The following is a 71135-nucleotide window of genomic DNA, read 5'->3' as shown; positions in this document are numbered from 1 at the left end:
CTGACGGTGGTTTTCTGAAGTGTTCCTGAGCCCATGTGGTGATATCCTTTACACACTGATGTGGCTTTTTGATGCAGTAGCGCCTGAGGGATCCAAAGTGTGTAATATCATGGCCTACCTGCAGTGATTTCTCCACATTCTCTGAACCTTTTGATGATATTACGGAGCGTAGATGGTGAAATCCCTAAATTCCTTGCAATAGCTGGTTGAGAAATGTTGTCCTTAAACAATTTGCTCAGGCATTTGTTGACAAAGTGGTGACCCTCGCCCCGTCCTTGTTTGTGAACGACTGAGCATTTCATGGAAGCTGCTTTTACACCCAATCATGGCACCCACCTGTTCCCAATTAGCCTCGTCACCTGTGGGATGTTCCAAAAAAGTGTTTGACGAGCATTCCTCAACTTTCTCTGTCTTTTTTGCCACTTGTGCCAGCTTTTTTTTAAAACATGTTGCAGGCGTCAAATTCCAAATGAGCTAATATTTGGCAAAAATAACAAAGTTTCTCAGTGTGAACGTGAAATATCTTGTCTTTGCAGTCTATTCGATTGAATATATGTTGAAAAGGATTTCCAAATTGTTGTATTCTCTTTTCATGTACCATTCACTGCTTATGGGGTTTGTAGAATATATCTATGTTTGCCACTAGAGGGTGCTATCTGATCACTGTCGTCATGTCGATCAGAAGAATGTGTGTGTGTGTGTGTGTGTGTGTGTGTGTGTGTGTGTGTGTGTGTGTGTGTGTGTGTGTGTGTGTGTGTGTGTGTGTGTGTGTGTGTGTGTGTGTGTGCGTGTGTGTGTGTGTGTGTTCTTGTATTTCTACCCTTCTTGAGACACCAAGAAGGAAAATTAGCTTCCATATGATAGAGAGCCAAATACTAGAGTCTGTGAACATTGCCCCAAAGTCAGGATTTTTTTGTTGATTTAATGTTTAAGTAAACATTGACAGGTGCAAAGGTATGATCAAACAAGCTAAAGAAGGACTTCCCTATTCAGCCATGAAAAAACCCGCCAGGTAAACGGCTGATTTTACGACTTCCGGTTGCTGACGTAAGATAACCCGTGTCCCATATGTGACCATAGGATGAACAAGTACACTGCAGTACTAAGACTATAGTGGCCATTAACAGTTAGCTTCTACAGCTGGGTTGCCCAAAGTGCGGCACAGGGGCCATCTGTGGTCCCTGACTTCTTTGGCATCGACCTTAAGCACATTAAAAAACAAACAACAAAAAATAGAGATCTCATTTGCACCCTTGGTGGTGACATCTGTCAAAATGAGGGTGCTCCCAAAAAGCAGGGATTTTTCAAATGGACTGTGTGTCGCTTTTAAAAGTGCTCCCCCTCTGGTCAACATATGAAATAACAAGTGTGTGTAAAAATTTGAAGTGCTCCCCCTCTGGTCAACATATGAAATAACAAGTGGGTATAAAAATTTGAAGTGCACCCCCCTGCTCAACATATGAAATAACAAGTGGGTGTAAAAATTTGAAGTGTTCCCCCTCTGGTCAACATATGAAATAACAAGTTTGTGTAAAATGTGTAAGTGCTCCCCCTCTGGTCAACATATGAAATAACAAGTGGGTGTAAAAATTTGTAAGTGCACCCCTCTGGTCAACATATGAAATAACAAGTGTGTGTAAAAATTTGAAGTGTTCCCCCTCTGGTCAACATATGAAATAACAAGTGTGTGTAAAATGTGTAAGTGCTCCCCCTCTGGTCAACATATGAACTAACAAGTGGGTGTAAAAATGTGTAAGTGCTCCCCCTATAGTCAACACATGAAATAACAAGTGGGTGTAAAAATGTGTAAGTGCTCCCCCTCTAGTCAACATATGAAATAACAAGTGGGTGTAAAAATGTGTAAGTGCTCCCCCTCTGGTCAACATATGAAATAACAAGTGGGTGTAAAAATTTGAAGTGCTCCCCCTCTGGTCAACATATGAAATAACAAGTGGGTGTAAAAATTTGATGTGCTCCCCCTCTTGTCAACAAATGAAATAACAAGTGGGTGTAAAAATTTGAAGTGCTCCCCCTCTGGTCATCATATGAAATAACAAGTGGGTGTAAAAATTTGAAGTGTTCCCCCTCTGGTCAACATATGAAATAACAAGTGGGTGTAAAAATTTGAAGTGCTCCCCCTCAGGTCAACATATGAAATAACAAGTGTGTGTAAAAAAATTGAAGTGTTCCCCCGCTGGTCAACATATGAAATAACAAGTGGGTGTAAAACTTTGAAGTGCTCCCCCTCTGGTCAACATATGAAATAACAAGTGGGTGTAAAAATGTGTGAGTGCTCCCCCTCTAGTCAACATATGAAATAACAAGTGGGTGTAAAAATGTGTAAGTGCTCCCCCTCTGGTCAACATATGAAATAACAAGTGGGTGTAAAAATTTGAAGTGTTCCCCCTCTGGTCAACATATGAAATAACAAGTGGGTGTAAAAATTTGAAGTGCTCCCCCTCTGGTCAACATATGAAATAACAAGTGGGTGTACAAATGTGTAAGTGCTCCCCCTATAGTCAACATATGAAATAACAAGTGGGTGTAAAAATGTGTGAGTGCTCCCCCTCTAGTCAACATATGAAATAACAAGTGGGTGTAAAAATGTGTAAGTGCTCCCCCTCTGGTCAACATATGAAATAACAAGTGGGTGTAAAAATTTGAAGTGCTCCCCCTCTGGTCAACATATGAAATAACAAGTGGGTGTAAAAATTTGAAGTGCTCCCCCTCTGGTCAACATATGAAATAACAAGTGGGTGTAAAAATTTGATGTGCTCCCCCTCTTGTCAACAAATGAAATAACAAGTGGGTGTAAAAATTTGAAGTGCTCCCCCTCTGGTCATCATATGAAATAACAAGTGGGTGTAAAAATTTGAAGTGTTCCCCCTCTGGTCAACATATGAAATAACAAGTGGGTGTAAAAATTTGAAGTGCTCCCCCTCAGGTCAACATATGAAATAACAAGTGTGTGTAAAAAAATTGAAGTGTTCCCCCGCTGGTCAACATATGAAATAACAAGTGGGTGTAAAACTTTGAAGTGCTCCCCCTCTGGTCAACATATGAAATAACAAGTGGGTGTAAAAATGTGTGAGTGCTCCCCCTCTAGTCAACATATGAAATAACAAGTGGGTGTAAAAATGTGTAAGTGCTCCCCCTCTGGTCAACATATGAAATAACAAGTGGGTGTAAAAATTTGAAGTGTTCCCCCTCTGGTCAACATATGAAATAACAAGTGGGTGTAAAAATTTGAAGTGCTCCCCCTCTGGTCAACATATGAAATAACAAGTGGGTGTACAAATGTGTAAGTGCTCCCCCTATAGTCAACATATGAAATAACAAGTGGGTGTAAAAATGTGTGAGTGCTCCCCCTCTAGTCAACATATGAAATAACAAGTGGGTGTAAAAATGTGTAAGTGCTCCCCCTCTGGTCAACATATGAAATAACAAGTGGGTGTAAAAATTTGAAGTGCTCCCCCTCTGGTCAACATATGAAATAACAAGTGGGTGTAAAAATTTGAAGTGCTCCCCCTCTGGTCAACATATGAAATAACAAGTGGGTGTAAAAATTTGAAGTGCTCCCCCTCTGGTCAACATATGAAATAACAAGTGTGTGTAAAATGTGTAAGTGCTCCCCCTCTGGTCAACATATGAAATAACAAGTGGGTGTAAAAATGTGTAAGTGCTCCCCCTATAGTCAACATATGAAATAACAAGTGGGTGTAAAAATGTGTAAGTGCTCCCCCTCTAGTCAACATATGAAATAACAAGTGGGTGTAAAAATGTGTAAGTGCTCCCCCTCTGGTCAACATATGAAAAAACAAGTGGGTGTAAAAATTTGAAGTGCTCCCCCTCTGGTCAACATATGAAATAACAAGTGGGTGTAAAAATTTGAAGTGCTCCCCCTCTTGTCAACATATGAAATAACAAGTGGGTGTAAAAATTTGAAGTGCTCCCCCTCTGGTCAACATATGAAATAACAAGTGGGTGTAAAAATTTGAAGTGTTCCCCCTCTGGTCAACATATGAAATAACAAGTGGGTGTAAAAATTTGAAGTGCTCCCCCTCGGGTCAACATATGAAATAACAAGTGTGTGTAAAAAAATTGAAGTGTTCCCCCGCTGGTCAACATATGAAATAACAAGTGGGTGTAAAACTTTGAAGTGCTCCCCCTCTGGTCAACATATGAAATAACAAGTGGGTGTAAAAATGTGTGAGTGCTCCCCCTCTAGTCAACATATGAAATAACAAGTGGGTGTAAAAATTTGTAAGTGCTCCCCCTCTGGTCAACATATGAAATAACAAGTGGGTGTAAAAATTTGAAGTGCTCCCCCTCTGGTCAACATATGAAATAACAAGTGGGTGTAAAAATTTGAAGTGCTCCCCCTCTTGTCAACATATGAAATAACAAGTGGGTGTAAAAATTTGAAGTGCTCCCCCTCTGGTCAACATATGAAATAACAAGTGGGTGTAAAAATTTGAAGTGTTCCCCCTCTGGTCAACATATGAAATAACAAGTGGGTGTAAAAATTTGAAGTGCTCCCCCTCTGGTCAACATATGAAATAACAAGTGGGTGTACAAATGTGTAAGTGCTCCCCCTATAGTCAACATATGAAATAACAAGTGGGTGTAAAAATGTGTGAGTGCTCCCCCTCTAGTCAACATATGAAATAACAAGTGAGTGTAAAAATGTGTAAGTGCTCCCCCTCTGGTCAACATATGAAATAACAAGTGGGTGTACAAATTTGAAGTGCTCCCCCTCTGGTCAACATATGAAATAACAAGTGGGTGTAAAAATTTGAAGTGCTCCCCCTCTTGTCAACATATGAAATAACAAGTGGGTGTAAAAATTTGAAGTGCTCCCCCTCTGGTCAACATATGAAATAACAAGTGGGTGTAAAAATTTGAAGTGCTCCCCCTCTGGTCAACATATGAAATAACAAGTGTGTGTAAAATGTGTAAGTGCTCCCCCTCTGGTCAACATGTGAAATAACAAGTGGGTGTAAAAATGTGTAAGTGCTCCCCCTATAGTCAACATATGAAATAACAAGTGGGTGTAAAAATGTGTAAGTGCTCCCCCTCTAGTCAACATATGAAATAACAAGTGGGTGTAAAAATGTGTAAGTGCTCCCCCTCTGGTCAACATATGAAATAACAAGTGGGTGTAAAAATTTGAAGTGCTCCCCCTCTGGTCAACATATGAAATAACAAGTGGGTGTAAAAATTTGAAGTGCTCCCCCTCTTGTCAACATATGAAATAACAAGTGGGTGTAAAAATGTGAAGTGTTCCCCCTCTGGTCAACATATGAAATAACAAGTGTGTGTAAAATGTGTAAGTGCTCCCCCTCTGGTCAACATATGAAATAACAAGTGGGTGTAAAAATTTGAAGTGCTCCCCCTCTGGTCAACATATGAAATAACAAGTGGGTGTAAAAATTTGAAGTGCTCCCCCTCTTGTCAACATATGAAATAACAAGTGGGTGTAAAAATTTGAAGTGCTCCCCCTCTGGTCAACATATGAAATAACAAGTGGGTGTAAAAATTTGAAGTGTTCCCCCTCTGGTCAACATATGAAATAACAAGTGGGTGTAAAAATTTGAAGTGCTCCCCCTCTGGTCAACATATGAAATAACAAGTGGGTGTACAAATGTGTAAGTGCTCCCCCTATAGTCAACATATGAAATAACAAGTGGGTGTAAAAATGTGTGAGTGCTCCCCCTCTAGTCAACATATGAAATAACAAGTGAGTGTAAAAATGTGTAAGTGCTCCCCCTCTGGTCAACATATGAAATAACAAGTGGGTGTAAAAATTTGAATTGCTCCCCCTCTGGTCAACATATGAAATAACAAGTGGGTGTAAAAATTTGAAGTGCTCCCCCTCTTGTCAACATATGAAATAACAAGTGGGTGTAAAAATTTGAAGTGCTCCCCCTCTGGTCAACATATGAAATAACAAGTGGGTGTAAAAATTTGAAGTGCTCCCCCTCTGGTCAACATATGAAATAACAAGTGGGTGTAAAAATTTGAAGTGCTCCCCCTCTTGTCAACATATGAAATAACAAGTGGGTGTAAAAATTTGAAGTGCTCCCCCTCTGGTCAACATATGAAATAACAAGTGTGTGTAAAAATTTGAAGTGTTCCCCCTCTGGTCAACATATGAAATAACAAGTGTGTGTAAAATGTGTAAGTGCTCCCCCTCTGGTCAACATATGAACTAACAAGTGGGTGTAAAAATGTGTAAGTGCTCCCCCTATAGTCAACACATGAAATAACAAGTGGGTGTAAAAATGTGTAAGTGCTCCCCCTCTAGTCAACATATGAAATAACAAGTGGGTGTAAAAATGTGTAAGTGCTCCCCCTCTGGTCAACATATGAAATAACAAGTGGGTGTAAAAATTTGAAGTGCTCCCCCTCTGGTCAACATATGAAATAACAAGTGGGTGTAAAAATTTGATGTGCTCCCCCTCTTGTCAACAAATGAAATAACAAGTGGGTGTAAAAATTTGAAGTGCTCCCCCTCTGGTCATCATATGAAATAACAAGTGGGTGTAAAAATTTGAAGTGTTCCCCCTCTGGTCAACATATGAAATAACAAGTGGGTGTAAAAATTTGAAGTGCTCCCCCTCAGGTCAACATATGAAATAACAAGTGTGTGTAAAAAAATTGAAGTGTTCCCCCGCTGGTCAACATATGAAATAACAAGTGGGTGTAAAACTTTGAAGTGCTCCCCCTCTGGTCAACATATGAAATAACAAGTGGGTGTAAAAATGTGTGAGTGCTCCCCCTCTAGTCAACATATGAAATAACAAGTGGGTGTAAAAATGTGTAAGTGCTCCCCCTCTGGTCAACATATGAAATAACAAGTGGGTGTAAAAATTTGAAGTGTTCCCCCTCTGGTCAACATATGAAATAACAAGTGGGTGTAAAAATTTGAAGTGCTCCCCCTCTGGTCAACATATGAAATAACAAGTGGGTGTACAAATGTGTAAGTGCTCCCCCTATAGTCAACATATGAAATAACAAGTGGGTGTAAAAATGTGTGAGTGCTCCCCCTCTAGTCAACATATGAAATAACAAGTGGGTGTAAAAATGTGTAAGTGCTCCCCCTCTGGTCAACATATGAAATAACAAGTGGGTGTAAAAATTTGAAGTGCTCCCCCTCTGGTCAACATATGAAATAACAAGTGGGTGTAAAAATTTGAAGTGCTCCCCCTCTGGTCAACATATGAAATAACAAGTGGGTGTAAAAATTTGATGTGCTCCCCCTCTTGTCAACAAATGAAATAACAAGTGGGTGTAAAAATTTGAAGTGCTCCCCCTCTGGTCATCATATGAAATAACAAGTGGGTGTAAAAATTTGAAGTGTTCCCCCTCTGGTCAACATATGAAATAACAAGTGGGTGTAAAAATTTGAAGTGCTCCCCCTCAGGTCAACATATGAAATAACAAGTGTTTGTAAAAAAATTGAAGTGTTCCCCCGCTGGTCAACATATGAAATAACAAGTGGGTGTAAAACTTTGAAGTGCTCCCCCTCTGGTCAACATATGAAATAACAAGTGGGTGTAAAAATGTGTGAGTGCTCCCCCTCTAGTCAACATATGAAATAACAAGTGGGTGTAAAAATGTGTAAGTGCTCCCCCTCTGGTCAACATATGAAATAACAAGTGGGTGTAAAAATTTGAAGTGTTCCCCCTCTGGTCAACATATGAAATAACAAGTGGGTGTAAAAATTTGAAGTGCTCCCCCTCTGGTCAACATATGAAATAACAAGTGGGTGTACAAATGTGTAAGTGCTCCCCCTATAGTCAACATATGAAATAACAAGTGGGTGTAAAAATGTGTGAGTGCTCCCCCTCTAGTCAACATATGAAATAACAAGTGGGTGTAAAAATGTGTAAGTGCTCCCCCTCTGGTCAACATATGAAATAACAAGTGGGTGTAAAAATTTGAAGTGCTCCCCCTCTGGTCAACATATGAAATAACAAGTGGGTGTAAAAATTTGAAGTGCTCCCCCTCTGGTCAACATATGAAATAACAAGTGGGTGTAAAAATTTGAAGTGCTCCCCCTCTGGTCAACATATGAAATAACAAGTGTGTGTAAAATGTGTAAGTGCTCCCCCTCTGGTCAACATATGAAATAACAAGTGGGTGTAAAAATGTGTAAGTGCTCCCCCTATAGTCAACATATGAAATAACAAGTGGGTGTAAAAATGTGTAAGTGCTCCCCCTCTAGTCAACATATGAAATAACAAGTGGGTGTAAAAATGTGTAAGTGCTCCCCCTCTGGTCAACATATGAAAAAACAAGTGGGTGTAAAAATTTGAAGTGCTCCCCCTCTGGTCAACATATGAAATAACAAGTGGGTGTAAAAATTTGAAGTGCTCCCCCTCTTGTCAACATATGAAATAACAAGTGGGTGTAAAAATTTGAAGTGCTCCCCCTCTGGTCAACATATGAAATAACAAGTGGGTGTAAAAATTTGAAGTGTTCCCCCTCTGGTCAACATATGAAATAACAAGTGGGTGTAAAAATTTGAAGTGCTCCCCCTCGGGTCAACATATGAAATAACAAGTGTGTGTAAAAAAATTGAAGTGTTCCCCCGCTGGTCAACATATGAAATAACAAGTGGGTGTAAAACTTTGAAGTGCTCCCCCTCTGGTCAACATATGAAATAACAAGTGGGTGTAAAAATGTGTGAGTGCTCCCCCTCTAGTCAACATATGAAATAACAAGTGGGTGTAAAAATTTGTAAGTGCTCCCCCTCTGGTCAACATATGAAATAACAAGTGGGTGTAAAAATTTGAAGTGCTCCCCCTCTGGTCAACATATGAAATAACAAGTGGGTGTAAAAATTTGAAGTGCTCCCCCTCTTGTCAACATATGAAATAACAAGTGGGTGTAAAAATTTGAAGTGCTCCCCCTCTGGTCAACATATGAAATAACAAGTGGGTGTAAAAATTTGAAGTGTTCCCCCTCTGGTCAACATATGAAATAACAAGTGGGTGTAAAAATTTGAAGTGCTCCCCCTCTGGTCAACATATGAAATAACAAGTGGGTGTACAAATGTGTAAGTGCTCCCCCTATAGTCAACATATGAAATAACAAGTGGGTGTAAAAATGTGTGAGTGCTCCCCCTCTAGTCAACATATGAAATAACAAGTGAGTGTAAAAATGTGTAAGTGCTCCCCCTCTGGTCAACATATGAAATAACAAGTGGGTGTACAAATTTGAAGTGCTCCCCCTCTGGTCAACATATGAAATAACAAGTGGGTGTAAAAATTTGAAGTGCTCCCCCTCTTGTCAACATATGAAATAACAAGTGGGTGTAAAAATTTGAAGTGCTCCCCCTCTGGTCAACATATGAAATAACAAGTGGGTGTAAAAATTTGAAGTGCTCCCCCTCTGGTCAACATATGAAATAACAAGTGTGTGTAAAATGTGTAAGTGCTCCCCCTCTGGTCAACATGTGAAATAACAAGTGGGTGTAAAAATGTGTAAGTGCTCCCCCTATAGTCAACATATGAAATAACAAGTGGGTGTAAAAATGTGTAAGTGCTCCCCCTCTAGTCAACATATGAAATAACAAGTGGGTGTAAAAATGTGTAAGTGCTCCCCCTCTGGTCAACATATGAAATAACAAGTGGGTGTAAAAATTTGAAGTGCTCCCCCTCTGGTCAACATATGAAATAACAAGTGGGTGTAAAAATTTGAAGTGCTCCCCCTCTTGTCAACATATGAAATAACAAGTGGGTGTAAAAATGTGAAGTGTTCCCCCTCTGGTCAACATATGAAATAACAAGTGTGTGTAAAATGTGTAAGTGCTCCCCCTCTGGTCAACATATGAAATAACAAGTGGGTGTAAAAATTTGAAGTGCTCCCCCTCTGGTCAACATATGAAATAACAAGTGGGTGTAAAAATTTGAAGTGCTCCCCCTCTTGTCAACATATGAAATAACAAGTGGGTGTAAAAATTTGAAGTGCTCCCCCTCTGGTCAACATATGAAATAACAAGTGGGTGTAAAAATTTGAAGTGTTCCCCCTCTGGTCAACATATGAAATAACAAGTGGGTGTAAAAATTTGAAGTGCTCCCCCTCTGGTCAACATATGAAATAACAAGTGGGTGTACAAATGTGTAAGTGCTCCCCCTATAGTCAACATATGAAATAACAAGTGGGTGTAAAAATGTGTGAGTGCTCCCCCTCTAGTCAACATATGAAATAACAAGTGAGTGTAAAAATGTGTAAGTGCTCCCCCTCTGGTCAACATATGAAATAACAAGTGGGTGTAAAAATTTGAATTGCTCCCCCTCTGGTCAACATATGAAATAACAAGTGGGTGTAAAAATTTGAAGTGCTCCCCCTCTTGTCAACATATGAAATAACAAGTGGGTGTAAAAATTTGAAGTGCTCCCCCTCTGGTCAACATATGAAATAACAAGTGGGTGTAAAAATTTGAAGTGCTCCCCCTCTGGTCAACATATGAAATAACAAGTGGGTGTAAAAATTTGAAGTGCTCCCCCTCTTGTCAACATATGAAATAACAAGTGGGTGTAAAAATTTGAAGTGCTCCCCCTCTGGTCAACATATGAAATAACAAGTGGGTGTAAAAATTTGAAGTGCTCCCCCTCTGGTCAACATATGAAATAACAAGTGGGTGTACAAATGTGTAAGTGCTCCCCCTATAGTCAACATATGAAATAACAAGTGGGTGTAAAAATGTGTGAGTGCTCCCCCTCTAGTCAACATATGAAATAACAAGTGGGTGTAAAAATGTGTAAGTGCTCCCCCTCTGGTCAACATATGAAATAACAAGTGGGTGTAAAAATTTGAAGTGCTCCCCCTCTGGTCAACATATGAAATAACAAGTGGGTGTAAAAATTTGAAGTGCTCCCCCTCTTGTCAACATATGAAATAACAAGTGGGTGTAAAAATTTGAAGTGCTCCCCCTCTGGTCAACATATGAAATAACAAGTGGGTGTAAAAATTTGAAGTGCTCCCCCTCTGGTCAACATATGAAATAACAAGTGTGTGTAAAATGTGTAAGTGCTCCCCCTCTGGTCAACATGTGAAATAACAAGTGGGTGTAATAATGTGTAAGTGCTCCCCCTATAGTCAACATATGAAATAACAAGTGGGTGTAAAAATGTGTAAGTGCTCCCCCTCTAGTCAACATATGAAATAACAAGTGGGTGTAAAAATGTGCAAGTGCTCCCCCTCTGGTCAACATATGAAATAACAAGTGGGTGTAAAAATTTGAAGTGCTCCCCCTCTGGTCAACATATGAAATAACAAGTGGGTGTAAAAATTTGAAGTGCTCCCCCTCTTGTCAACATATGAAATAACAAGTGGGTGTAAAAATTTGAAGTGCTCCCCCTCTGGTCAACATATGAAATAACAAGTGGGTGTAAAAATTTGAAGTGTTCCCCCTCTGGTCAACATATGAAATAACAAGTGGGTGTAAAAATTTGAAGTGCTCCCCCTCTGGTCAACATATGAAATAACAAGTGGGTGTACAAATGTGTAAGTGCTCCCCCTATAGTCAACATATGAAATAACAAGTGGGTGTAAAAATGTGTGAGTGCTCCCCCTCTAGTCAACATATGAAATAACAAGTGAGTGTAAAAATGTGTAAGTGCTCCCCCTCTGGTCAACATATGAAATAACAAGTGGGTGTAAAAATTTGAAGTGCTCCCCCTCTGGTCAACATATGAAATAACAAGTGGGTGTAAAAATTTGAAGTGCTCCCCCTCTTGTCAACATATGAAATAACAAGTGGGTGTAAAAATGTGAAGTGTTCCCCCTCTGGTCAACATATGAAATAACAAGTGTGTGTAAAATGTGTAAGTGCTCCCCCTCTGGTCAACATATGAAATAACAAGTGGGTGTAAAAATTTGAAGTGCTCCCCCTCTGGTCAACATATGAAATAACAAGTGGGTGTAAAAATTTGAAGTGCTCCCCCTCTTGTCAACATATGAAATAACAAGTGGGTGTAAAAATTTGAAGTGCTCCCCCTCTGGTCAACATATGAAATAACAAGTGGGTGTAAAAATTTGAAGTGTTCCCCCTCTGGTCAACATATGAAATAACAAGTGGGTGTAAAAATTTGAAGTGCTCCCCCTCTGGTCAACATATGAAATAACAAGTGGGTGTACAAATGTGTAAGTGCTCCCCCTATAGTCAACATATGAAATAACAAGTGGGTGTAAAAATGTGTGAGTGCTCCCCCTCTAGTCAACATATGAAATAACAAGTGAGTGTAAAAATGTGTAAGTGCTCCCCCTCTGGTCAACATATGAAATAACAAGTGGGTGTAAAAATTTGAATTGCTCCCCCTCTGGTCAACATATGAAATAACAAGTGGGTGTAAAAATTTGAAGTGCTCCCCCTCTTGTCAACATATGAAATAACAAGTGGGTGTAAAAATTTGAAGTGCTCCCCCTCTGGTCAACATATGAAATAACAAGTGGGTGTAAAAATTTGAAGTGCTCCCCCTCTGGTCAACATATGAAATAACAAGTGGGTGTAAAAATTTGAAGTGCTCCCCCTCTTGTCAACATATGAAATAACAAGTGGGTGTAAAAATTTGAAGTGCTCCCCCTCTGGTCAACATATGAAATAACAAGTGGGTGTAAAAATTTGAAGTGTTCCCCCTCTGGTCAACATATGAAATAACAAGTGGGTGTAAAAATTTGAAGTGCTCCCCCTCTGGTCAACATATGAAATAACAAGTGGGTGTACAAATGTGTAAGTGCTCCCCCTATAGTCAACATATGAAATAACAAGTGGGTGTAAAAATGTGTGAGTGCTCCCCCTCTAGTCAACATATGAAATAACAAGTGGGTGTAAAAATGTGTAAGTGCTCCCCCTCTGGTCAACATATGAAATAACAAGTGGGTGTAAAAATTTGAAGTGCTCCCCCTCTGGTCAACATATGAAATAACAAGTGGGTGTAAAAATTTGAAGTGCTCCCCCTCTTGTCAACATATGAAATAACAAGTGGGTGTAAAAATTTGAAGTGCTCCCCCTCTGGTCAACATATGAAATAACAAGTGGGTGTAAAAATTTGAAGTGCTCCCCCTCTGGTCAACATATGAAATAACAAGTGTGTGTAAAATGTGTAAGTGCTCCCCCTCTGGTCAACATGTGAAATAACAAGTGGGTGTAATAATGTGTAAGTGCTCCCCCTATAGTCAACATATGAAATAACAAGTGGGTGTAAAAATGTGTAAGTGCTCCCCCTCTAGTCAACATATGAAATAACAAGTGGGTGTAAAAATGTGCAAGTGCTCCCCCTCTGGTCAACATATGAAATAACAAGTGGGTGTAAAAATTTGAAGTGCTCCCCCTCTGGTCAACATATGAAATAACAAGTGGGTGTAAAAATTTGAAGTGCTCCCCCTCTTGTCAACATATGAAATAACAAGTGGGTGTAAAAATTTGAAGTGCTCCCCCTCTGGTCAACATATGAAATAACAAGTGGGTGTAAAAATTTGAAGTGTTCCCCCTCTGGTCAACATATGAAATAACAAGTGGGTGTAAAAATTTGAAGTGCTCCCCCTCTGGTCAACATATGAAATAACAAGTGGGTGTACAAATGTGTAAGTGCTCCCCCTATAGTCAACATATGAAATAACAAGTGGGTGTAAAAATGTGTGAGTGCTCCCCCTCTAGTCAACATATGAAATAACAAGTGAGTGTAAAAATGTGTAAGTGCTCCCCCTCTGGTCAACATATGAAATAACAAGTGGGTGTAAAAATTTGAAGTGCTCCCCCTCTGGTCAACATATGAAATAACAAGTGGGTGTAAAAATTTGAAGTGCTCCCCCTCTTGTCAACATATGAAATAACAAGTGGGTGTAAAAATTTGAAGTGCTCCCCCTCTGGTCAACATATGAAATAACAAGTGGGTGTAAAAATTTGAAGTGCTCCCCCTCTGGTCAACATATGAAATAACAAGTGGGTGTAAAAATTTGAAGGGTCTCCCCCTCTTGTCAACATATGAAATAACAAGTGGGTGTAAAAATTTGAAGTGCTCCCCCTCTGGTCAACATATGAAATAACAAGTGGGTGTAAAAATTTGAAGTGTTCCCCCTCTGGTCAACATATGAAATAACAAGTGGGTGTAAAAATTTGAAGTGCTCCCCCTCTGGTCAACATATGAAATAACAAGTGGGTGTACAAATGTGTAAGTGCTCCCCCTATAGTCAACATATGAAATAACAAGTGGGGGTAAAAATGTGTGAGTGCTCCCCCTCTAGTCAACATATGAAATAACAAGTGGGTGTAAAAATGTGTAAGTGCTCCCCCTCTGGTCAACATATGAAATAACAAGTGGGTGTAAAAATTTGAAGTGCTCCCCCTCTGGTCAACATATGAAATAACAAGTGGGTGTAAAAATTTGAAGTGCTCCCCCTCTTGTCAACATATGAAATAACAAGTGGGTGTAAAAATTTGAAGTGCTCCCCCTCTGGTCAACATATGAAATAACAAGTGGGTGTAAAAATTTGAAGTGCTCCCCCTCTGGTCAACATATAAAATAACAAGTGTGTGTAAAATGTGTAAGTGCTCCCCCTCTGGTCAACATGTGAAATAACAAGTGGGTGTAAAAATGTGTAAGTGCTCCCCCTATAGTCAACATATGAAATAACAAGTGGGTGTAAAAATGTGTAAGTGCTCCCCCTCTAGTCAACATATGAAATAACAAGTGGGTGTAAAAATGTGTAAGTGCTCCCCCTCTGGTCAACATATGAAATAACAAGTGGGTGTAAAAATTTGAAGTGCTCCCCCTCTGGTCAACATATGAAATAACAAGTGGGTGTAAAAATTTGAAGTGCTCCCCCTCTTGTCAACATATGAAATAACAAGTGGGTGTAAAAATTTGAAGTGTTCTCCCTCTGGTCAACATATGAAATAACAAGTGTGTGTAAAATGTGTAAGTGCTCCCCCTCTGGTCAACATATGAAATAACAAGTGGGTAAAAAATGTGTAAGTGCTCCCCCTATAGTCAACATATGAAATAACAAGTGGGTGTAAAAATGTGTAAGTGCTCCCCCTCTAGTCAACATATGAAATAACAAGTGGGTGTAAAAATGTGTAAGTGCTCCCCCTCTGGTCAACATATGAAATAACAAGTGGGTGTAAAAATTTGAAGTGCTCCCCCTCTGGTCAACATATGAAATAACAAGTGGGTGTAAAAATTTGAAGTGCTCCCCCTCAGGTCAACATATGAAATAACAAGTGGGTGTAAAAATTTGAAGTGCTCCCCCTCTGGTCAACATATGAAATAACAAGTGGGTGTAAAAATTTGAAGTGCTCCCCCTCTTGTCAACATATGAAATAACAAGTGGGTGTAAAAATTTGAAGTGTTCCCCCTCTGGTCAACATATGAAATAACAAGTGGGTGTAAAAATGTTTGAGTGCTCCCCCTTTGGTCAACATATGAAAAAACAAGTGGGTGTAAAAAATTTGAAGTGTTCCCCCTCTGGTCAACATATGAAATAACAAGTGGGTGTAAAAATGTGAAGTGCTCCCCCTATGGTCAACATATGAAATAACAAGTGTGTGTAAAAATTTGAAGTGTTCCCCCTCTGGTCAACATATGAAATAACAAGTGTGTGTAAAATGTGTAAGTGCTCCCCCTCTGGTCAACATATGAACTAACAAGTGGGTGTAAAAATGTGTAAGTGCTCCCCCTATAGTCAACACATGAAATAACAAGTGGGTGTAAAAATGTGTAAGTGCTCCCCCTCTAGTCAACATATGAAATAACAAGTGGGTGTAAAAATGTGTAAGTGCTCCCCCTCTGGTCAACATATGAAATAACAAGTGGGTGTAAAAATTTGAAGTGCTCCCCCTCTGGTCAACATATGAAATAACAAGTGGGTGTAAAAATTTGAAGTGCTCCCCCTCTTGTCAACATATGAAATAACAAGTGGGTGTAAAAATTTGAAGTGCTCCCCCTCTGGTCAACATATGAAATAACAAGTGGGTGTAAAAATTTGAAGTGCTCCCCCTCTGGTCAACATATGAAATAACAAGTGGGTGTAAAAATGTGAAGTGCTCCCCCTCTTGTCAACATATGAAATAACAAGTGGGTGTAAAAATGTGAAGTGCTCCCCCTCTTGTCAACATATGAAATAACAAGTGTGTGTAAAAAAAAATTGAAGTGTTCCCCCGCTGGTCAACATATGAAATAACAAGTGGGTGTAAAAATTTGAAGTGCTCCCCGTCCGGTCAACATATGAAATAACAAGTGGGTGTAAAAATTTGAAGTGCTCCCCCTCTGGTCAACATATGAAATAACAAGTGGGTGTAAAAATTTGAAGTGCTCCCCCTCTGGTCAACATATGAAATAACAAGTGGGTGTAAAAATTTGAAGTGCTCCCCCTCTTGTCAACATATGAAATAACAAGTGGGTGTAAAAATTTGAAGTGCTCCCCCTCTGGTCAACATATGAAATAACAAGTGGGTGTAAAAATTTGAAGTGCTCCCCCTCTGGTCAACATATGAAATAACAAGTGGGTGTAAAAATGTGAAGTGCTCCCCCTCGGGTCACCATATGAAATAACAAGTGTGTGTAAAAAAATTGAAGTGTTCCCCCTCAGGTGAACATATGAAATAACAAGCGGATGTAAAAATTTGAAGTGCTCCCCCTCGGGTCAACATATGAAATACCAAGTGTTCGTAAAAAAAATTGAAGTATTTCCCCCGCTGGTCAACATATGAAATAACAAGTGGGTATAAAAATTTGAAATGCTATGTGGTGTTGTTTTTGTGTTGGTATTTTTTGCATTGTTATTGTTGTGTTGTCTTTGCATTGTTATTATCGTGTTGCCAGTGTTGTTTTTTGTGTTGATATTTTTTGCATTGTTATTGTTGTGTTGTTTTTGCATTGTTATTGTTGTGTTGTTTTTGCATTGTTATTGTTGTGTTGTTTTTGCATTATTGTTGTGTTGTTTCTGCATTGGGACTACAGCTGAAAATGAGCATTTATGCTAAATCCGGCATATTTACAGTGTTTATTCAAGTGTGGATTAATGTTCACTGTCCCAATTAAATAAATGAAATGAAATGAAAAAAATAAAATGACAGTTTAGGACGTTTCTTTCAAAAAAAAAATTCAATTTTTAAGTTTTTATTATTATTCTTGGGTATCAATGTTTGATTCCCGAGAGCAGAATGTTTCCTACATTTCCTTATTGAATAAATGAATCATTTCCAGGCGATTGTGAACTTATTCATTACGGTAAAGGTTCCTCTTTGAAATGCTGGAGTCATTGTTTCCTGTCGGACCTTTTATGTGACGGACACGTTGATCCAGACCAGTAGCAGCAACATTAGCGTGTAAACTCCATCACCAAACTTGGTCAAACATTGGTGAGTAAATGTTGTTTATCAAGATATTTACTTTGTTTTGTGTGGAAATTGATGACTTTGGTCTTTTTGTATTCGTGGCCGTGTTGTTTTTTGTCTGAGAGTCACGTTTAAACGTCTTAATACATGTAGTGCTACGTTTGACCAGTAAAGGGCGACAATGCTAAGAGTGATAAGTCACATGGAACATTTGGAGTTTATTGTGTGAATATATTAACACCAGGGGCGCCGCTAGGGATTTTGGGCCCCACGAAAAGAATCTTTAAAGGGCCCCCAACACAGCGGCAACATTTTTTGATGCTATTTTACATACAATTATGCATTTTAATGGTATTTTTGACTATCATTACCATATTTTTGAAAGAAGAACAGCATCACAGTTGACATGTACAGTAGGGGAAGAACTGAGCACTCTGAATACAATGGAATTCATTTTGAGCCATTTATTTGCTGCACCACTGATTCTTAAATTGGATTGATTGGTTTTTGATTGATTGAGACTTTTATTAGTAGGTTGCACAGCCAAGTACATATTCCGTACAATTGACCACTAAATGGTAACACCCCAATAAGTTTTTCAACTTGTTTAAGTCGGGGTCCACTTAAATTGATTCATGATACAGATATATACTATCAGATATACTATCATCATAATACAGTCAGCACACAAGATAATCACATTGAATTATTTACATTATTTACAATCAGGGGTGTGGAGGGGGGGGGGTAGGATATGGACAGCAAGTAGTGGACATAGAGAGAGAGAGACAGAGAGAGAGAGAGAGATCAGAAGGCATAAGAAAAAGTATCTGCATTAAAATTAAGTTAAGTTAAGACCTTTAAGTTAAGTTAAGACCTTTGTTAGTTCGGAATCTGGGTTTAACGTGGTTAGTGGAGCTCCCCCTGATGTTGTGGTTATGGCGGCCATTTACGTTAAGGAAGTAGTTTGACATGTACTTCGGTATCAGGGAGGTGTAGTGGATTTTATAGACTAGGCTCAGTGCAAGTTGTTTAAAGGCCTACTGAAAGCCACTACTAGCGACCACGCAGTCTGATAGTTTATATATCAATGATGAAATCTTAACATTGCAACACATGCCAATACGGCCGGGTTAACTTATAAAGTGACATTTAAAATTTCCCGGGAAATATCCGGCTGAGACGTCGCGGTATGATGACGTATGCGCGTGACGAAGTCAGTTTAACGGAAGTTATGGTACCCCGTAGAATCCTATACAAAAAGCTCTGTTTTCATTTCATAATTCCACAGTATTCTGGACATCTTTTGCAATTTGTTTAATGAACAATGAAGGCTGCAAAGAAGACAGTTGAAGGTGGGATCGGTGTATTAGCAGCGGACTACAGCAACACAACCAGGAGGACTTTGTTGGAGAGCAGACGCGCTAGCCGACGACCTCACCTTGACTTCCTACGTCTCCGGGCCGCCAAACGCATCGGGTGAAGTCCTTCGTCCTTCTGCCGATCGCTGGAACGCAGGTGAGCACGGGTGTTGATGAGCAGATGAGGGCTGGCTGGCGTAGGTGGAGAGCTAATGTTTTTAGCATAGCTCTGTGCGGTCCGGTTGCTAAGTTGCTAAGTTAGCTTCAATGGCGTCGTTAGCACAGCATTGTTAAAGGCCTACTGAAATGATTTTTTTTTATTTAAACGGGAATAGCAGATTCATTCTATGTGTCATACTTGATCATTTCGCGATATTGCCATATTTTTGCTGAAAGGATTTAATAGAGAAAATCGACGATAAAGTTCGCAACTTTTGCTCGCTGATAAAAAAAAGCCTTGCCTGTACCGGAAGTAGCGTGACGTCACAGGAGCTAGTATTCCTCACAATTCCCCGTTGTTTACAATGGAGCGAGAGAGATTCGGACCGAGAAAGTGACGATTACCCCATTAATTTGAGCGAGGATGAAAGATTCGTAGATGAGGAACGTTACAGTGAATGACTTGAGAGGCAGCGATGGACGTATCTTTTTTCGCTCTGACCGTAACTTAGGTACAAGCTGGCTCATTGGATTCCACACTCTCTCCTTTTTCTATTGTGGATCACGGATTTGTATTTTAAACCACCTGGGATACTATATCCTCTTGAAAATGAGAGTCGAGAACGCGAAATGGACATTCAGTGCCTTTTATCTCCACGACAATACATCGGCGAAATGCTTTAGCTACGAGCTAACGTGATAGCATCTTGCTTTAACTGCATATAGAAACAAAAGAAATAAACCCCTGACTGGAAGTATAGATAGAAAATCAACAATACTATTAAACTGTGGACATGTAAATACACGGTTAATGCTTTCCAGGCTGGCGAAGGTTAACAATGCTGTGCTAACGACGCCATTGAAGCTAACTTAGCAACCAGACTGCACAGAGCTATGCTAAAAACATTAGCTCTCCACCTACGCCAGCCAGCCCTCATTTGCTCATCAACACCCGTGCTCACCTGCATTCCAGCGATCGGCAGAAGGACGAAGGACTTCACCCGATGCGTTTGGTGGCCCGGAGACGTAGGAAGTCAAGGTGAAGTCGGCGGCTAGCGCGGCTAGCGCTCCAACAAAGTCCTCCTGGTTGTGTTGCTGTAGTCCGCTGCTAATACACTGATCCCACCTACAACTGTCTTCTTTGCAGCCTTCATTGTTCATTAAAAAAATTGCAAAAGATGTCCAGAATACTGTGGAATTATGAAATGAAAACAGAGCTTTTTGTATAGGATTCTACGGGGTACCATAACTTCCGTTACTCGGACTTCGTCACGCGCATACGTCATTATACCGCGATGTTTCAGCCGGATATTTCCCGGGAATTTTAAAATGTCACTTTATAAGTCAACCCGGCCGTATTGGCATGTGTTGCAATGTTAAGATTTCATCATTGATATATAAACTATCAGACTGTGTGATCGGTAGTAGTGGCTTTCAGTAGGCCTTTAATATATGAAAGAATGGTAAATATATATATAATATAATGTTGCAGACTGAGTCAAGCTCCCTTTTGCAACCTTTCAATCACTGGTCCTTGCTCAACTTTTCACAGCTGCTCACCTCCTTCCTCATGTGGGGGTACTAGGGCTGATTCAGGGGCAGGGAGAGTTGGGGGCTGACAAGACAGCTGCTGCTGCTGCTGGTGCTGCTGGTGCACTTGACTTGTTCAGAATGAGGCATCATTTTGACAGAGGGGAGATCAACTATTATTGAATAAGAACAGCTTGATAAATGTTTGACTGGATTGATTATTTAACTAATATAGCAGTAAAATGTAAAAATCCAGAGTTTTCTTGAGCTAACATGGTGAGAAAAGTGAGCTGGCTTATTACCACAGACAGGGACAAAGTTAATATGCATAACTTTCCACCACAACTAACAAACCCACCTTTTTTTTGGAAATATTGAGTGACATATTGTCGACCCTTCAACTCCTTCTCCTCTCTTATTTTCTTTTCCTTTCTTTTTTGGCTGCCTGATTTTTGAGGCATACTGCTGTCTCCTCCGCTGTGGCGCTGTCTGTCTAGGACAAATCGCCTGTGCTCTACCTGCAGCTGATCCAGTCGGACTGAACTTAAAAAAAGTTTGTTTATCAGTTTGAACATCAAATATGTTGTCTTTATAGCATATTCAACTGAATATGGGTTTAAAAGGATTTCCAAATCATTGTATTCCGTTTATATGTACATCTAACACAATTCCCCAACTCATATGGAAACGGGGTTTGTAGTTTGATTTGGCTTTCGGCTTCCGCTCCCTGTGCTTTAAGAAGCGGGTAAAGACCCTGAAGGGACAGGCACTAGCAGGCACTGGCTACTAGTCTGTAGTAGCTAGCTCCATTTTCTTTGGTGTTGTGTGTTGGGGTGGTAGCATGACCTCGAGAGACAATAACCGGTCGGGCAGGCTGATCAGGAAATGTGTCTCTCTGGGAGCTGTGCTTGAGAGAAGGGCGAGGGCTCTCAGTCAGGGCATCCTGAGTAACTCTGGACATCCTTGGCATGACACTATGGCCGCTCAGAAGAGTATCCGTAGCAACAGGCTCCTCTCATTACAATGCAGAACGGAACGGTTTAAGAAATCTCTGTACAACAGATCTGTATGAGCGATACATTTGCATTTTAATACTGTTGGAAAGAGATTCATCTGGCATTCATATGGGCCCAAACACATTATACTGAAAGTTAATGTTAAAGTCCCAACGATAGTCACACACACACTAGGTGTGGTGAAATTATCCTCTGCATTTCACCCATCCCCATGTTCACCCCCTGGGAGGTGAGGGGAGCAGTGAGTATAAAAAGTACACTATTGTTCTCAATAATGATGAATGAAGTGTTTAGTGAAGTGGAAGGATTAGTGATGGGGTACTTTTAGCTGATGATGGAGTAATGTGGTAGAAATACAAATCATACAGAAACGAAGATTCAAAAAGCTGTAGATAAAGCACATGAATTGGGAACAGCTTGGGGTTTAGGATTTTCAGTTGGGAAAACTAAAGTCATAAATTTGACCAAAAAAAAACGCAAAAGCAAGCTTCAGATTAACGGATTTATGGTGACATTATGGAAGAGATACACATGTTTGAATTAGCGCTGTCAACCTAACGCGTTAACACGCCGATAGTTACATGCTAGCAGGAATGCTAGCTACATCGACGAGAAGCAGAGGAGATCTCTACGCTGGCAAAGTTTACTGATTCCATGTTGTCAGCAAAAGTAGCACAGTTAAGTGAAACGTATGCCTTTGCTAAACGGACAGCCACCGCATGCAGGACATATAACATCTGCGAAGACCAAGTTCTGCGAGAAGATTTTGCTTATATCACCACAGCTGATCTGTCGTATAATACCTTGGAGAGGCACGATTACAGCAAGGATAAACTTTTGGATGGATAGATCTTTATTGTTATTGCACAAGTACAACAAAAGTTTGTTTTCAGCACAAACCAGTTCAAGATTAGACAAACAAACATTGTACAGGGTTACAGAACAGGAATGCTGATGGGTCGCCACAAGGCGTCGACCTTTTTTCCCCGTAAAAAATGGGAAAAGGGTAGACGCTGGGGGAGGATGAGTAAAAAAAAAGCAATCTCAGGGGGCCCAGGCTGGACTGGGACAAAAACTCCATAGCAAAGCACATATGCATATCACAACATACAACTAGGCACTTGCAACAGAGAGGAGGGATCGAGGGCGACGAAGGCAAGCTGCTGCTATTCAAGCGCTGCCCAGCTGTCCATCACCCCTAAGTGATTCAAGCGTCGAAGGTGTGGGATGGGTTGTGGGGTATGTGTGGGTTGCGTATATTTTTCGTGGATGCATGTGTGGGGATGGGGTGTGGGGAATGTATGGGTTGCGGATATTTGTCGTGGATGCATGTGTGTGTGTAAGCCTGCAGCGTGTCTCTGTTCCGTGACCTTGGCTTTTCTTGCAGCCGCCAGTCAGTCCAAAGTCAACAACAACAGGTGTGTGTCCATGACAGACAAGAAGGGAGTTTGTCGTGCCTTTGTCGCGCTGTCATTCGGTAGAGTCTCGAAGCCAGGGAAACAATCCAAGTTTGAATGATTCGTTTGCGAGCAAAAATTAAATTGGCTTTTCACTCTAAATTGTCTATTACTGTCTATTGTCTATTCATCCTGCAGGGCAGACAGTCCGATGTTATCCAAATCACAAAGTGTCCACAGTTCTGCCGGCATACTCCAATCATTTGTGGCAGCTTTGGGGTACTTTGAAGGCTGCCAGCATTTTCCAATTTGTGGATTAACCAGAGCAACACTTACTCCAATCAGCAGATGTCCTGTTGTCATAATTCCGAATAGGTGGATATCTTCACGACTGAAAGAGTCGCCAGGCAGGCGGCACTCCTCTTCTCCCAAGAGTCCCTAGCGTGTCCAGCAACAACTGCTGCATCAAGACAGGCAGATTCCTCAAAACCCAAGATCTTGTGAATTTAGTTAATTAGTTCCATTGTTTAGATTTGGAGAGCAGTGCAAAAAGAGACAAGAACATTTAAATCAAGACAAAAGAAGCAAGCAGGAGAGGTAAGGGAGAGGGAAGGGGAGCATCCGCCCTCGCTGAGTGCCAGAGAGAAATCCAACTGAGCTACACAAACACGAGCATCAACTTGCAACTATGGACTAAATGTGAATGTATTTTGCAGCAATAGCTACACAAACCCTCAGTGCATTACTTACTTCAACAGACCTGCCAGCAGAAATAGCTGAAACTGTAAGACAAGTGTTCGTGTCAGCTGAAGCTGCTGCTGAATTGGCAAATGACACGGCAGTGCAGGCCTTGGTGGCACTGGACACAGTAGAACAAGTTGTGGCCTCAGAGGAAGACAGGCAGGTTGTATGTGAAAAAGTTCAAATTGAAAATATTATAGTCAGTCCGACAGTTCCAATTCCTGGCATACCACAGTGGACGTACAATTATTACCCCTTGGATGCACAACCTACAAATAGCTACTCTCTTCCAAGATTGGGGTCAAAAATGACCCCAAGTGGTCAGTAGAGCAGTCGTTCCAGAAACCTGAGGGTTGCAGGTTCGTTCCCTGCCTCTTGCCATCCAATTCACTACCGTTGTGTACTTGGGCAGGACACTTCACCCTTTCCCCCAGTGCCGCTCACAGTGGTGAATCTCTCCATCCATTTTCTACCACTTGTCCCTTACGGCAGTGGTCCCCAACCTTTTTGTAACTGCGGACCGGTCAACGCTTGAAGATTTTTCCCACGGACCGGGGGTGGGCGGTGGATTTGTCATAAAAAAATACAATCATGTGTGCTTACAGACTGTATCCCTGCAGACTGTATTGATCTATATTGATATATAATGTAGGAACCAGAAATATTCATAACAGAAAGAAACAACCCTTTTAGGCGAATGAGTGTGAATGAGTGGGGGAGAAGGTTTTTTTTTTTTTTTTTCTTGTGCGGCCCGGTACCAATCGATCCACGGACCGGTACTGGGCCGCGGCCCAGTGGTTTGGGACCACTGCCTTACAGGGTCGCGGAGTGTGCTGAAGCCTATCTCAGCTGCATTCGGGCGGAAGGCGGTGTACACAAGTCACCACCTCATCGTAAGGCCAACACAGATAGACAACATTCACACTCACATTCACACACTAGGGACCATTTAGTGTTGCCAATCAGCCTATCCCCAGGTGCATGACTTTGGAGGTGGGAGGAAGCTGGAGTATCCAGAGGGAACCCACGCAGTCACGGGGAGAACATGCAAACTCCACACAGAAAGACCCTGAGCCCGGAGATCGAACCCAGGGCCTTCGTATAGACTGCTGGAAATAGACAACTGACACTGTGGTCTAAGCTGAAATTGTCACAAAACACATTTTGTAAAATTCAACAATCTACTGCCATCTGGTGGTTAAAAGTTGAAATTCATTAATCTTTCACAATCCTTCCCTTCCTGATCATATGTAAGAGAACTTTTGGGCAGGTTAGCGTGTCGACTTACAAGCACGCTAACACAGCAAATAGAAAAATAAATACTCTCAAAAGAAATACAACGTGTGGGCTTTTTGCTTCCAATAAAGTCAGAGTTGTCAGTTTAATTTAACGTTTATTTTGACAAAAGATGAAAATTACACAACATTTGTATTTTTGTCAGCAGTGGCAGGCAATCCTGCACAAAACATTCCACAGGATACACGTTTCACACAGGTTAATCATCCAGCGAACTATCCAAAAATTGTGAGGCTCTTTTCCATTGTGCTTAACGAGCCACATGTTTCTTCGTCTGTCACCGCTGTAGCAAAACTCTTAAAGTGACACGTGTCCATTTGAAATCAAAACAATATTAAGCCAAATATATCTTAAAGCCAACACTGATTAAATACTAAATACATCTCCTGAAAGTAAATTGCTTATAATAATACAAAAATAATTGTAATTCCCATCAAAATACATTTACATAAGCAATATGTCGTCTACAGAATCCTACATTCACATATAAATTATCAAATATAATACAGGTGTGAACAGAATGGTTTTCTTCATGAAATTCAAAAGTCCTTCATTTACGACATGCTTAATAGTAACACCGTAACCACGGCAGCGAGTGCTGTGGTGAACGAAAACTTCTTTATATTTGCAGCATTTGTTTGCAGCGTGATGTCGAACACCCCCCTGGTGTTATTCGTCGTGGTCCTGGACAATTTTGTCGCCGCAGAGGCATAAGATTCCATTTCTTCAATGTCTGCGGTGTTCGGCGTCATGGTCAACGTCACACCCAACTCTGCCGCCATTCTGGAGAACTTCGCAGCGCATTGCGCTAAGTCTGCCCCAGCTTGCATGCTGTTTATTGCAACACGCTTTCTGAGGGTTTCTGGTGACGCACTTGACAGTAAATTCTCCAACTGTTGTCTCAGCTCTGCAAAATCCCTTTCTACTTCTGTGGCAGTTACCAGGGCAGCTGCTATCATTTGCGCTGTTGCTGGGACGGAGGCCGCCATCTGTGCAGCGTTTGCTGCCCTCTCCGCTATTCTGGCTGAATCCTGAGCTAATTCTGCCAGCTGCTGGTCCAAAGATGATTCAGATGTTTGTGCTGCTGTTGTGGCAGCATCAGCTGCATCTTCAGCTAGTCCAGCTGCTTCATTTGCTTCAATGACAGCAAAGTCTAAAGAAGTTTCTTCCCCCGCGCTCAGTGATGTGGCGGCGCTTGCTGCTTCGCTGGCGGCCGTCAATGCAATCCTGGATGCAGGGAGGGCTGATGTCCCGGTTGTTGCCGCTGCAGCAGCACCAACTGCTGTAGCTACTGCCGCCGAGGCTGTCAGACCAGCCACCACTGCTCGTTGTGCAGCACCAACAGCTTCTATACGAGAAACAGTTCTGTTTGCTGCTGCTGTTGCTATTGATGCTGCTCTTGAAGCGGATTGTGCTGCAGCTTGTGCAGCAGATTGTGCGTCTATGCCATCGCCGACAGTTCCTGCTATTACTCCTGTAGCTTCTGTCAACAAAGCGACCTGCTCTGCATTTTGAACCGCTGATAGCATTTCAACTGTGAGTGTGGATGGAGACTCACCAGAGAGCCTCATAAATAATTCTGAAGCTTCCCTCGATACGTTTACCACTTCTCTTGCAGCTTTGTCAATTTCACCTGGGGTGGCCATTGCTGCTTGTCTGGCTGCCATCGCCGCTGCTAATGATATCTGTGCAAGCTCTTCCTCAACGCTTCCTCGTGATGCTGCAGCTAGTGCAGCAAGAGCCACAAATTCTGCTGCCTCGGCTGCATCTCTTGAGGCGTTTCTAGCTACCTCTAAAGCTAATTCTGGATCGGTTTCTCCATCTGCGGCTAATCTTGCTGCCTCAGATGCTTCCTCTGCCCTTTGAAGAGCCGCATTGACTTCGTCAGTTAGACTTGCACCAGTTGCTACTGCTGCTGAGGCTGCGAGGGATGTTGCTGTGGCCGCTAAGGAGCTTGCTGCTGAAGCTTCGGCAACTTCTTCGTCACTTGTAGGTAGTGCATTCACAACATCTGATACCATCTGTGTGGATTCTCTTGCCAGATCTACTGCATTTTGTACTTGTTCTGCGGCTAGTGCTGCAGCTAATTGAGCTTCTGGACTTCCTTCCTCTGAGGCCACAACTTGTTCTACTGTGTCCAGTGCCACCAAGGCCTGCACTGCTGTATCATTTGCCAATTCAGCAGCAGCTTCAGCTGACACCAACACTTGTCTTACAGGTTCAGCTGTTTCTGCTGGCAGGTCTGTTGAAGTAAGTAATGCACTGAGGGTTTGTGCAGCCATCGCAGCCTCTTGGCTGGCATTTCTTGCAGCTTCTATGGCAAATTGTGCATTAGCTGTAATGTTTCCAGATTCCGTAAGGTTGGCTGCTAAAACTGCAGCATCTGCTGCTGCTCTCGCTGCAAATGCTGCATTTGCTGCTGCTATGGATAAATTTCTTGCAAAAGGGGCCATGGCTCCCGTCGCTGATGCTGCCACTTGATCTGCAGCTGCTGCAGCCAACAAAGCCTCATCTGCTGCATCTTCTGCGGCTTGTGCTGCTGCGAATGCATTTATTGTGCCTTCTAAAAGAGAAGATGAAGCAACAGCAGCTCTGTCTGCAGCTGCTGATACTTCTCCTGCAGCATCCCTTGCTGACAATCCACCTGAAACAGCTGCTGTTGCTGCCACAGCTGCTCCCGTCACTGTTGCCGCTGCTGCCGTGGCTGTTGTGGCTGCTGCAACTGCTGCCTCTGTGGCTCTTTGTACTACAGGATCCACTAAAATTATTGTGGGGCCTGGGTCGGCTGTGAGACTTGGGCTGCTTGTGGGGCCTGCATTGCCTGGGATGTCTGTGGGATTTGTTGTAATTAGGCTGCCTGCAATGTCTGTGGGGCCTGCATTGCATTGGATGTCCGTGCGGTTTGTTGTAATTAGGCTGCCTGCAATGTCTGTGGGGCCTGCATTGCCTGGGATGTCTGTGGGGTTTGTTGTAATTAGGCTGCCTGCCATGTCTGTGGAGCCTGCATTGCCTGGGCTGTCAGATGGGCTGACTGGGGTGCCTGTGGTGTCTGCAGTGTCTCCGGGGTCTGCAGTGCCTGGACTCTCTGTGGGGTTTATTGTAATTAGGTTGCCTGTGGTGCCTGCGATGCCTGGGCTGTCGGATGGGCCTACCGTGCCCATGATGTCTGTAGGGCTTGTGGTTCTTGGGCTTCCTGAAGGGTCTGCGGTCCCTATGCTGTCTGTGGTGCCTGGGCTGTCTGTGGGTCCTGTCGTGCTTGGACGCAGTGCATTCACAACGTCTGATACCACCCCTGCGGATGCTATTGCCAAATCTACTGCAATTTGTACTTCTGCTGAGGCTGCAGCTACTTGAGCTTCTTGACTTCCTGCCTCTGCAGCCACTGCTTGTTCTGCTGTGTCCAGTGCCACCAAGGCCTGTACTGCGGTGTCATTTGCCAATTCAGCAGCACTTTCAGCTGACACCAATGCTTGTCTTACAGTTTCAGCTGTTTCTGACGGCAGGTCTGTTGAAGTAAGTAATGCACTAAGGAATTGTGCAGCCATCGCAGCCTCTTGGCTGACATTTCTTGCAGCATCAATGGCAAATTGTGCATTAGCTGTAATGTTTCCAGATGCCGTAAGGTTGGCTACTGAAATTGCAGAATCTGCAGCTGCTCTCGCTGCAAATGCTGCATTTGCTGCTGCTACAGATAAATCTCTTGCAAGAGAAGCCAAGCCCCCCGTTGCTGTTGTTGCCACTCGCGCCACAGCTGTTGCAGCCAATAGAGCCTCAACTGCTGCATCTTCCGCTGCTTGTGCAGCTGTGGATGGATTTATAGTGCCTTCTAAAAGAGAATCTGAAGCAACAGCTGCTCTGATTGCAGCTGCTGATACATTTCCTGCAGCATCTGTTATTTGCATTCCGCCTAAAGCGGCTGCTGTTGCTGCTACTGCTGCTCCCGTCACTGCTGCTGCTGCTGCCGCGGCTGTTGTGGCTGCTGCGACAGCTGCTTCTGTGGCTCTTTGTACTGCAGGATCTCCTAAAACTACTAAGGTGCCTATGGTGCCTGTGGTGCTTGGGCTGCCTGTTGGACCTGTGGTGCTTGGGTTGATTGTGATGTCTGTGGGGCCTGGGCTGACCGTGGTGCCAGCTGTATCAGTGCTGTCTGTGGAACCTGTGGTGATTGGGCTGTCTGTTGGGCCTGTGATGCTCGCGTTGTCCATTGGGTTTGTGGTACTTGGGCTGCTTGTGGCACCTGCAGTGTCAGTGCTGCCTGTTTGGCCTGTGGTGCTTGGGTTCATGGTGGTGTCTGTAGGGTTTGACCTGTCTGTGGTGCCAGCTGTGTTAGTGCTGTCTGTGGTGCCTGCAAAGCCTGGGCTGTCTGATGGGCCTGTGGTGTCTGTAGTGTCTCCGGGGTCTGCAGTGCCTGGACTCTCTGTGGGGTTTATTGTAATTAGGCTGCCTGTGATGCCTGGGCTGTCTGATGGGCCTACAGTGCCCATGATGTCTGTAGGGCTTGTGGGTCTTGGGCTTCCTGAAGGGCCTGTGGTCCCTGTGCTGTCTGTGGTGCCTGGGCTGTCTGTGGGTCCTGTAGTGCTTGGACGCAGTGAATTCACAACGTCTGATACCACCCCTGCGGATGCTATTGCCGAATCTACTGCAATTTGTACTTGTGCTGAGGCTGCATCTGCTTGAGCTTCTTGACTTCCTGCCTCCGCAGCCACTGCTTGTTCTGCTGTGTCCAGTGCCACCAAGGCCTGTACTGCGGTGTCATTTGCCAATTCAGCAGCAATTTCAGCTGACACCAATGCTTGTCTTACAGTTTCAGCTGTTTCTGACGGCAGGTTTGTTGAAGTAAGTAATGCACTGAGGGTTTGTGCAGCCATCGCAGCCTCTTGGCTGGCATTTCTTGCAGCATCAATGGCAAATTGTGCATTAGCTGTAACGTTTCCAGATGCCGTAAGGTTGGCTACTGAAATTGCAGAATCTGCAGCTGCTCTCGCTGCAAATGCTGCATTTGCTGCTGCTACAGCTAAATCTCTTGCAATACAAGCCAAGTCCCCCATTGCTGTTGTTGCCACTTGCGCCGCAGCTGTTGCAGCCAATAGAGCTTCAACTGCTGCATCTTCCGCTGCTTGTGCAGCTGTGGATGGATTTATAGTACCTTCTAAAAGAGAATCTGAAGCAACAGCTGCTCTGATTGCAGCTGCTGATACATTTCCTGCAGCATCTGTTATTGGCAATACGCCTAAAACGGCTGCTGTTGCTGCTACTGCTGCTCCCGTCACTGCTGCTGCTGCTGCCGCGGCTGTTGTGGCTGCTGCGACAGCTGCTTCTGTGGCTCTTTGTACTGCAGGATCTCCTAAAACCACTAAGGTGCCTATGGTGCCTGTGGTGCTTGGGCTGCCTGTTGGACCTGTGGTGCTTGGGTTGATTGTGATGTCTGTGGGGCCTGGGCTGACCGTGGTGCCAGCTGTATCAGTGCTGTCTGTGGGACCTGTGGTGATTGGGCTGTCTGTTGGGCCTGTGATGCTCGCGTTGTCCATTGGGTTTGTGGTACTTGGGCTGCTTGTGGCACCTGCAGTGTCAGTGCTGCCTGTTTGGCCTGTGGTGCTTGGGTTCATGGTGGTGTCTGTAGGGTTTGACCTGTCTGTGGTGCCAGCTGTGTCAGTGCTGTCTGTGGTGCCTGCGAAGCCTGGGCTGTCTGGTGGGCTGACTGGGGTGCCTGTGGTGTCTGCAGTGTCTCCGGGGTCTGCAGTGCCTGGACTCTCTGTGGGGTTTATTGTAATTAGGCTGCCTGTGATGCCTGGGCTGTTTGATGGGCCTACAGTGCCCATGATGTCTGTAGGGCTTGTGGGTCTTGGGCTTCCTGAAGGGCCTGTGGTCCCTGTGCTGTCTGTGGTGCCTGGGCTGTCTGTGGGTCCTGTAGTGCTTGGACGCAGTGAATTCACAACGTCTGATACCACCCCTGCGGATGCTATTGCTGAATCTACTGCAATTTGTACTTGTGCTGAGGCTGCATCTGCTTGAGCTTCTTGACTTCCTGCCTCTGCAGCCACTGCTTGTTCGGCTGTGTCCAGTGCTACCAAGGCCTGTACTGCGGTGTCATTTGCCAATTCAGCAGCACTTTCAGCTGACACCAATGCTTGTCTTACAGTTTCAGCTGTTTCTGACGGCAGGTTTGTTGAAGTAAGTAATGCACTGAGGGTTTGTGCAGCCATCGCAGCCTCTTGGCTGGCATTTCTTGCAGCATCAATGGCAAATTGTGCATTAGCTGTAACGTTTCCAGATGCCGTAAGGTTGGCTACTGAAATTGCAGAATCTGCAGCTGCTCTCGCAGCAAATGCTGCATTTGCTGCTGCTACAGCTAAATCTCTTGCAAGAGAAGCCAAGTCCCCCATTGCTATTGTTGCCACTCGCGCCGCAGCTGTTGCAGCCAATAGAGCTTCAACTGCTGCATCTTCCGCTGCTTGTGCAGCTGTGGATGGATTTATAGTACCTTCTAAAAGAGAATCTGAAGCAACAGCTGCTCTGATTGCAGCTGCTGATACATTTCCTGCAGCATCTGTTATTGGCAATGCGCCTAAAACGGCTGCTGTTGCTGCTACTGCTGCTCCCGTCACTGCTGCTGCTGCTGCCGCGGCTGTTGTGGCTGCTGCGACAGCTGCTTCTGTGGCTCTTTGTACTGCAGGATCCCCTAAAACCACTAAGGTGCCTATGGTGCCTGTGGTGCTTTGGCTGGCTGTTGGACCTGTAATGCTTGGGTTGATTGTGATGTCTGTGGGGCCTGGGCTGTCTGTAGTATCAGCTGTATCAGTGCTGTCTGTGGGACCTGTTGTGCTTGGGCTATCTGATGGGCCTGTGATGCTCGCGCTGTCCGTTGGGTTTGTGGTACTTGGGCTGCTTGTGGCACTTGCAATTTCAGTGCTGCCTGTTGGGCCTGTGGTGCTTGAGCTGTCTGAGTTTGTGGTACTTGGACTGCTTGTGGCGCTTGCAGTGTTGGTGCTGTCTGTGGGGCCTGTGGTGCTTGAGCTGTCTGAGTTTGAGGTACTTGGGCTGCTTGTCGCGCTTGCAGTGTCGGTGCTGTCTGTGGGGCCTGTGGTGCTTGAGCTGTCTGAGTTTGAGGTACTCGGGCTGCTTGTCGCGCTTGCAGTGTCGGTACTGTCTGTGGGTCCTGTGGTGCTTGAGCTGTCTGAGTTTGAGGTACTTGGGCTGCTTGTCGCGCTTGCAGTGTCGGTGCTGTCTGTGGGGCCTGTGGTGCTTGAGCTGTCTGAGTTTGTGGTACTTGGGCTGCTTGTCGCGCTTGCAGTGTCGGTGCTGTCTGTGGGGCCTGTGGTGCTTGAGCTGTCTGAGTTTGTGGTACTTGGGCTGCTTGTCGCGCTTGCAGTGTCGGTGCTGTCTGTGGGGCCTGTGGTGCTTGAGCTGTCTGAGTTTGTGGTACTTGGGCTGCTTGTCGCGCTTGCAGTGTCGGTGCTGTCTGTGGGGCCTGTGGTGCTTGAGCTGTCTGAGTTTGAGGTACTTGGGCTGCTTGTCGCGCTTGCAGTGTCGGTACTGTCTGTGGGGCCTGTGGTGCTTGAGCTGTCTGAGTTTGCGGTACTTGGGCTGCTTGTCGCGCTTGCAGTGTCGGTGCTGTCTGTGGGGCCTGTGGTGCTCGAGCTGTCTGAGTTTGAGGTACTTGGGCTGCTTGTCGCGCTTGCAGTGTCGGTACTGTCTGTGGGGCCTGTGGTGCTTGAGCTGTCTGAGTTTGAGGTACTTGGGCTGCTTGTCGCGCTTGCAGTGTCGGTGCTGTCTGTGGGGTCTGTGGTGCTTGAGCTGTCTGAGTTTGAGGTACTTGGGCTGCTTGTGGCGCTTGCAGTGTCGGTGCTGTCTGTGGGGCCTGTGGTGCTTGAGCTGTCTGAGTTTGCGGTACTTGGGCTGCTTGTCGCGCTTGCAGTGTCGGTGCTGTCTGTGGGGCCCGTGGTGCTTGAGCTGTCTGAGTTTGAGGTACTTGGGCTGCTTGTCGCGCTTGCAGTGTCGGTGCTGTCTGTGGGGCCTGTGGTGCTTGAGCTGTCTGAGTTTGAGGTACTTGGGCTGCTTGTCGCGCTTGCAGTGTCGGTGCTGTCTGTGGGGTCTGTGGTGCTTGAGCTGTCTGAGTTTGAGGTACTCGGGCTGCTTGTCGCGCTTGCAGTGTCGGTGCTGTCTGTGGGGTCTGTGGTGCTTGAGCTGTCTGAGTTTGAGGTACTCGGGCTGCTTGTCGCGCTTGCAGTGTCGGTGCTGTCTGTGGGGCCTGTGGTGCTTGAGCTGTCTGAGTTTGAGGTACTTGGGCTGCTTGTCGCGCTTGCAGTGTCGGTACTGTCTGTCGGGCCTGTGGTGCTTGAGCTGTCTGAGTTTGAGGTACTTGGGCTGCTTGTCGCGCTTGCAGTGTCGGTGCTGTCTCTGGGGCCTGTGGTGCTTGAGCTGTCTGAGTTTGCGGTACTTGGGCTGCTTGTCGCGCTTGCAGTGTCGGTGCTGTCTGTGGGGCCTGTGGTGCTTGAGCTGTCTGAGTTTGCGGTACTTGGGCTGCTTGTCGCGCTTGCAGTGTCGGTGCTGTCTGTGGGGCCTGTGGTGCTTGAGCTGTCTGAGTTTGCGGTACTTGGGCTGCTTGTCGCGCTTGCAGTGTCGGTGCTGTCTGTGGGGCCTATGGTGCTTGAGCTGTCTGAGTTTGAGGTGCTTGGGCTGCTTGTCGCGCTTGCAGTGTCGGTGCTGTCTGTGGGGCCTGTGGTGCTTGAGCTGTCTGAGTTTGCGGTACTTGGGCTGCTTGTCGCGCTTGCAGTGTCGGTGCTGTCTCTGGGGCCTGTGGTGCTTGAGCTGTCTGAGTTTGCGGTACTTGGGCTGCTTGTCGAGCTTGCAGTGTCGGTGCTGTCTGTGGGGCCTGTGGTGCTTGAGCTGTCTGAGTTTGAGGTACTTGGGCTGCTTGTCGCGCTTGCAGTGTCGGTGCTGTCTGTGGGGCCTGTGGTGCTTGAGCTGTCTGAGTTTGCGGTACTTGGGCTGCTTGTCGCGCTTGCAGTGTCGGTGCTGTCTGTGGGGCCTTTGGTGCTTGAGCTGTCTGAGTTTGAGGTACTTGGGCTGCTTGTCGCGCTTGCAGTGTCGGTGCTGTCTGTGGGGCCTGTGGTGCTTGAGCTGTCTGAGTTTGCGGTACTCGGGCTGCTTGTCGCGCTTGCAGTGTCGGTGCTGTCTGTGGGGCCTGTGGTGCTTGAGCTGTCTGAGTTTGCGGTACTTGGGCTGCTTGTCGCGCTTGCAGTGTCGGTGCTGTCTGTGGGGCCTGTGGTGCTTGAGCTGTCTGAGTTTGCGGTACTTGGGCTGCTTGTCGCGCTTGCAGTGTCGGTGCTGTCTGTGGGGCCTGTGGTGCTTGAGCTGTCTGAGTTTGACGTACTTGGGCTGCTTGTCGCGCTTGCAGTGTCGGTACTGTCTGTGGGTCCTGTGGTGCTTGAGCTGTCTGAGTTTGAGGTACTTGGGCTGCTTGTCGCGCTTGCAGTGTCGGTGCTGTCTGTAGGGCCCGTGGTGCTTGAGCTGTCTGAGTTTGCGGTACTTGGGCTGCTTGTCGCGCTTGCAGTGTCGGTGCTGTCTGTGGGGCCTGTGGTGCTTGAGCTGTCTGAGTTTGAGGTACTTGGGCTGCTTGTCGCGCTTGCAGTGTCGGTACTGTCTGTGGGGCCTGTGGTGCTTGAGCTGTCTGAGTTTGAGGTACTTGGGCTGCTTGTCGCGCTTGCAGTGTCGGTGCTGTCTGTGGGCCCCGTGGTGCTTGAGCTGTCTGAGTTTGCGGTACTTGGGCTGCTTGTCGCGCTTGCAGTGTCGGTGCTGTCTGTGGGGCCTGTGGTGCTTGAGCTGTCTGAGTTTGAGGTACTTGGGCTGCTTGTCGCGCTTGCAGTGTCGGTACTGTCTGTGGGGCCTGTGGTGCTTGAGCTGTCTGAGTTTGAGGTACTTGGGCTGCTTGTCGCGCTTGCAGTGTCGGTGCTGTCTGTGGGGCCTGTGGTGCTTGAGCTGTCTGAGTTTGAGGTACTTGGGCTGCTTGTCGCGCTTGCAGTGTCGGTGCTGTCTGTGGGGTCTGTGGTGCTTGAGCTGTCTGAGTTTGAGGTACTTGGGCTGCTTGTCGCGCTTGCAGTGTCGGTGCTGTCTGTGGGGCCTGTGGTGCTTGAGCTGTCTGAGTTTGCGGTACTTGGGCTGCTTGTCGCGCTTGCAGTGTCGGTGCTGTCTGTGGGGCCCGTGGTGCTTGAGCTGTCTGAGTTTGCGGTACTTGGGCTGCTTGTCGCGCTTGCAGTGTCGGTGCTGTCTGTGGGGCCTGTGGTGCTTGAGCTGTCTGAGTTTGCGGTACTTGGGCTGCTTGTCGCGCTTGCAGTGTCGGTGCTGTCTGTGGGGCCTGTGGTGCTTGAGCTGTCTGAGTTTGAGGTACTTGGGCTGCTTGTCGCGCTTGCAGTGTCGGTGCTGTCTGTGGGGCCCGTGGTGCTTGAGCTGTCTGAGTTTGCGGTACTTGGGCTGCTTGTCGCGCTTGCAGTGTCGGTGCTGTCTCTGGGGCCTGTGGTGCTTGAGCTGTCTGAGTTTGAGGTACTTGGGCTGCTTGTCGCGCTTGCAGTGTCGGTACTGTCTGTGGGGCCTGTGGTGCTTGAGCTGTCTGAATTTGAGGTACTTGGGCTGCTTGTCGCGCTTGCAGTGTCGGTGCTGTCTGTGGGGCCTGTGGTGCTTGAGCTGTCTGAGTTTGCGGTACTTGGGCTGCTTGTCGCGCTTGCAGTGTCGGTGCTGTCTGTGGGGCCTGTGGTGCTTGAGCTGTCTGAGTTTGAGGTACTTGGGCTGCTTGTCGCGCTTGCAGTGTCGGTACTGTCTGTGGGGCCTGTGGTGCTTGAGCTGTCTGAGTTTGCGGTACTTGGGCTGCTTGTCGCGCTTGCCGTGTCGGTGCTGTCTGTGGGGCCCGTGGTGCTTGAGCTGTCTGAGTTTGCGGTACTTGGGCTGCTTGTCGCGCTTGCAGTGTCGGTGCTGTCTCTGGGGCCTGTGGTGCTTGAGCTGTCTGAGTTTGCGGTACTTGGGCTGCTTGTCGCGCTTGCAGTGTCGGTGCTGTCTGTGGGGCCCGTGGTGCTTGAGCTGTCTGAGTTTGCGGTACTTGGGCTGCTTGTCGCGCTTGCAGTGTCGGTGCTGTCTGTGGGGCCTGTGGTGCTTGAGCTGTCTGAGTTTGCGGTACTTGGGCTGCTTGTCGCGCTTGCAGTGTCGGTACTGTCTGTGGGGCCTGTGGTGCTTGAGCTGTCTGAGTTTGAGGTACTTGGGCTGCTTGTCGCGCTTGCAGTGTCGATGCTGTCTGTGGGGTCCGTGGTGCTTGAGCTGTCTGAGTTTGCGGTACTTGGGCTGCTTGTCGCGCTTGCAGTGTCGGTGCTGTCTGTGGGGCCCGTGGTGCTTGAGCTGTCTGAGTTTGCGGTACTTGGGCTGCTTGTCGCGCTTGCAGTGTCGGTGCTGTCTGTGGGGCCTGTGGTGCTTGAGCTGTCTGAGTTTGCGGTACTTGGGCTGCTTGTCGCACTTGCAGTGTCGGTGCTGTCTGTGGGGCCCGTGGTGCTTGAGCTGTCTGAGTTTGCGGTACTTGGGCTGCTTGTCGCGCTTGCAGTGTCGGTGCCGTCTGTGGGGCCTGTGGTGCTTGAGCTGTCTGAGTTTGCGGTACTTGGGCTGCTTGTCGCGCTTGCAGTGTCGGTGCTGTCTGTGGGGCCTGTGGTGCTTGAGCTGTCTGAGTTTGCGGTACTCGGGCTGCTTGTCGCGCTTGCAGTGTCGGTGCTGTCTCTGGGGCCTGTGGTGCTTGAGCTGTCTGAGTTTGCGGTACTTGGGCTGCTTGTCGCGCTTGCAGTGTCGGTGCTGTCTGTGGGGCCTGTGGTGCTTGAGCTGTCTGAGTTTGAGGTACTTGGGCTGCTTGTCGCGCTTGCAGTGTCGGTGCTGTCTGTGGGGCCTGTGGTGCTTGAGCTGTCTGAGTTTGAGGTACTTGGGCTGCTTGTCGCGCTTGCAGTGTCGGTGCTGTCTGTGGGGCCTGTGGTGCTTGAGCTGTCTGAGTTTGAGGTACTTGGGCTGCTTGTCGCGCTTGCAGTGTCGGTGCTGTCTGTGGGGCCTGTGGTGCTTGAGCTGTCTGAGTTTGCGGTACTTGGGCTGCTTGTCGCGCTTGCAGTGTCGGTGCTGTCTGTGGGGCCCGTGGTGCTTGAGCTGTCTGAGTTTGCGGTACTTGGGCTGCTTGTCACGCTTGCAGTGTCGGTGCTGTCTGTGGGGCCTGTGGTGCTTGAGCTGTCTGAGTTAGCGGTACTTGGGCTGCTTGTCGCGCTTGCAGTGTCGGTGCTGTCTGTGGGGCCTGTGGTGCTTGAGCTGTCTGAGTTTGAGGTACTTGGGCTGCTTGTCGCGCTTGCAGTGTCGGTGCTGTCTGTGGGGCCTGTGGTGCTTGAGCTGTCTGAGTTTGAGGTACTTGGGCTGCTTGTCGCGCTTGCAGTGTCGGTGCTGTCTGTGGGGTCTGTGGTGCTTGAGCTGTCTGAGTTTGCGGTACTTGGGCTGCTTGTCGCGCTTGCAGTGTCGGTGCTGTCTGTGGGGCCCGTGGTGCTTGAGCTGTCTGAGTTTGCGGTACTTGGGCTGCTTGTCGCGCTTGCAGTGTCGGTGCTGTCTGTGGGGCCTGTGGTGCTTGAGCTGTCTGAGTTTGAGGTACTTGGGCTGCTTGTCGCGCTTGCAGTGTCGGTGCTGTCTGTGGGGCCTGTGGTGCTTGAGCTGTCTGAGTTTGAGGTACTTGGGCTGCTTGTCGCGCTTGCAGTGTCGGTGCTGTCTGTGGGGTCTGTGGTGCTTGAGCTGTCTGAGTTTGCGGTACTTGGGCTGCTTGTCGCGCTTGCAGTGTCGGTGCTGTCTGTGGGGCCCGTGGTGCTTGAGCTGTCTGAGTTTGCGGTACTTGGGCTGCTTGTCGCGCTTGCAGTGTCGGTGCTGTCTGTGGGGCCTGTGGTGCTTGAGCTGTCTGAGTTTGCGGTACTTGGGCTGCTTGTCGCGCTTGCAGTGTCGGTGCTGTCTGTGGGGCCTGTGGTGCTTGAGCTGTCTGAGTTTGAGGTACTTGGGCTGCTTGTCGCGCTTGCAGTGTCGGTACTGTCTGTGGGGCCTGTGGTGCTTGAGCTGTCTGAGTTTGCGGTACTTGGGCTGCTTGTCGCGCTTGCAGTGTCGGTGCTGTCTGTTGGGCCCGTGGTGCTTGAGCTGTCTGAGTTTGCGGTACTTGGGCTGCTTGTCGCGCTTGCAGTGTCGGTGCTGTCTGTGGGGCCTGTGGTGCTTGAGCTGTCTGAGTTTGCGGTACTTGGGCTGCTTGTCGCGCTTGCAGTGTCGGTGCTGTCTGTGGGGCCTGTGGTGCTTGAGCTGTCTGAGTTTGCGGTACTTGGGCTTCTTGTCGCGCTTGCAGTGTCGGTGCTGTCTCTGGGGCCTGTGGTGCTTGAGCTGTCTGAGTTTGCGGTACTTGGGCTGCTTGTCGCGCTTGCAGTGTCGGTGCTGTCTGTGGGGCCCGTGGTGCTTGAGCTGTCTGAGTTTGCGGTACTTGGGCTGCTTGTCGCGCTTGCAGTGTCGGTACTGTCTGTGGGGCCTGTGGTGCTTGAGCTGTCTGAGTTTGAGGTACTTGGGCTGCTTGTCGCGCTTGCAGTGTCGGTGCTGTCTGTGGGGCCTGTGGTGCTTGAGCTGTCTGAGTTTGCGGTACTTGGGCTGCTTGTCGCGCTTGCAGTGTCGGTGCTGTCTGTGGGGCCTGTGGTGCTTGAGCTGTCTGAGTTTGCGGTACTTGGGCTGCTTGTCGCGCTTGCAGTGTCGGTGCTGTCTGTGGGGCCCGTGGTGCTTGAGCTGTCTGAGTTTGCGGTACTTGGGCTGCTTGTCGCGCTTGCAGTGTCGGTGCTGTCTGTGGGGCCCGTGGTGCTTGAGCTGTCTGAGTTTGCGGTACTTGGGCTGCTTGTCGCGCTTGCAGTGTCGGTGCTGTCTGTGGGGACCGTGGTGCTTGAGCTGTCTGAGTTTGCGGGACTTGGACTGCTTGTTGCGCTTGCAGTGTCGGTGCTGTCTGTGGGGCCCGTGGTGCTTGAGCTGTCTGAGTTTGCGGTACTTGGGCTGCTTGTCGCGCTTGCAGTGTCGGTGCTGTCTGTGGGGCCTGTGGTGCTTGAGCTGTCTGAGTTTGAGGTACTTGGGCTGCTTGTCGCGCTTGCAGTGTCGGTGCTGTCTGTGGGGCCCGTGGTGCTTGAGCTGTCTGAGTTTGCGGTACTTGGGCTGCTTGTCGCGCTTGCAGTGTCGGTGCTGTCTGTGGGGCCCGTGGTGCTTGAGCTGTCTGAGTTTGCGGTACTTGGGCTGCTTGTCGCGCTTGCAGTGTCGGTGCTGTCTGTGGGGCCTGTGGTGCTTGAGCTGTCTGAGTTTGCGGTACTTGGGCTGCTTGTCGCGCTTGCAGTGTCGGTGCTGTCTGTGGGGCCCGTGGTGCTTGAGCTGTCTGAGTTAGCGGTACTTGGACTGCTTGTCGCGCTTGCAGTGTCGGTGCTGTCTGTGGGGCCTGTGGTGTTTGAGCTGTCTGAGTTTGTGGTACTTGGGCTGCTTGTCGCGCTTGCAGTGTCGGTGCTGTCTGTGGGGCCTGTGGTGCTTGAGCTGTCTGAGTTTGCGGTACTTGGGCTGCTTGTCGCGCTTGCAGTGTCGGTGCTGTCTGTGGGGCCCGTGGTGCTTGAGCTGTCTGAGTTTGCGGTACTTGGACTGCTTGTCGCGCTTGCAGTGTCGGTGCTGTCTGTGGGGCCTGTGGTGCTTGAGCTGTCTGAGTTTGCGGTACTTGGGCTGCTTGTCGCGCTTGCAGTGTCGGTGCTGTCTGTGGGGCCTGTGGTGCTTGAGCTGTCTGAATTTGAGGTACTTGGGCTGCTTGTCGCGCTTTCAGTGTCGGTGCTGTCTGTGGGGCCTGTGGTGCTTGAGCTGTCTGAGTTTGCGGTACTTGGGCTGCTTGTCGCGCTTTCAGTGTCGGTGCTGTCTGTGGGGCCTGTGGTGCTTGAGCTGTCTGAGTTTGTGGTACTTGGACTGCTTGTGGCGCTTGTAGTGTCGGTGCTGTCTGTGGGGCCTGTGGTGCTTGAGCTGTCTGAGTTTGAGGTACTTGGGCTGCTTGTGGCGCTTGCAGTGTCGGTGCTGTCTGTGGGGCCTCTGGTGCTTGAGCTGTCTGAGTTTGAGGTACTTGGGCTGCTTGTCGCGCTTGCAGTGTGGGTGCTGTCTGTGGGGCCTGTGGTGCTTGAGCTGTCTGAATTTGAGGTACTTGGGCTGCTTGTCACGCTTGCAGTGTCGGTGCTGTCTGTGGGGTCTGTGGTGCTTGAGCTGTCTGAGTTTGTGGTACTTGGGCTGCTTGTCGCGCTTTCAGTGTCGGTGCTGTCTGTGGGGCCCGTGGTGCTTGAGCTGTCTGAGTTTGAGGTACTTGGACTGCTTGTGGCGCTTGCAGTGTCGGTGCTGTCTGTGGGGCCCGTGGTGCTTGAGCTGTCTGAGTTTGCGGTACTTGGGCTGCTGGTCGCGCTTTCAGTGTCGGTGCTGTCTGTGGGACCTGTGGTGCTTGAGCTGTCTGAGTTTGAGGTACTTGGACTGCTTGTGGCGCTTGCAGTGTCGGTGCTGTCTGTGGGGCCTGTGGTGCTTGAGCTGTCTGAGTTTGTGGTACTTGGACTGCTTGTCGCGCTTGCAGTGTCGGTGCTGTCTGTGGGGCCAGTGGTGCTTGAGCTGTCTGAGTTTGAGGTACTTGGGCTGCTTGTCGCGCTTGCAGTGTCGGTGCTGTCTGTGGGGCCCGTGGTGCTTGAGCTGTCAGAGTTTGTGGTACTTGGACTGCTTGTCGCGCTTGCTGTGTCTGTGCTGTCTGTGGGGCCTGTGGTGCTTGAGCTGTCTGAGTTTGAGGTACTTGGACTGCTTGTGGCGCTTGCAGTGTCGGTGCTGTCTGTGGGGCCTGTGGTTCTTGAGCTGTCTGAGTTTGTGGTACTTGGACTGCTTGTCGCGCTTAGAGTGTCGGTGCTGTCTGTGGGGCCTGTGGTGCTTGAGCTGTCTGAGTTTATGGTACTTGGACTGCTTGTCGCGCTTAGAGTGTCGGTGCTGTCTGTGGGGTCTGTGGTGCTTGAGCTGTCTAAGTTTGCGGTACTTGGGCTGCTTGTCGCGCTTGCAGTGTCGGTGCTGTCTGTGGGGCCTGTGGTGCTTGAGCTGTCTGAATTTGAGGTACTTGGGCTGCTTGTCGCGCTTTCAGTGTCGGTGCTGTCTGTGGGGCCTGTGGTGCTTGAGCTGTCTGAGTTTGCGGTACTTGGACTGCTTGTGGCGCTTGCAGTGTCGGTGCTGTCTGTGGGGCCTGTGGTGCTTGAGCTGTCTGAGTTTGCGGTACTTGGGCTGCTTGTCGCGCTTTCAGTGTCGGTGCTGTCTGTGGGGCCTGTGGTGCTTGAGCTGTCTGAGTTTGCGGTACTTGGGCTGCTTGTCGCGCTTGCAGTGTCGGTGCTGTCTGTGGGGCCTGTGGTGCTTGAGCTGTCTGAGTTTGCGGTACTTGGGCTGCTTGTCGCGCTTTCAGTGTCGGTGCTGTCTGTGGGGCCTGTGGTGCTTGAGCTGTCTGAGTTTGCGGTACTTGGGCTGCTTGTCGCGCTTTCAGTGTCGGTGCTGTCTGTGGGGCCTGTGGTGCTTGAGCTGTCTGAGTTTGTGGTACTTGGACTGCTTGTGGCGCTTGTAGTGTCGGTGCTGTCTGTGGGGCCTGTGGTGCTTGAGCTGTCTGAGTTTGAGGTACTTGGGCTGCTTGTGGCACTTGCAGTGTCGGTGCTGTCTGTGGGGCCTCTGGTGCTTGAGCTGTCTGAGTTTGAGGTACTTGGGCTGCTTGTCGCGCTTGCAGTGTGGGTGCTGTCTGTGGGGCCTGTGGTGCTTGAGCTGTCTGAATTTGAGGTACTTGGGCTGCTTGTCGCGCTTTCAGTGTCGGTGCTGTCTGTGGGGCCTGTGGTGCTTGAGCTGTCTGAGTTTGCGGTACTTGGGCTGCTTGTCGCGCTTTCAGTGTCGGTGCTGTCTGTGGGGCCTGTGGTGCTTGAGCTGTCTGAGTTTGTGGTACTTGGACTGCTTGTGGCGCTTGTAGTGTCGGTGCTGTCTGTGGGGCCTGTGGTGCTTGAGCTGTCTGAGTTTGAGGTACTTGGGCTGCTTGTGGCACTTGCAGTGTCGGTGCTGTCTGTGGGGCCTCTGGTGCTTGAGCTGTCTGAGTTTGAGGTACTTGGGCTGCTTGTCGCGCTTGCAGTGTGGGTGCTGTCTGTGGGGCCTGTGGTGCTTGAGCTGTCTGAATTTGAGGTACTTGGGCTGCTTGTCGCGCTTTCAGTGTCGGTGCTGTCTGTGGGGCCTGTGGTGCTTGAGCTGTCTGAGTTTGTGGTACTTGGACTGCTTGTGGCGCTTGTAGTGTCGGTGCTGTCTGTGGGGCCTGTGGTGCTTGAGCTGTCTGAGTTTGAGGTACTTGGGCTGCTTGTGGCACTTGCAGTGTCGGTGCTGTCTGTGGGGCCTCTGGTGCTTGAGCTGTCTGAGTTTGAGGTACTTGGGCTGCTTGTCGCGCTTGCAGTGTCGGTGCTGTCTGTGGGGCCTGTGGTGCTTGAGCTGTCTGAATTTGAGGTACTTGGGCTGCTTGTCGCGCTTGCAGTGTCGGTGCTGTCTGTGGGGTCTGTGGTGCTTGAGCTGTCTGAGTTTGTGGTACTTGGGCTGCTTGTCGCGCTTTCAGTGTCGGTGCTGTCTGTGGGGCCCGTGGTGCTTGAGCTGTCTGAGTTTGAGGTACTTGGACTGCTTGTGGCGCTTGCAGTGTCGGTGCTGTCTGTGGGGCCCGTGGTGCTTGAGCTGTCTGAGTTTGCGGTACTTGGACTGCTTGTGGCGCTTGCAGTGTCGGTGCTGTCTGTGGGGCCCGTGGTGCTTGAGCTGTCTGAGTTTGCGGTACTTGGGCTGCTTGTCGCGCTTTCAGTGTCGGTGCTGTCTGTGGGGCCAGTGGTGCTTGAGCTGTCTGAGTTTGAGGTACTTGGGCTGCTTGTCGCGCTTGCAGTGTCGGTGCTGTCTGTGGGGCCCGTGGTGCTTGAGCTGTCAGAGTTTGTGGTACTTGGACTGCTTGTCGCGCTTGCTGTGTCTGTGCTGTCTGTGGGGCCTGTGGTGCTTGAGCTGTCTGAGTTTGAGGTACTTGGACTGCTTGTGGCGCTTGCAGTGTCGGTGCTGTCTGTGGGGCCTGTGGTTCTTGAGCTGTCTGAGTTTGTGGTACTTGGACTGCTTGTCGCGCTTAGAGTGTCGGTGCTGTCTGTGGGGCCTGTGGTGCTTGAGCTGTCTGAGTTTATGGTACTTGGACTGCTTGTCGCGCTTAGAGTGTCGGTGCTGTCTGTGGGGTCTGTGGTGCTTGAGCTGTCTGAGTTTGCGGTACTTGGACTGCTTGTCGCGCTTGCAGTGTCGGTGCTGTCTGTGGGGCCCGTGGTGCTTGAGCTGTCTGAGTTTGCGGTACTTGGGCTGCTTGTCGCGCTTTCAGTGTCGGTGCTGTCTGTGGGACCTGTGGTGCTTGAGCTGTCTGAGTTTGAGGTACTTGGACTGCTTGTGGCGCTTGCAGTGTCGGTGCTGTCTGTGGGGCCTGTGGTGCTTGAGCTGTCTGAGTTTGTGGTACTTGGACTGCTTGTCGCGCTTGCAGTGTCGGTGCTGTCTGTGGGGCCAGTGGTGCTTGAGCTGTCTGAGTTTGAGGTACTTGGGCTGCTTGTCGCGCTTGCAGTGTCGGTGCTGTCTGTGGGGCCCGTGGTGCTTGAGCTGTCAGAGTTTGTGGTACTTGGACTGCTTGTCGCGCTTGCTGTGTCTGTGCTGTCTGTGGGGCCTGTGGTGCTTGAGCTGTCTGAGTTTGAGGTACTTGGACTGCTTGTGGCGCTTGCAGTGTCGGTGCTGTCTGTGGGGCCTGTGGTTCTTGAGCTGTCTGAGTTTGTGGTACTTGGACTGCTTGTCGCGCTTAGAGTGTCGGTGCTGTCTGTGGGGCCTGTGGTGCTTGAGTTGTCTGAGTTTATGGTACTTGGACTGCTTGTCGCGCTTAGAGTGTCGGTGCTGTCTGTGGGGTCTGTGGTGCTTGAGCTGTCTGAGTTTGCGGTACTTGGGCTGCTTGTCGCGCTTGCAGTGTCGGTGCTGTCTGTGGGGCCTGTGGTGCTTGAGCTGTCTGAGTTTGTGGTACTTGGACTGCTGGTCGCGCTTGCAGTGTCGGTGCTGTCTGTGGGGCCTGTGGTGCTTGAGCTGTCTGAGTTTGTGGTACTTGGACTGCTTGTCGCGCTTGCAGTGTCGGTGCTGTCTGTGGGGCCTGTGGTGCTTGAGCTGTCTGAGTTTGTGGTACTTGGACTGCTTGTCGCGCTTGCAGTGTCGGTGCTGTCTGTGGGGCCTGTGGTGCTTGAGCTGTCTGAGTTTGCGGTACTTGGGCTGCTTGTCGCGCTTGCAGTGTCGGTGCTGTCTGTGGGGCCTGTGGTGCTTGAGCTGTCTGAGTTTGCGGTACTTGGGCTGCTTGTCGCGCTTGCAGTCTCGGTGCTGTCTGTGGGGCCTGTGGTGCTTGAGCTGTCTGAGTTTGCGGTACTTGGGCTGCTTGTCGCGCTTGCAGTGTCGGTGCTGTCTTTGGGCCCTGTGGTGCTTGAGCTGTCGGAGTTTGTGGTACTTGGGCTGCTTGTGGTGCTTGCAGTGTCGGTGCTGTCTGTGGGGCCTGTGGTGCTTGAGCTGTCTGAGTTTGTGGTACTTGGGCTGCTTGTCGCGCTTGCAGTCTCGGTGCTGTCTGTGGGGCCTGTGGTGCTTGAGCTGTCTGAGTTTGAGGTACTTGGGCTGCTTGTGGTGCTTGCAGTGTCGGTGCTGTCTGTGGGGCCCGTGGTGCTTGAGCTGTCTGAGTTTGTGGTACTTGGACTGCTTGTCGCACTTGCAGTGTCGGTGCTGTCTGTGGGGCCTGTGGTGCTTGAGCTGTCTGAGTTTGCAGTACTTGGACTGCTTGTCGCGCTTGCCGTGTCGGTGCTGTCTGTGGGGCCTGTGGTGCTTGAGCTGTCTGAGTTTGTGGTACTTGGACTGCTTGTCGCGCTTGTAGTGTCGGTGCTGTCTGTGGGGCCGTTGGTGCTTGAGCTGTCTGAGTTTGTGGTACTTGGACTGCTTGTCGCGCTTGCCGTGTCGGTGCTGTCTGTGGGGCCGTTGGTGCTTGAGCTGTCTGAGTTTGTGGTACTTGGACTGCTTGTCGCGCTTGCAGTGTCGGTGCTGTCTGTGGGGCCGTTGGTGCTTGAGCTGTCTGAGTTTGTGGTACTTGGACTGCTTGTCGCGCTTGCCGTGTCGGTGCTGTCTGTGGGGCCGTTGGTGCTTGAGCTGTCTGAGTTTGTGGTACTTGGACTGCTTGTCGCGCTTGCAGTGTCAGTGCTGTCTGTGGGGCCTGTGGTGCTTGAGCTGTCTGAGTTTGTGGTACTTGGGCTGCTTGTTGCGCTTGTAGTGTCGGTGCTGTCTGTGGGGCCTGTGGTGCTTGAGCTGTCTGAGTTTGTGGTACTTGGACTGCTTGTCGCGCTTGCCGTGTCGGTGCTGTCTGTGGGGCCTGTGGTGCTTGAGCTGTCTGAGTTTGTGGTACTTGGACTGCTTGTGGCGCTTGCAGTGTCGGTGCTGTCTGTGGGGTCTGTGGTGCTTGAGCTGTCTGAGTTTGCGGTACTTGGACTGCTTGTCGCGCTTGCCGTGTCGGTGCTGTCTGTGGGGCCGTTGGTGCTTGAGCTGTCTGAGTTTGTGGTACTTGGACTGCTTGTCGCGCTTGCCGTGTCGGTGCTGTCTGTGGGGCCGTTGGTGCTTGAGCTGTCTGAGTTTGTGGTACTTGGACTGCTTGTCGCGCTTGCAGTGTCGGTGCTGTCTGTGGGGCCTGTGGTGCTTGAGCTGTCTGAGTTTGTGGTACTTGGACTGCTTGTCGCGCTTGCAGTGTCGGTGCTGTCTGTGGGGCCTGTGGTGCTTGAGCTGTCTGAGTTTGAGGTACTTGGACTGCTTGTCGCGCTTGCCGTGTCGGTGCTGTCTGAGGGGCCGTTGGTGCTTGAGCTGTCTGAGTTTGTGGTACTTGGACTGCTTGTCGCGCTTGCAGTGTCGGTGCTGTCTGTGGGGCCTGTGGTGCTTGAGCTGTCTGAGTTTGAGGTACTTGGACTGCTTGTCGCACTTGCCGTGTCGGTGCTGTCTGTGGGGCCTGTGGTGCTTGAGCTGTCTGAGTTTGTGGTACTTGGACTGCTTGTCGCGCTTGCAGTGTCGGTGCTGTCTGTGGGGCCTGTGGTGCTTGAGCTGTCTGAGTTTGAGGTACTTGGGCTGCTTGTGGTGCTTGCAGTGTCGGTGCTGTCTGTGGGGCCGGTGGTGCTTGAGCTGTCTGAGTTTGCGGTACTTGGGCTGCTTGTCGCGCTTGCCGTGTCGGTGCTGTCTGTGGGGCCTGTGGTGCTTGAGCTGTCTGAGTTTGTGGTACTTGGACTGCTTGTCGCGCTTGCAGTGTCGGTGCTGTCTGTGGGGCCTGTGATGCTTGAGCTGTCTGAGTTTGAGGTACTTGGGCTGCTTGTCGCGCTTGCAGTGTCGGTGCTGTCTGTGGGGCCGTTGGTGCTTGAGCTGTCTGAGTTTGTGGTACTTGGACTGCTTGTCGCGCTTGCCGTGTCGGTGCTGTCTGTGGGGCCGTTGGTGCTTGAGCTGTCTGAGTTTGTGGTACTTGGACTGCTTGTCGCGCTTGCCGTGTCGGTGCTGTCTGTGGGGCCGTTGGTGCTTGAGCTGTCTGAGTTTGCGGTACTTGGGCTGCTTGTCGCGCTTGCCGTGTCGGTGCTGTCTGTGGGGCCGTTGGTGCTTGAGCTGTCTGAGTTTGTGGTACTTGGACTGCTTGTCGCGCTTGCCGTGTCGGTGCTGTCTGTGGGGCCGTTGGTGCTTGAGCTGTCTGAGTTTGTGGTACTTGGACTGCTTGTCGCGCTTGCAGTGTCGGTGCTGTCTGTGGGGCCTGTGGTGCTTGAGCTGTCTGAGTTTGTGGTACTTGGACTGCTTGTCGCGCTTGCCGTGTCGGTGCTGTCTGTGGGGCCGTTGGTGCTTGAGCTGTCTGAGTTTGTGGTACTTGGACTGCTTGTCGCGCTTGCCGTGTCGGTGCTGTCTGTGGGGCCGTTGGTGCTTGAGCTGTCTGAGTTTGTGGTACTTGGACTGCTTGTCGCGCTTGCAGTGTCGGTGCTGTCTGTGGGGCCGTTGGTGCTTGAGCTGTCTGAGTTTGTGGTACTTGGACTGCTTGTCGCACTTGCCGTGTCGGTGCTGTCTGTGGGGCCTGTGGTGCTTGAGCTGTCTGAGTTTGTGGTACTTGGACTGCTTGTGGCGCTTGCAGTGTCGGTGCTGTCTGTGGGGCCTGTGGTGCTTGAGCTGTCTGAGTTTGTGGTACTTGGACTGCTTGTCGCGCTTGTAGTGTCGGTGCTGTCTGTGGGGCCTGTGGTGCTTGAGCTGTCTGAGTTTGTGGTACTTGGACTGCTTGTCGCGCTTGCAGTGTCGGTGCTGTCTGTGGGGCCTGTGGTGCTTGAGCTGTCTGAGTTTGAGGTACTTGGGCTGCTTGTCGCGCTTGTAGTGTCGGTGCTGTCTGTGGGGCCTGTGGTGCTTGAGCTGTCTGAGTTTGAGGTACTTGGGCTGCTTGTGGTGCTTGCAGTGTCGGTGCTGTCTGTGGGGCCTGTGGTGCTTGAGCTGTCTGAGTTTGCGGTACTTGGGCTGCTTGTCGCGCTTGCCGTGTCGGTGCTGTCTGTGGGGCCGTTGGTGCTTGAGCTGTCTGAGTTTGTGGTACTTGGACTGCTTGTCGCGCTTGCCGTGTCGGTGCTGTCTGTGGGGCCGTTGGTGCTTGAGCTGTCTGAGTTTGTGGTACTTGGACTGCTTGTCGCGCTTGTAGTGTCGGTGCTGTCTGTGGGGCCGGTGGTGCTTGAGCTGTCTGAGTTCGCGGTACTTGGGCTGCTTGTCGCGCTTGCCGTGTCGGTGCTGTCTGTGGGGCCGTTGGTGCTTGAGCTGTCTGAGTTTGTGGTACTTGGACTGCTTGTCGCGCTTGCCGTGTCGGTGCTGTCTGTGGGGCCGTTGGTGCTTGAGCTGTCTGAGTTTGTGGTACTTGGACTGCTTGTCGCGCTTGCAGTGTCGGTGCTGTCTGTGGGGCCTGTGGTGCTTGAGCTGTCTGAGTTTGAGGTACTTGGACTGCTTGTCGCACTTGCCGTGTCGGTGCTGTCTGTGGGGCCTGTGGTGCTTGAGCTGTCTGAGTTTGTGGTACTTGGACTGCTTGTCGCGCTTGCAGTGTCGGTGCTGTCTGTGGGGCCTGTGGTGCTTGAGCTGTCTGAGTTTGAGGTACTTGGGCTGCTTGTCGCGCTTGCAGTGTCGGTGCTGTCTGTGGGGCCTGTGGTGCTTGAGCTGTCTGAGTTTGAGGTACTTGGGCTGCTTGTGGTGCTTGTAGTGTCGGTGCTGTCTGTGGGGCCGGTGGTGCTTGAGCTGTCTGAGTTCGCGGTACTTGGGCTGCTTGTCGCGCTTGCCGTGTCGGTGCTGTCTGTGGGGCCGTTGGTGCTTGAGCTGTCTGAGTTTGTGGTACTTGGACTGCTTGTCGCGCTTGCCGTGTCGGTGCTGTCTGTGGGGCCGTTGGTGCTTGAGCTGTCTGAGTTTGTGGTACTTGGACTGCTTGTCGCGCTTGCCGTGTCGGTGCTGTCTGAGGGGCCGTTGGTGCTTGAGCTGTCTGAGTTTGTGGTACTTGGACTGCTTGTCGCGCTTGCAGTGTCGGTGCTGTCTGTGGGGCCTGTGGTGCTTGAGCTGTCTGAGTTTGAGGTACTTGGACTGCTTGTCGCACTTGCCGTGTCGGTGCTGTCTGTGGGGCCTGTGGTGCTTGAGCTGTCTGAGTTTGTGGTACTTGGACTGCTTGTCGCGCTTGCAGTGTCGGTGCTGTCTGTGGGGCCTGTGGTGCTTGAGCTGTCTGAGTTTGAGGTACTTGGGCTGCTTGTCGCGCTTGTAGTGTCGGTGCTGTCTGTGGGCCCTGTGGTGCTTGAGCTGTCTGAGTTTGTGGTACTTGGGCTGCTTGTCGCGCTTGCAGTGTCGGTGCTGTCTGTGGGGCCTGTGGTGCTTGAGCTGTCTGAGTTTGCGGTACTTGGGCTGCTTGTGGTGCTTGCAGTGTCGGTGCTGTCTGTGGGGCCTGTGGTGCTTGAGCTGTCTGAGTTTGTGGTACTTGGACTGCTTGTCGCGCTTGCCGTGTCGGTGCTGTCTGTGGGGCCGTTGGTGCTTGAGCTGTCTGAGTTTGTGGTACTTGGGCTGCTTGTCGCGCTTGCAGTGTCGGTGCTGTCTGTGGGGCCTGTGGTGCTTGAGCTGTCTGAGTTTGCGGTACTTGGGCTGCTTGTGGTGCTTGCAGTGTCGGTGCTGTCTGTGGGGCCTGTGGTGCTTGAGCTGTCTGAGTTTGCGGTACTTGGGCTGCTTGTCGCGCTTGCCGTGTCGGTGCTGTCTGTGGGGCCGTTGGTGCTTGAGCTGTCTGAGTTTGTGGTACTTGGACTGCTTGTCGCGCTTGCCGTGTCGGTGCTGTCTGTGGGTCCGTTGGTGCTTGAGCTGTCTGAGTTTGTGGTACTTGGACTGCTTGTCGCGCTTGCCGTGTCGGTGCTGTCTGTGGGGCCGTTGGTGCTTGAGCTGTCTGAGTTTGTGGTACTTGGACTGCTTGTCGCGCTTGCAGTGTCGGTGCTGTCTGTGGGGCCGTTGGTGCTTGAGCTGTCTGAGTTTGTGGTACTTGGACTGCTTGTCGCACTTGCCGTGTCGGTGCTGTCTGTGGGGCCTGTGGTGCTTGAGCTGTCTGAGTTTGTGGTACTTGGACTGCTTGTGGCGCTTGCAGTGTCGGTGCTGTCTGTGGGGCCTGTGGTGCTTGAGCTGTCTGAGTTTGTGGTACTTGGACTGCTTGTCGCGCTTGTAGTGTCGGTGCTGTCTGTGGGGCCTGTGGTGCTTGAGCTGTCTGAGTTTGAGGTACTTGGACTGCTTGTCGCACTTGCCGTGTCGGTGCTGTCTGTGGGGCCTGTGGTGCTTGAGCTGTCTGAGTTTGTGGTACTTGGACTGCTTGTGGCGCTTGCAGTGTCGGTGCTGTCTGTGGGGCCTGTGGTGCTTGAGCTGTCTGAGTTTGTGGTACTTGGACTGCTTGTCGCGCTTGTAGTGTCGGTGCTGTCTGTGGGGCCTGTGGTGCTTGAGCTGTCTGAGTTTGAGGTACTTGGGCTGCTTGTCGCGCTTGTAGTGTCGGTGCTGTCTGTGGGGCCTGTGGTGCTTGAGCTGTCTGAGTTTGTGGTACTTGGACTGCTTGTCGCGCTTGCCGTGTCGGTGCTGTCTGTGGGGCCTGTGGTGCTTGAGCTGTCTGAGTTTGTGGTACTTGGACTGCTTGTCGCGCTTGTAGTGTCGGTGCTGTCTGTGGGGCCTGTGGTGCTTGAGCTGTCTGAGTTTGAGGTACTTGGGCTGCTTGTGGTGCTTGCAGTGTCGGTGCTGTCTGTGGGGCCGTTGGTGCTTGAGCTGTCTGAGTTTGTGGTACTTGGACTGCTTGTCGCGCTTGCCGTGTCGGTGCTGTCTGTGGGGCCGTTGGTGCTTGAGCTGTCTGAGTTTGTGGTACTTGGACTGCTTGTCGCGCTTGCCGTGTCGGTGCTGTCTGAGGGGCCGTTGGTGCTTGAGCTGTCTGAGTTTGTGGTACTTGGACTGCTTGTCGCGCTTGCAGTGTCGGTGCTGTCTGTGGGGCCTGTGGTGCTTGAGCTGTCTGAGTTTGAGGTACTTGGACTGCTTGTCGCACTTGCCGTGTCAGTGCTGTCTGTGGGGCCTGTGGTGCTTGAGCTGTCTGAGTTTGTGGTACTTGGACTGCTTGTCGCGCTTGCAGTGTCGGTGCTGTCTGTGGGGCCTGTGGTGCTTGAGCTGTCTGAGTTTGAGGTACTTGGGCTGCTTGTCGCGCTTGTAGTGTCGGTGCTGTCTGTGGGCCCTGTGGTGCTTGAGCTGTCTGAGTTTGTGGTACTTGGGCTGCTTGTCGCGCTTGCAGTGTCGGTGCTGTCTGTGGGGCCTGTGGTGCTTGAGCTGTCTGAGTTTGCGGTACTTGGGCTGCTTGTGGTGCTTGCCGTGTCGGTGCTGTCTGTGGGGCCGTTGGTGCTTGAGCTGTCTGAGTTCGTGGTACTTGGACTGCTTGTCGCGCTTGCCGTGTCGGTGCTGTCTGTGGGGCCGTTGGTGCTTGAGCTGTCTGAGTTTGTGGTACTTGGACTGCTTGTCGCGCTTGCCGTGTCGGTGCTGTCTGTGGGGCCGTTGGTGCTTGAGCTGTCTGAGTTTGTGGTACTTGGACTGCTTGTCGCGCTTGCCGTGTTGGTGCTGTCTGTGGGGCCGTTGGTGCTTGAGCTGTCTGAGTTTGTGGTACTTGGACTGCTTGTCGCGCTTGCAGTGTCGGTGCTGTCTGTGGGGCCGTTGGTGCTTGAGCTGTCTGAGTTTGTGGTACTTGGACTGCTTGTCGCACTTGCCGTGTCGGTGCTGTCTGTGGGGCCTGTGGTGCTTGAGCTGTCTGAGTTTGTGGTACTTGGACTGCTTGTGGCGCTTGCAGTGTCGGTGCTGTCTGTGGGGCCTGTGGTGCTTGAGCTGTCTGAGTTTGTGGTACTTGGACTGCTTGTCGCGCTTGTAGTGTCGGTGCTGTCTGTGGGGCCTGTGGTGCTTGAGCTGTCTGAGTTTGTGGTACTTGGACTGCTTGTCGCGCTTGCAGTGTCGGTGCTGTCTGTGGGGCCTGTGGTGCTTGAGCTGTCTGAGTTTGTGGTACTTGGACTGCTTGTCGCGCTTGCCGTGTCGGTGCTGTCTGTGGGGCCGTTGGTGCTTGAGCTGTCTGAGTTTGTGGTACTTGGACTGCTTGTCGCGCTTGCAGTGTCGGTGCTGTCTGTGGGGCCGTTGGTGCTTGAGCTGTCTGAGTTTGTGGTACTTGGACTGCTTGTCGCGCTTGCCGTGTCGGTGCTGTCTGTGGGGCCTGTGGTGCTTGAGCTGTCTGAGTTTGTGGTACTTGGACTGCTTGTGGCGCTTGCAGTGTCGGTGCTGTCTGTGGGGCCTGTGGTGCTTGAGCTGTCTGAGTTTGTGGTACTTGGACTGCTTGTGGCGCTTGCAGTGTCGGTGCTGTCTGTGGGGCCTGTGCTGCTTGAGCTGTCTGAGTTTGTGGTACTTGGACTGCTTGTCGCGCTTGTAGTGTCGGTGCTGTCTGTGGGGCCTGTGGTGCTTGAGCTGTCTGAGTTTGAGGTACTTGGACTGCTTGTCGCACTTGCCGTGTCGGTGCTGTCTGTGGGGCCTGTGGTGCTTGAGCTGTCTGAGTTTGTGGTACTTGGACTGCTTGTGGCGCTTGCAGTGTCGGTGCTGTCTGTGGGGCCTGTGGTGCTTGAGCTGTCTGAGTTTGTGGTACTTGGACTGCTTGTGGCGCTTGTAGTGTCGGTGCTGTCTGTGGGGCCTGTGGTGCTTGAGCTGTCTGAGTTTGAGGTACTTGGACTGCTTGTCGCACTTGCCGTGTCGGTGCTGTCTGTGGGGCCTGTGGTGCTTGAGCTGTCTGAGTTTGTGGTACTTGGACTGCTTGTGGCGCTTGCAGTGTCGGTGCTGTCTGTGGGGCCTGTGGTGCTTGAGCTGTCTGAGTTTGTGGTACTTGGACTGCTTGTGGCGCTTGCAGTGTCGGTGCTGTCTGTGGGGCCTGTGCTGCTTGAGCTGTCTGAGTTTGTGGTACTTGGACTGCTTGTCGCGCTTGTAGTGTCGGTGCTGTCTGTGGGGCCTGTGGTGCTTGAGCTGTCAGAGTTTGTGGTACTTGGACTGCTTGTCGCGCTTGCTGTGTCGGTGCTGTCTGTGGGGCCTGTGGTGCTTGAGCTATCGGAGTTTGTGGTACTTGGGCTGCTTATGGCGCTTGCAGTGTCGGTGCTGTCAGTGGGGCCTGTGGTGCTTGAGCTGTCTGAGTTTGTGGTACTTGGACTGCTTGTCGCGCTTGCCGTGTCGGTGCTCTCTGTGGCGCCCGTGGTGCTTGAGCTGTCTGTTGGGCCTGTGGTGGTTCTTGGGCCTATGGGTGTGCTTATGGTGCTGACACTGTCTGTGAGACCTGTGCCAGTTGTGTCACTGCTGTCTGTGGGACCTGTGGTGTCAGCGCTGTCTGTTGGAGTTGTTGTACTTGGGCTGCCTGTGGTCTCTGCAGTGTCAGTGCTCTCTGTCTTGCCTACTGTGCTTGAGCTCTCTGTGGTATCTGTGGTGCTTAAGTTTGCTGTTGGGCCTGTGTTGCTCGCGCTGTTTGTTGGGTTTGTGGTACTTGGGCTGCCTTCGGTGCCTGTGGTGCTTGGATATTTTCTTCGGTCTGCGATTTCAGGGTTGTCTCGGCTGTGGGGGGGGCCTGGGCTTCCATGGGTGCCTGGAACTCTAGGAGTGCCTTGGCTGTCAGTGGGGCCTGTGATATTGAGGGTGCTTGGGTCACAAGTGGTGCCTGGTTTGCCAGGTTTGATCTTGAGGTGTCGTGTGCTAATCCTGATGCCTTGAAGTCCTCCCTCAGCAGATTCACTCTTGAGTCCTGTTTACAGTGATAGGTTTAGTTTTTGATGGCATTTAGAGATGTTTTATAACTGTTAGATACAATTACTTACCAAAAACTAAAATTATAAGAAATATTGTTTTCATGGTCATCTTGTGGATCTTCCACCTCAGGTTTAGTATTCTGTAAAAATATAAAATGGTATTTTAATATTGATGGTGAATGTGTTAAACACAACCTGTTCTTTCCCTGGATCATAACTACCGTAATTTCCGGACTATAAGCCGCTACTTTTTCCCCTCGTTCTGGTCCCTGCGGCTTATACAAGGGTGCGGCTTATTTACGGCCTGTTCTTCTCCGACACCGACGAAGAGGATTTCGGTGGTTTTAGTACGCAGGAGGAAGACGATGACACAATGATTAAAGACTGACTTTTCTTATACCGGTAGGCTGGTTATTTTGATAACGTACAGGCGAGCACTTTGTATTACTTTGCACCGTTGTATTATTTGTACTCTGCACGAATGCTGTTCGCCATGTCAAAGATGTGAAAGTTTGATTGAATGATTGAAAGATTTATTGTTAATAAATGGGACGCTTTGCGTTCCCAAACAGTCATCTCTGTCCCGACAATCCCCTCCGTGGTAGCAGGAACCCCTATATACTACGCTAATTACACATCAAAACCCTGCGGCTTATAGTCGGGTGCGGCTTATATATGGAGCAATCTGTATTTTCCCCTAAATTTAGCTGGTGCGGCTTATAGTCAGGTGCGGCTTATAGTCCGGAAATTACGGTAAGTGGATTCATTCATGGTCTTTTTGCTTAATTTTCACAGCAGGTAACATGAAAAATGTTCCTGCAGTGAAGAACAGGATATTTCAGGACTTCCAAACTTGGACTGGACTCAACGGTAGTCCGAGAACTTTAAAGGGGAACTGCACTTTCCGACAAGTTGGTACACTTTGACAGCCAATTTAGACTTGGGAATGGCGAGAACGACACAAAAAGACGCTTGGTTCCACCCCCCTTTTCGTTGTGAGTCATTCTTCATCTAAATGGGAATATATGAACATCCTAGCCATCGGCATCCTAACGACAGCAGACCTTGTACAGTAAGTGATGATTTGTTTTGTTTGTTGGCTCTCATGAAGTCTGCAGTGAGAAATAATCAGTGACGAAGGAAAAAAGTGCATTTTCCCTTTTCCACTGGAAAAAAATCTATATTTTCAATGGCAAAAAATCATTACAATCCCATTAGAACAACATCCTAAAGTAAATATATTTTGTTAACTCTTTATTCCACTTTATTCTTTGTTTTCTGCTTAGGCTGCAGCCCCCGCAACCCGACCTCGGATAAGTGGAAGAAGATGGATGGACGGAAATAAGTATTTTTGTTATATTATTTTAAATAAGCATACTTGTCGACAAATACACACATACATACATATACACACATGCATACATACGCACATGTAAACATAAATGCTTTTATACACATTTACAAATACACTTCCACATTACCAAAAACATGGTACATTACTGAGTGTGATATATATGTATCAATATCATAACACTGTATATATTTCTCTTATATTTTTACTTGAGTTGATTGTATCAAATTAACTTAATCACATTTTATTTATCAAGCCCTAAATCCCGGGTGCCGACATTCCCTAAACTCTAACCCACATACGGGCAAGAAATTAGTTTTTTATACAAACCCCAGATGGGGAAAATGAAGAAACCTTTGAGAAGGGATCGCAGCTGTAGGGACCCTTCTTCCAGGAGAATTGGGACAAAGCAGAAAAGCGGCAGATCAACTGTTCTAAAAGGGGTTTCTACAAAACCTAAAACAAGTGACATTGGCACGTTGTGTAAATGGTAAATAAAAACTGAATACAATGATTTGCAAATGCTTTTCAACTTAAATTCCATTGAATAGACTGCAAAGACAAGATACTTAACGTTCTCACTGGAAAGCTTTGTTATTTTTGGAAAATATTAGCTCATTTGGAATTTGATGCCTGCAACATGTTTCAAAAAAGAGTGAGAAAGTTGAGGAATGCTCATCAAAGACTTATTTGGAACATCCCACAGGTGAACAGGCTAATTGGGAACAGGTGGGTGCCATGATTGGGTATAAAAGTAGATTCCATGAAATGCTCAGTCATTCACAAACAAGGATGGGGCGAGGGTCACCACTTTGTCAACAAATGCCTGAGCAAATTGTTTAAGAACAACATTTCTCAACCAGCTATTGCAAGGAATTTAGTCGGGGGGGCGTGGCTATTTACAGCTAGGGTTCACCAACTCGAGTATTATACATATATATATATATATATATATATATATATATATATATATATATATATATATATATATATATATATATATATATATATATATATATATATATATATATATATATATATATATATATGAAATACTTGACTTTCAGTGAATTCTAGCTATATATATGTATATATATATATATTTATTTTATTTACATAGAAAAAAATAAATAAATACTTAAATTTCAGTGTTGCGGTGGCTATCCACTAGATGGCAGTATTGTCCTGTTTAACTTCTCCGTTCATGATGAGTATATCATTTCGGCCACCGTGTTCAATGGAGAAGTCTGTTCTAAAAAATGTACAGGCAACATACCCCTTCCCCTTCAAACTGTCGTGGATGAACTGAAATTCTTGTTTCCATTTGTTTTGGAACTTGCAAGCGTATTTCTTCATCTTGCGCGTCGACGGCGTCGCCATGTGATGTCTGTAATTTCCTCTTTCTTCTGCTTCGTCTCCTTGTTGTGTGCGCAGTTGTGCACTCTAGTCTCTAAAAGCCCTTGATGTTATGACGTCATTGGGCAGGCAAGCTGTTTATATTGTGGGAAAGCGGACGTGAGAACAGACTGTCACCACTCAGGTCTGTATTGAGCTGGAGGGGGCGTGGCCTCCAGCTCCGGCTGAATACCGGGAGTTTGTCGGGAGAAAATCTCTGCCGGGAGGTTGTCGGGAGAGGCGCTGAATACCGGGATTCTCCCGCTAAAAACGGGAGGGTTGGCAAGTATGGTTGCGTGTGATCTACCAAGACTGTGTGTGCAATTGAGAAGTGGTGCAGACCGCCTCATTTAAAGGGGAACTGCAATTTTTGGGGGGTTTTGACGATTGTTCACAATCATTATGAGGGACATTTTTTTTTTTTAGGATTTTAAAGGTGATTAAAAAAAACGCTTGAAAGATGCGGGTAACGGGGTCACCGTTGTCGCCTTCAAAGCCTCTAAAACAACTTCAAAACCTTCCATCAACATTATATATACACACTGCAAGTATATATAATGTAGTAACAGACACCTTCATAACAATATGTAATATGTACAATATACACACTGCAAGTATATATTGACGGATGCAGATATCTACATATATCCACATTTATCCATAATTAAGAGTCACTTCTTTCTATATTTCTATAGTCATATTTTAAATAGCTAATGTTCCATCTTGTACTCTTTTCATTGTTTTGATCGTCTCATGACAAAGTGCTTGCACTGTGGACGGCCTTGAAGTAGGAGGCAGAGAAGAGGAGTCCTCCCTGCTTCCCTTCACGGGCCGACTTGAGATAACGGACACAATGGGCATCTGTACGGGCGTGAGGGCGGGGGGAGAGATTGAAGAACAGAATGTTTTCGTGATGTGTGGGAGACCGATCTGGACCGGGCTAGGAACGCTTGTGTACTGTGTTGGTCTCAAGTTTGTCCTCTAAGCTTTGAGAATAAACTACAAAATACCAACTACTGCCTGGAGATTGAATATAAACATCAGCTTATTGCCATAAAAAGAATCTGGGAGAGACTAGCAATTTGAATTCCCCATTGGAGGAACGCTGGTCGATGCAACAATTTATAATGTAGTAACAGAACCCTAACAATGTGTAAGAATAGTTACCGTAATTTGGTCATTTTAAGATATACCAGAACTGTTTTACTCAGAGCATTGATTATTTACCATGGCAACAAATGTGTGTTCCTACTTCCGGAAACAAACACGAGTGTTTTCTAATCATGGCAGACTTGGTAACAGACAACAAAGACTACTATTTCTTGGACAACAGAGGATTCACAACCTTATCTTTTTGAAGCTGAATATACTGAGGATTACTGCTTATTGAAAGAGTGAGACAGTGGAGCAGACGGAAGCCGAGAGAGCGAAGTCGGCGCGACTTGACGGTGTAAATGTGGAACCATAAATGGCGTGCTTACCCAAATAAACTGGAGAAAATAAACTTTTACGGCTAATACCTTTGCTCCAGGTTACACAACGTAAAATGGAGTATTGTTGACACTTTTTGAATGCATTTTAAAGTGATTTAGAGGTAGAAGTGATCGCTAACATTAGCTGCATTGCTAGCCACCAATGACGAGACCATTTTTACATGTTAGAATGCAAAAAAATAAATAAAAACAACCTTTCGTATTCTTGTCTCTCATAATGATTGTGAACGACAGGCAAAATTCCAAATTAAGTCCATTTCCCCTTAAAGTGCAAATTATGGTGTTTTAGGCAAATACTCGAAAACAACTTAAAGTTGAGATATATATATATATATATATCAATGTTTATTTATATAGCCCTAAATCACAAGTGTCTCAAAGGGCTGTATATATATATATATTGGCACTCAGTATCAAGGGTTGGAATTGGGGTGTTCACCAAAAATGATTCCCGGGCGTGGCCACTGCTGCTGCTCACTGCTCCCCTCACCTCCCAGGGGGTGATCAAGGGTAATGGGTCAAATGGAGAGAATAATTTCGCCACACCTAGTGTGTGTGTGACTATCATTGCTACTTTAACTTTAATATATATATGTATATATATATATATATGTATATATATATATATATATATATATATATATATATATATATATATATATATATATATATATATATATATATATATATATATATATATATATATATATATATATATTTATTTATTTATTTTATTTACATAAAATAAATACTTGAATTTCAGTGTTCCGGTGGCTATCCATTAGATGGCAGTATTGTCCTGTTTAACTTCTCCGTTCATGATGAGTATATCATTTCGGCCACCGTGTTCAATGGAGAAGTCTGTTCTACATATTTACAGGCAACATACACCTTCCCCTTCGAACTGTCCTGGATGAACTGAAATTCTTGTTTCCATTCGTTTGAATTCGTTAGGCAAGCTGTTTATATTGTGGGAAAGCGGACGTGAGAACAGGCTGTCCCCACTTAGTCTCAGGTCCGCATTGAGCTGGAGGGGGCTTGGCCTCCAGCTCCAGCTGAATACCGGGAGTTTGTCGGGAGAAAATCTCTGCCGGGAGGTTGTCGGGAGAGGCGCTGAATACCGGGATTCTCCAATTGCGCCATCTGCTGGTACCTGAAAGTCTGTAAATATGACCGCAAACCGGAAGCTTATTGGCAGACTTCCTGTTCTCTGCTAATGGTAAGCCACGTTTTGATATTGCTCTGCAAAATATTATATATTACACTAAAGCTAACGTGAGATTTATTGTAAGATACACAGTTATTTAATGGCAGTTGAAATGCTATGTTGTGGAATTTTCGTTTTGAATTGGTTATTGCTCACGTTAGATGTACTACTATTTTGCACTGAAGTCGATTTTATTTTCCCCCTGTAGACATCGAAAGCAGCAGAGATGCTAACCACATATTGTGTGTATGTGCGTTCTGATCACTCAGCAGGTAATAATTGTTGCATTAAGTGCGTTTGACGTGTCAAGACGTTCATATTTAAATTTGTATTGTTCGCCATTTTAACATGGGAACAACGTGGTCTGTCATATTCGCTAGTCACCATTAGAGGGTGCTAAAAGTCCATTTAATTATTTGTGTCATGTCTTGTATTGTATTTTGTATTTTTCTATTTTCTATTTCATAAATATATAAAAAAGAATGATGTTGGTTAAAAAACCAAGTAAAAATATGTTGTATTGAATTAATTAAAGTAAAGATGAAAGCAAGTTAAAACCACTATACGATCACACACGAAAAAAGTATACTGTTAAAAAACCATTGTATTAAGTCACATGTGTAATTGCATTTCTTGTAATTGTGAAAATATGAAAATGTTATGTACTTGGGCAGACTTCCTGTTCTCTGCTAATGACATCGAAAGCAGCAGAGGTGCTAACCACATATTGTGTGTATGTGCATTCTGATCACTCATTGCAGCTACCAGGGCTGCTAAGGGCGCCGTCCATCAGGGGGCGCCACGCCAGTGCCACAAATGTTGGAGGGAAAAAAAAGAAAAAAAGTTGGTACTATTATTTCTAAATACAAAAAATAATCCCACGTTAATTAAAATGCAAAGTAAGAAATAAACTCAAACTCAAACTCAAACTCAAGCCTATTTAATAGAAATATTATTTGTTACAACATTACGCCCACCCCCCAACCCCCCGCACGGTGTGCCCCCTCCCTTCCCGTATCATGACTCTTACCACATCAAAAAATCAACACAAGATGTCAAAACGGCCAAAACTGTCAGGTGCCCAGGGAAGAAAAATATAAAAGAAGAGGAGGAGAAACGAGAAAAAGACAGAGGTAGCAGGTAGGTAACGTTAGCCTACATTAAATTATTTGTCTGTTACAGAATGTGATAGTAACCTGGCTTTTTAGCATTAAGGTAATGTTACATGATTCGGCAATTGCTAATCAATAAATAGCTAGTTCTGTTTTAACGTTGGGTTAATATTGTGGAGGGGGCTAAATTGTTATGGAAAATAATAATGTAACGTTAGGTAATTACAGTACTCCCACCTTACATTCCTCAGGGACATTTGTATTAGATCTTTTAAGCAGGTGTTTTTTGTTTACATTGTTATTGCCTTCTGGTTAGCTAATGTTTGCCCTGCAGGAAATAGTCACTTTTCCACCCCTTTATATATTAGGTATAGTTGTAAGCCTAGTTGTTAAAGTGCACATCCTTAATGTTAATTAAGCAATATCACATGAGAGGGAATGCTGTTTTTTAAGTTGAGGGGGGCGCCACCTAAAATCTTGCCTAGGGCGCCAGATTGGTTAGGGCCAGGCCTGGCAGCTACCAGTAAAGAACCACATCATCCAATCCAGCCTGTGTGTGGGTTCTTGGCGGGACGGGTACACAGCAGTTACGTATATATATATATATATATGGCAGTCAAGAAAAGCCACCAAGAACATCCTAGAGGCCGCTGTGGATCCATAGGGGGGATCCGTGGTGCGCTACTTGGACACAGGCCGGGGTCTGATCACCCCCGGCTGAGTCGCCCGGGCGAGGGTGTCTGATGATTAAAGACCCGAAACACCCTATGACCCCGGGTTTATCACTGATGACGTGTCCAAGCATCACCGTGAGGTGTATTCAAGTTCTACATACGTACAGTATATATATATATATATATATATATATATATATATATATATATATACGTATATATATAATCTTAATTCTCCAAATAAGACCTTGCGTGCCTTTTAGGCGGGCCATGGCCACAATTACCTAATTAGTGCATTCTGTTCTCTTTCAGCTATTTGGTTGGCATCAGAAGGCTGAATCACCGTCAGTGACTTCAGCCTTTTGAAGTGTACCTTGGCCAGCAAGAGACCAGTTTGGAAAAGGGCCATCAACGTGTGGAAAAACCACCTCCACTGTTCTTGGCGAAGGATGGTCCAACAAGACCCATGTTGTGCAAGTTGAAGTCAACTGGTTTGAACGTCTATACCAGGCTTCCATGAGAACAGGGAGGAGTCGAGAGCAACACCCAGGTACATTGAACGCATAAGCAAGTCCAAAGTCCTTAGTGCTCCAACAGGTTTTTGGAGCAATTACCAAATCGCCAGCGCCCATTTGTATGGGAGTGCTTTTGTGCACTTTCAGCAGCGTGACAAAACAGGCGGGTCTATGGACGGGAGATTAAATACTGGTTCTGGTCGAGAACCGGATTCCAGGGGTTTCGATTCCTGGGAATCATGCGAGAGTTTTTCTAACCTTCACCACGCCCATTGCGTCAAATATAGTGAATGACTGTTGAATGAATGATAGGTGGTGGTCGGAGGGGCCGTAGGCGCAAATTGGCAGCCACGCTTTCGTCAGTCTACCCCAGGGCAGCTGTGGCTACGAAAGTAGCTTACCACCACCAGGTGTGAATGAATGATGGGTTTTTAACATGTAAAGCGACTTTGGGTACTTAGAAAAGCGCTATATAAATCCCAGGTATTATTATTATTATTAAATAGAGTTAATACGAGCACAAACGTGAGCGGGCACAAATATGTGACAACGTGAAACGGATGACGCCAACACAGGCGATTATCAAGCGTCGACGTGGGAATGAATGTTGCAAAATTCCGGGGAATATTCAAAGTTGGAAACTTTCCACGGGAATTAACGAGAATAAACATTGAATGCAACCTGCTAGATCTTGCAGCGTGGTTATTAGCTAAAACAACCTGGTTTAATGCAGATTCAGTTGAATTTCAACCCTGCACTGTGCATTCCTCCATCAAATGAACAGATAATTCCCAGCATGCTACACACTACAGGCCACACTAGTACTTGAGCCTAAGGACTTCATCCAGTCAGGTAAGTTTTGATGATATTACCGGGGTAAATATATTTGATCTATGGTATCTAAGTCCCAAGTGGAGGAGTTCAAGTACCTCGGAGTCTTGTTCACGAGTGAGGGAAGAGTGGATCGTGAGATCGACAGGCGGATCGGCGCGACGTCTTCAGTAATGTGGACGCTGTATCGATCCGTTGTGGTGAAGAAGGAGCTGAGCCGGAAGGCAAAGCTCTCAATTTACCGGTCGATCTACGTTCCCATCCTCACCTATGGTCATGAGCTTTGGGTTATGACCGAAAGGACAAGATCACGGGTACCTTTTTTAAGTTTTACAATATAACTAAAACTATTCTTACTTACTAAAGCGTCCCATGTGTGATGTCCGTAGGAGTGTTTTCGGGCATATTTGTACGACCTATCGTAATGTAATCAAGCTAGCGTCGTTAGCATGAGCTAATGTGCTAACACATTTACGAGTGTCTGTGTTAGTATTATTAACTTGCTATAGCATTCTTTTTCACAAATTCCTCAGTAAATTCGCCAAAACGTCACCGTGGAGTTATCGAGTCTGTTTAGCTGATTGGAGAGCTAGCTTGCGCAGCTAGTGGGTCCATGACAATGACTTCTGTTTTGTTTGATCAGCCGTTTTACTGCCCTGTTACAGACACCGTCAGCAATCAGACTGTATAATGTATATGTTCTTTTTTGACTGTACTTGAATATATAATAGACTGTATTTATATTATCCACATGTGAATAATGCTGTATAATAGACTGTATTTATATTATTCACGTGTGAATAATGCTGTATAATAAACTGTATTTATATTATTCACGTGTGAATAATGCTGTATAATAGACTGTATTTATATTATTCACATATGAATAATGCTGTATAATAGACTGTATTTATATTATTCACATGTGAATAATGCTGTATAATAGACTATATTTATATTATTCACATGTGAATAATGCTGTATAATAGACTGTATTTATATTATTCACATATGAATAATGCTGTATAATAGACTGTATTTATATTATTCACATGTGAATAATGTTGTATAATAGATTATATTATTCACATGTGAATAGTGCTGTATAATAGATTATATTATTCACATGTGAATAATGCTGTATAATAGACTGTATTTATATTATTCACGTGTGAATAATACTGTATAATAAACTGTATGTATATTATTCACATGTGAATAATGCTGTATAATAGACTGTATTTATATTATTCACGTGTGAATAATTCTGTATAATAGATTGTATTTATATTATTCACATGTGAATAATGCTGTATATTAGACTGTATTTATATTATTCACATGTGAATAATGCTGTATAATAGACTGTATTTATATTATTCACACGTGAATAATGCTGTATAATAAACTGTATTTATATTATTCACATGTGAATAATGCTGTATAATAGACTGTATTTATATTATTCACATGTGAATAATGCTGTATAATAGACTGTATTTATATTATTCACATGTGAATAATGCTGTATAATAGATTATATTATTCACATGTGAATAATGCTGTATAATAGACTGTATTTATATTATTTATGTGTGAATAATACTGTATAATAAACTGTATTTATATTATTCACATGTGAATAGTGCTGTATAATAGACTGTATTTATATTATTCACATGTGAATAATGCTGTATAATAGACTGTATATATATTATTCACGTGTGAATAATGCTGTATAATAGACTGTATTTATATTATTCACATGTGAATAATGCTGTATAATAGACTGCATTTATATTATTCACATGTGAATAATGCTGTATAATAGACTGTATTTATATTATTCACATGTGAATAATGCTATATAATAGACTGTATTTATATTATTCACATGTGAATAATGCTGTATAATAGACTGTATTTATATTATTCACATGTGAACAATGCTGTATAATAGACTGTATTTATATTATTCACATGTAAAACATACCTAAGTGTTTATTGTTTATTGTGAGCAAACTGTGGTGCTGAATTTCCGCCAGGGATCAATAAAGTACTTTCTATTCTATTCTAAATAAACACTTTCCTGTGTGATTAACTGGTTATAAAACAACGTATATATCTGCGGTGTATAGTTCGGTACGGATAATATATGTAAAAAAGATAAATTATTCTCAAATGTAATTGGTGCGTTCTTTAGTCCGGAAATGCAGTACTGTAAAATATGGCGTATTCTTTTTAAAAAAAAAAAGCAGACATGTTTAGTTTTCTGCAAAATAATGGTAATTTTCAAGAATTGTTTTTAAATCTTTTCCCGGATTAGCTCCAAAATATATGTCAGACCTTCTAAAAGTCTCCACTCCCACAAGGTCTCGGATCAGTTTCTTCTTGTCGTTGCTTTTATGGCTTTTAAATCTTAAAGCACATTTTGACTCCCTGGCTTTTAAAGTTGTGCGAGTTAAGTCTGTTTTCTTTTAATGTAGTGTTTCTCTTGTTAGTTAAATGTTTGTTTACAATTGACTGACCTTTTAGTTAAACCTGCTTCTAAATGTGTGTTTTAACACTTTGTGAATTTTTTTTTTAAATGTGCTATATAATTAAAGTGTATTGGATTGGATTATTATTTTTTTTCATCAAGGATTGTAGTAGTTTAAAGAAAAGATCAGATTAATTTACATTTACACCAACATCTATTGGTGGGAATAATTCTCTAGTTCTATTCTTGTGTTCATAAGGCTGTGCTTGTATTTATTATTTAAATTATTTATTTATAAATATATATATATATATATTTTATTTATTTAAAATATTCGTTTTTAAATGTTTTAAATTATTTATTGATTTATTTAAATTATGTATTTTTTATGTATTTTTTATTTTTTAAATACATGTTTTTATTGTTTTCTTTAGAAAATACATTTATTTATTTATTCATTTAAATTATTAATTTATATTTTTAAAATTATTTATTTAAATCATTTATTCATTTAATAAAACCACTTAATTAAAACCATTTAATTAATTTAAATTATTAATGGATTCATTTATTTATTTAAATTATTTATTTATTTATATTTAATTACTTTTTTAAATGTATATATTATTTTGTTTAAATTATTAATGTATTTCTTCATTTATTTAAATGTGTTATTTATTTATTATGTTTTTATTATTACTTTTTTTTACATTTATTTATTGATTTAAATTATTCATGTATTTATTAATTGTATTTATTTTAATACATTTCTTTTAAATTCATTTATTTATGTATTTAATTTACCTATTTATTTAAAGTATTTATATATTTATTTAAAATATTCATTTTTAAATGTTTTAAATGATTTATCAATTTATTGAAATTATTTATTTTTATATTATTTTTTATTTTTTTACGTACAAAAAATTAAATTTAAATTATTAATGTATTTATTTATTACATTTTGTTATTTTGTATTGTTTTATTTTAAAAAATTACATGTTTTTTTATATATTCATTTAAATTATTCATTTATATATTTTATTTATTAAATTATTTATTTAATAAAACATGTTTTAGTTATTAATTAATTTATTTAAATTATTCATATATTTATTTAAATTATGTATGTATTTATTTATATTTAATCAAATGTTTTAAATGTATATATTGTTTTGTTTAAAGTATTCATATATTTATTTATTTATTTAAATGTGTTATTTACTTATGTTTTTATTATTGTTTTTTTTACATTTATTTTTTATTAAAATTATTCATTTATTCATTCATTTTATTTATTTTAATACATTTCTTTTAAATTCATTTCTTTTTTATTTAATTTACTTATTTATTTAAAGTGTGTATTTATTTGTATAAATCATTCATTTATTTATTTTTATTTTCCCTCACCTAAAAAAACGTGTCGATTAACAATAGAGAAAACAACACATAAATAATGAGTGGGAATAAAACGTGTATAAAAAGTACAACTAGGGCAAAAATTAGGACGTGAACACAAAAATGTACTCTCTGACTTGGACGACTTTGCGCATCAACTTCGGAACAATGAACCCGTAAAGTGAATTCTATCTCAGTCGCACGCCGCCAAAATGTTACAGCCTTATTATAAAATGAGCCCAAAAAAATGTGTCCTCAAAATTCTACAAACAATACCCAATTATGACAATTCTTTTTTTTTTACATATATATAATTTTGCAAATGTATTAAAAGTCAAAAAGTTTTCACAGCATTTGCTCGTTACTTTGTTGATGCACCTTGGGCAGCAATTGCAGCCTGGAGTATTTTTGAATACGATGCCACAAGCCTGGCACACCTTTCTTTGGGCACTTTCTCTCATTCCTCTTTGCAGCACCTCTCAAGCTCCATCAGCCAGGAAGCAAAGCGTTGCTTTTCATCCAGCATGTAGCATGTAGGGGTGTAAAAAAATAAAAATAAAAATAATAAAAATCTTATTTTTACCGATTCTAAATCAATTAAAAAAATTTAAAAAAAATGTATTTTTATTTATTTTAATCTGTCCTGTCCATCCACTCAGTCCATGTAGATGATCTATATCTGTTTTACAGATTTAATTTAGAAAATCTGGTCAGGATGCCACCCGAACACCTCCCTAGGGAGGTGTTCAGGGCACGTCCGACCAGTAGGAGGCCACGGGGAAGACCCAGGACACGTTGGGAAGACTATGTCTCTTGGCTGGCCTGGGAACGCCTTGGGATCCCCCGGGATCCGACCTCGGATAAGCGGAAGAAGATGGATGGATGGATGGACTTTAGAAAAGACAAGTCTTGTTGACTTTATCAAATGTTTGAGTCGAATTGTATCCAACAAAACCAGTTTTCTTTTAAGTAATACAGAAATTGTTTCTCTATTTTGTTTAACCCTAACCCTAACCCTAAAACTGGCATCCAATGTTATTAAAAAGTCTTGATTTTAAAACGAGAATCGTTACCGCCAAGACTCGCAGCCCTACTGCGTTCATCTTAGTCTAGTCAGGGAGGTGACCAAGGACCCGGTGGTCACCTCTGTCAGATATACACGGTTCCGGTTGTGGAGAGAGGAAAACCCACCAATCAGGCCCGTATGGGAGAGTCAAACGTTTGCCAAAATGCACCCGAAAGACTCTCAGACCATGAGAAACTCAATTCTCTAGTCTTATGAGACTAAGATTGAAGTCTCGCCAAGAGGAAGCCAGGCCAGTACCATCCCTACAGTGAAGCACAGCATCATTCAGCGCAGGAACTGGGAAACTAGTCAGGATAAAGGGAAAGATGAATGTACGGAGACATCCTGGATGAAAACCAACTCCATCCGACCCGATGGAGCAAACCTGGCCCCAAAAAAAGGAGGATCCTGATAAAGAACTGATGTGGCAAAGGTTTTTTAAAATTTTTTAAATGTGCTATACAATTAAAGTGTATTGGATTGGATTTTTTTTTTTTTTTTTTTCATCAAGGATTGTAGTAGTTTAAAGAAAAGATCAGATTCATTTACATTTACACCAACATCTATTGGTGGGAATAATTCTCTAGTTCTATTCTTGTGTTCATAAGGCTGTCCTTGTATTTATTATTTAAATTATTTATTTATTTAAAAAAAATGTATTTAAAATATTCATTTTTAAATGTTTTAAATTATTTATTAATTTATTTAAATTATGTATTTTTTGTATATTTTTTATTTTTTTAATACAAAAAATTTAATGTAAATGATTCATTCATTTATTTTATTTTTTTTTAATGTTTTTATTGTTTTATTTAGAAAATACATTTATTTATTTATTCATTTAAATTATTAATTTATATTTTTTAAATTATTTATTTAAATCATTTATTTATTTAATAAAACAAATGTAATTAATTAATGAATTAATGGGAGAGTCAAACGTTTGCCAAAATGCACCCGAAAGACTCTCAGACCGTGAGAAACTCAATTCTCTAGTCTTATGAGACTAAGATTGAAGTCTCGGGCGGAATCGCCAGGAGGAAGCCAGGCCAGTACCATCCCTACAGTGAAGCACAGCATCATTCAGCGCAGGAACTGGGAAACTAGTCAGGATAAAGGGAAAGATGAATGTACGGAGACATCCTGGATGAAAACCAACTCCATCCGACCCGATGGAGCAAACCTGGCCCCAAAAAAGGAGGATCCTGATATAGAACTGATGTGGCAAAGGTTTTTTTAAAATTTTTAAATGTGCTATATAATTAAAGTGTATTGGATTGGATTTTTTTTTTTTTTTTTTCATCAAGGATTGTAGTAGTTTAAAGAAAAGATCAGATTCATTTACATTTACACCAACATCTATTGGTGGGAATAATTCTCTAGTTCTATTCTTGTGTTCATAAGGCTGTGCTTGTATTTATTATTTAAATTATTTATTTATTAAAAAAAAAAAATTATTTAAAATATTCATTTTTAACTGTTTTAAATTATTTATTAATTTATTTAAATTATGTATTTTTTATATATTTTTTATTTTTTGAATACAAAAAATTTAATGTAAATGATTCATTCATTTATTTTATTTTTTAAAAATGTTTTTATTGTTTTATTTAGAAAATACATTCATTTATTTATTCATTTAAATTATTAAATTAAATTAAATTATCCCTACAGTGAAGCACAGCATCATTCAGCGCAGGAACTGGGAAACTAGTCAGGATAAAGGGAAAGATGAATGTACGGAGACATCCTGGATGAAAACCAACTTCATCCGACCCGATGGAGCAAACCTGGCCCCAAAAAAGGAGGATCCTGATATAGAACTGATGTGGCAAAGGTTTTTTTTTAAAATTTAAATGTGCTATATAATTAAAGTGTATTGGATTGGATTTTTTTTTTTTTTTTCATCAAGGATTGTAGTAGTTTAAAGAAAAGATCAGATTCATTTACATTTACACCAACATCTATTGGTGGGAATAATTCTCTAGTTCTATTCTTGTGTTCATAAGGCTGTGCTTGTATTTATTATTTAAATTATTTATTTATAAAAAAAATTTTTTTTTTTTTTTTTAAAATATTCATTTTTAAATGTTTTAAATTATTTATTAATTTATTTAAATTATGTATTTTTTATATATTTTTTATTTTTTGAATACAACAAATTTAATTTAAATGACTCATTCATTTATTTTATTTTTTTTTAAATGTTTTTATTGTTTTATTTAGAAAATACATTTATTTATTTATTCATTTAAATTATTAAATTAAATTATCCCTACAGTGAAGCACAGCATCATTCAGCACAGGAACTGGGAAACTAGTCAGGATAAAGGGAAAGATGAATGTACGGAGACATCCTGGATGAAAACCAACTCCATCCGACCCGATGGAGCAAACCTGGCCCCAAAAAAGGAGGATCCTGATAAAGATCTGATGTGGCAAAGGTTTTTTTTAAAATTTTAAATGTGCTATATAATTAAAGTGTATTGGATTGGATTTTTTTTTTTTTTTCATCAAGGATTGTAGTAGTTTAAAGAAAAGATCAGATTCATTTACATTTACACCAACATCTATTGGTGGGAATAATTCTCTAGTTATATTCTTGTGTTCATAAGGCTGTGCTTGTATTTATTATTTAAATTATTTATTTATTTTAAAAAAAATTAAAATATTCATTTTTAAATGTTTTAAATTATTTATTTAAATTATGTATTTTTTATATATTTTTTATTTTTTGAATACAAAAAATTTAATGTAAATGATTCATTCATTTATTTTATTTTTTTAAAATGTTTTTATTGTTTTATTTAGAAAATACATTCATTTATTTATTCATTTAAATTATTAAATTATCCCTACAGTGAAGCACAGCATCATTCAGCGCAGGAACTGGGAAACTAGTCAGGATAAAGGGAAAGATGAATGTACGGAGACATCCTGGATGAAAACCAACTCCATCCGACCCGATGGAGCAAACCTGGCCCCAAAAAAAGGAGGATCTGATAAAGATCTGATGTGGCAAAGGTTTTTTAAAAAAATTTTAAATGTGCTATATAATTAAAGTGTATTGGATTGGATTTTTTAAATTTTTTTTCATCAAGGATTGTAGTAGTTTAAAGAAAAGATCAGATTCATTTACATTTACACCAACATCTATTGGTGGGAATAATTCTCTAGTTCTATTCTTGTGTTCATAAGGCTGTGCTTGTATTTATTATTTAAATAATTTAATTATTAAAAAAAATTATTTAAAATATTCATTTTTAAATGTTTTAAATTATTTATTAATTTATTTATTTAAATTATGTATTTTTTATGTATTTTTTATTTTTTGAATACAAAAAATGTAATGTAAATGATTCATTCATTTATTTTATTTTTTTTAAATGTTTTTATTGTTTTATTTAGAAAATACATTTACTTATTTATTCATTTAAATTATTAAATTAAATTAAATTATCCCTACAGTGAAGCACAGCATCATTCAGCGCAGGAACTGGGAAACTAGTCAGGATAAAGGGAAAGATGAATGTACGGAGACATCCTGGATGAAAACCAACTCCATCCGACCCGATGGAGCAAACCTGGCCCCCAAAAAAGGAGGATCCTGATAAAGATCTGATGTGGCAAAGGTGACTAAAAGTCTGGGCACGGTTCTAGTAGCAAGTGATGGGTTAGTTAAGACCCCAAAAGGTATGCAGTATTCATTTAAAAATAAAATAAATTGCCAAGGACAACACATGGTTTTAAAAATGAAGGAAAGACTTACCGCTGTGAACAAAGTCTGTTGTTGAGTCCGGCTGCTCGACTTAATGTCTGGCTTGCGTGTCGTCTTGCCAAGTTAAAGACCAGAAACGCCTAAAGGCGGACACGGCCGCAATTATTTAATGAGTGCATCTTGTTCCTTTGGCGCAATTAGCCTTTATGTCCGCTGTCATTAGAAGGTGAATCATTCCTAGTGGCTTTTCAAAACCTTTTGAGCGGGGCCAACCCCAAAGTGACTGTACTGTACGTTCATGTCGCTCGTAACCCTTCCCGGAATGTGCAGAACTTCATCAGTATGTGGGCAGTGGCTAACTACAAACCCCAAAAGCAGTGAAGTTGTCACGTTGTGTAAGCGGTAAATAAAAAGAGAATACAACAAATCCTTTTCAACTTATATTCACTTGAATAGACTACAAAGACAAGATAGTTCATGTTCACACTGAGAAACTTTGTTCTTTTTTTGCAAATAACTTAGAATTTAATGGCAGCAACACATTGCAATAAAAGTTGTCATTTCAATGGGAGACAAGTCTGGACTACAGGCAGGC

At 45.3% G+C, this 71135-nt stretch overlaps 1 long non-coding RNA gene across 1 annotated transcript; it reads left to right on the top strand.

The window, feature by feature from the left end:
* Window positions 1–17335: 17335 nt before the first annotated feature.
* Window positions 17336–55535, top strand: LOC133649575 (uncharacterized). Its single transcript, XR_009826088.1, has 3 exons — window positions 17336–17374; window positions 54097–54373; window positions 54588–55535. It is a non-coding gene; the product is annotated as an uncharacterized LOC133649575 (long non-coding RNA).
* Window positions 55536–71135: the final 15600 nt, after the last annotated feature.

This window comes from Entelurus aequoreus, linkage group LG05 (assembly GCF_033978785.1).
Source record: "Entelurus aequoreus isolate RoL-2023_Sb linkage group LG05, RoL_Eaeq_v1.1, whole genome shotgun sequence".
NCBI classification, from domain to species: Eukaryota; Metazoa; Chordata; class Actinopteri; order Syngnathiformes; family Syngnathidae; genus Entelurus; species Entelurus aequoreus.
This window is presented reverse-complemented; position numbering and strand designations above follow the sequence as displayed.